At 33.0% G+C, this 72089-nt stretch overlaps 1 protein-coding gene and 1 long non-coding RNA gene across 5 annotated transcripts in view; one reads left to right on the top strand and one right to left on the bottom strand.

The window, feature by feature from the left end:
* The first annotated feature begins 44016 nt into the window (after positions 1–44016).
* LOC143232622 (uncharacterized) lies at positions 44017–47166 on the top strand. The gene is made up of 2 exons (XR_013017631.1): positions 44017–44095; positions 46776–47166. It is a non-coding gene; the product is annotated as an uncharacterized LOC143232622 (long non-coding RNA).
* A 24436-nt stretch (positions 47167–71602) lies between these two features.
* The window catches only part of LOC143232621 (uncharacterized), a 24446-nt gene continuing 23959 nt past the window's right edge, over positions 71603–72089 (bottom strand). For all 4 annotated transcript variants that reach the window (XM_076468255.1, XM_076468257.1, XM_076468258.1 and 1 more), the window contains one exon: positions 71603–72089. This exon is cut by the window's right edge and continues 5611 nt beyond it. The gene's annotated coding sequence lies outside the window, so the exon portion shown is untranslated.

Genomic DNA, 72089 nt, shown 5'->3' with positions numbered 1-72089 from the left:
ATTTATCTCCTACAATGCTGATCACGTTAATGCTCAATGAACACTAGTAATGAGTTGATATTATTTTAAACACAAACTTACAAAAACAAAAGACAAATGCATAAGGTTTTACTGCTTGTTTTTCTCAGAATTTCGCACAATTCTACAAAACAAAAGTTACGTGCAGGGAAAACTTTGGGGTATTCTTGTATAGATAGCGATTGAATAGTGGTGTTTCACACATATTTTTATAACTCATGTACGGCCTCAAAGTACGAAGTGCATTTTTGCGATAATGGGTTGCGAACCATGTATTCTTTGATTCATAGACCAATGACAATAACTACCAAGCCACGTCTGGCCCAAACACGCAAGCCTATGTTATGAGGGTGAATTTTAGAAAAAAAATGTTCGTTATAACAGTTTATCTTAGTTTTTCAAAAGATTTCTTGAAAACTGAAAAATGCAAGGGAATATTCATATTTGAATTTCATGCCATTAAATAAGGTAAATTATGTCGTCAAACGTTTGTTACTTTAACTTCAACTGACATATCGATTAACTGTATTAACAATTTTCTTAGTTATTCTTTTATGCTGTAAGATTTATGTTAACAAAGTCGAAACTATTCAAACTATTTGAACTATTATTAGAAAAAATAATTCATTTCAATATCTTAATCATTTCTTGGAATTAATTCTCTTTAAAACGTTAGAGAAAATGAAATTGTTTTAACATATAAACAATTAAGAAGAACAGTTACACAAAATCAGTACTTCATTTATATCTAAGATTACTTATCACACTGTACACTTGAAATAATGGAAAACAATTTTAGTTTAATATTAATATGCCAGAAACATTAATACTATTTTATGATCACTTCACTACCAGAAAAGGTTAGAATACTTTATGTTTGAAATATTAAAGGAAAATAAAATATTTCTAAAGCTGAAAGGATGACAAAAACATAGATTTTAATATTTTACATGAAATTTAAATAACAAAGGAAAAGAGGCTTCGAGACTATATGTTATACTTCAAACATGTAAAGAAAGTGTCGTTTAGTATAATATTTAATATTAGTAAAAACATTAAGGGCATTTTGTTATTACGAACATCCTTACGAACGTCGTAAATTTGAGACATTGAAAGAAATCGATTAATTAATTCAACTATTTTCTAGAAAATTTAAATTAGTTTGATGTTTCAAACTTTCACTAGGAACGTTCAAATCTATTATAAAGTTTTTAACACTTCTAAACCACATGTGATAAAAACTAAATTACTATAACAGCTGAAACATTGTCTGAAACATTTTCATTAGTTTATAATATCTGAAAGTACTTAAAAATTATACTATTTAAAATCTAAGATTTAGAGATAAATTTAGGTGAATTTATTTTACAAGCAATCGTGAAACCTAAGCTTTGTTTAATAAACACGACGATATCTTTATTCAAATAATACTATTTTTATTATTACCGCAAATATTTAAATTATCTTTCTTACTCGAACTGCCCACCAGGGGCACAATGGCATATCTGCAGCTCACAACCCAAGAAACCGGGTTTCGATATACATGGTGAGAAGATCACAAATAGTCCATTGTGTAGCTTTGTGCTTACCTACGAACATACTTGAACTACTATTAACTTTTACATTCATGTATTTGATGTTAAATTGTAATTACATTACGTGGCATTTTGGTATTTTAACCATTACCCGAGTATAAAATTATATTTCAGGTATTTTTGATATCAAATACAAAATTATAAATAAATAATGTTTATCCAAGCCAAGATACTTTTCATGTTTTATTCATTTCAGAAATCTGTAATGGTCTCTAACTTTAGAACTGAAGATAACTAAGCCTATCTAATTTTTACGATTTTTGTTTATTTATTAAAACAGTGATATCTTTATAGAAATTAATCTTAATAATTTTATAAATGTCATCAGCTCAAAATACATCTTTTGTAACCTAACATAAGCATAAATATAACAAGAAAATAAATCCTACACAAACGTCATAATGCCGTAATATTCTTCTGTCTACTTCGACATAACCGGAAAGTATTTGCTAGAAATATTCAAGCATGTTCAGTAATTGATCGTTCCAAAGCGCATACAGGAAAATATTGAGCTGTGGGTGGATATGTAGTCTTATAAACCTTTCTTGGTAAATAACATATACCACATCATTCTGAGAAGAGAGATATTGTGTGATGTTATAAATCCTATCCTTGAACCAAATCCTACGTAGGTAACATTTCACATTAAAATAGGGAGAACAATAAGAGATCTTATGAGCACACTTTAATAATGTCATCGTACTCTAGCTCTGATAAATATTACACAAGAAAAAAGATATACATCTTTGTGGAGTTGCGAGCTACTAAATCATATCCTTGATAGTTTAAAGTTTTTTTAATATAAACAAAAGAACTGTGTTCGGCACAAGGTCTAATAATCATAATATTTGTAATGAAATACCATATTTCGTCTAGGGTAAATAATACAAACTATTATTTTAATAAAAGAAATATTTTACACCTATGTGGAATTACCATTTCTAAAGCATAATGTAGTGTTACAGAACCATTTTCCCATGAGTAGATTTCCCGTCGTCTCCCCAGAAAAATCTCTCTATATTTTAACTTTGGGGAAAAATGGCTTTGGGTAAAATGAATACTACTATGAAACCGTAGAGTTTATTTGATTTGGATCTATTCTCTACGAAAGAAACGACTTTAATAATTTCTCCCTTATTGTAATCCCCAATTCCCCACTATAGAACCGTAGATTTACTTGAGTTGGACCCATTTTCCACGAAAGTAATAACTCTAATAATTTCTCTCTTAACCCAACCTCAGTGGCACAGCGATATGTTTGTAGACTTATACTACAAGAAACCGGGCTTTGATACTCGTAGTGTGCAGAGTAAAACCGTTGGTGTAGATTTGTTCTTAAAAACAAATAATTTTTACTGTAATCACCTGGTTTTTGTTTAGTGTGATGTCATATATTACCTAGTTATTTACCTAAAATGAAGATATATATAAATGTGGTTATACTGATTATTTTACAAGATATCTTAATAAATGGAGCTCAACTTTTTCACACTAAGCAACAACAGCATATTTTTAAAAGCAGCGTTTTTGTTGATGTAAAAGAAATTGGCACAAAGAAAACTGAATATCTGAACTTACGAAACGTGATAACTTCTAAAGACAATTACTTCACTTAAGTCATATCGAGAAATTCAATTCTAAAAGTACTTAAAGAACTAACTTTTAGTGAAAGGACAAATTAATTGACGGACTTATTGTAACAGTTATATTCATCTTAAAAGAAATAACCTATGATACATGGAATGTACAACTCTCTTACACTCATATGAGTGCAGTCCACATCAAGAGTAAATTTCACAATTTAAATAAAAAACTACAGAAAATAAGTTTGCAGTTGTTTTTCCACATGTTAAAAGTACTTGCGTTGAAATTTACCCAATAAAATTATTTAATTATTTAACTTTATACACAGAATTAAAAAATGGTTATTTTTTATTTTTGAATAGGTTTCACACGCTCCCAATGAAATTATTAACGTATGTGTATTTATCAACGTATGTGTATTTATTAACGTATGTGTATTTATTAACGTATGTGTATTTCTCAAATTTATTTGAGTAGTATATGACACTTGTTTATTGAGGTACAACGTTAAAGTCTTGGGTTCGAATCTTCACGGTATACACAGCAGATAGCTAAATGTGGCTTTGCTCTAAAACAAATGTAGCCTCCTATGAAGAAAGTTATAATAATTTTTTTTTCACTTGTAAGGAATAAATTGTTAATCAAACTTCTTTTACAACGACAAGCACAAAAACTGCTCAAAGCCAATTTATGCAAATATCATTGCGAAAATTTTCGAATTACGATAATATAATATAGCACCCAATTTTATAGCTCACTTAAAAACTTTTACAAAACGAATTTTTAGAGAATATGAATAAGTTGTTTGTGATTTCAAATTCAATAACATTGAAAGAAATGATACGACCTTGTTCTTTATAGTTGTGGTTGTAAATGTTTAATCAGAGAAGAAAACTGAGACTAATATGTTTATAAGCTCTCATCAACATGATATTTTTGTAACAATCATACTAAACATAAAAAATTAAATGTTCCTATAAATCTTGCAAGTAGAAAGGAGAGGTAACAGATTATTGAAATTAAAAACTTCTTAGTTCAGTTTCACTATCGAGAAAAATGTTTTGAAATGGCTAAGAATAACTTTTTAATAAAAAAACGTTTAAAAAGAGAAAATAATGAACTTAAAGAGAACATTATATATTTTGCAGTGACTCATTGTTCAAATATACATGCTAATATTTCATTCGTGAATTAATATTCAATTAAAACAAATGGTAGAAACCTAATAGTTTATATATATTATTGAATAAACCTAAAAAAGAGAGAATTTTCTGAAGAAAATATTTTCAGTTATGAATGAAATAACTGTCCTCTATATGATTTAGGTTAATGTGAACTACCAGAATAATAACAAATAAACTGTAGTTTCCATTGTTAATGCTTTCTAGTTGTTTTAAATTAAGCACAAAGCTACACAATGGGCTATCTGTGCTCTGCCCACCAGAGAGATCGAAACCCGGTTTTTTAGCGTTGTAAGCCCCCAGCAATACCGCTGAGCCACCGGGGAGCAGGGCTGTGTAATTGCAATTCTAAGAACATAATATATCCTTTAGAAAGTGTGAATTGTGATAAATTCGATATTGGTGTGACAGATAATTTAAGATAAAGGGTAAATTTACATAAATTCCATGTTAAATATCCTTTAAAATATTTCAGTAAATGTGTTTTTATGAAAAAAGTAAAATTCTAGAAGAACAATTTTTTATGATTTACCTTTTGGAAAATGTAATATAAAACATAAAATATTACTTTCCTTAAATATTACACTTAATTTTTAGGTCGCTTTAAATAGATAAAATTTAGAGAGCAGAGATAACTGTTTGTGTAAGTCAGTATGAAGTGTGAAACTCTCAATAAGACTTACAGATAGAGGTACGTAATAAATGAATTTCATTTTTACAATAACAAGATAAAGTACAGTTAATATAAGATTATAGTTTGAAAAGCATATCTGGATAAAATTTAACTAATTTTATTTATTTCTAAGAATCTTTAATGTACTTAATTTGTATATGGAATGTATTATATATTTGTACACTTGGAAAATATATGCATTTAATCAAGTTTAGTTGTATTTGAATATTTTCATTATAGATTTTCAGGATGATCTGTGAATTAATAAACCCAGTTGAAGAAATTAATAAAGGAGTGATAAAAATAGAATAAGCTGATATTCCAGAGTTTTGTTTCTTGTATAAACAGTTGAATATTATTGATGTTTAGGTTGTATATGTACGTACATATATATTGCATAAACCAACAAAACACGTGTTTAAAATTTATTACATTGGTTAAACAAAACCTTCTGTTTAGCAAACGTAAAAAAACTCGGCTTACATATAATTTTGGCATTATCATTTTTTTTATTGGACGCTAAATTATTGCGAACACATTGTAACTGCGAACCGCGTGTATAGTTTTTCAAATCAAAGCAAAAATAAAATTCACAGCTTTATAGGATAAAAAATTATGCAAAAACATCAAAATAACCTAAGAAAATATAAGTAACTAAAGCCTACAAAAAATCTACTTCTCGTTGTTTCTTAAAAAAACATTGCAATTAAATATTTTTGAAATTTTATAAACCACGAATTCATTGAAATATCGCATATATAAATAATATATTAGTTGTAGATGCTACACAACGTATAAAAAGCAAATTTAAATTTCATTTAGTAATTTTGTTTTTGAAATTCAGTCTAACAGACCATACAACAGGTGCATCAAATGGTCTCATTCATGTTGGAAAAAGATATAGCCTGGCTACTACCAAGAAAAATGATTCCAAATGAAGACAACAACGACAGCTTTAATATTATCGACTGAATTTAAATCTACGATGACATTTTGAATTATTTAGAATCTGATATTTATTCCGCGGATTACAATAAAAAGAAGGAAAAAAGCTTTTGACAATGGCCAAAAGATTTGTTATAGTTCTGGTGGATAAACTGTAATAGATTAAGAAAAAAAATAAATCAAAACAACAAGAAGAAAAGATGTCTTGGAAGTGGAAGAAAAGATAAGTTATATTAAAGGCATTTCATGGTGACAGATACTACACAGAAAGAAGAAAAATATTTATAATTCTATTTCGGTCACCTACTTCTACAAACTAATTACATTTGGACGTAGAAAATTGTGTGAAGCCATATCCAATGTGTCAAACAAGAAGAAACTGTTTTATAACAGTGAAGGAACTCCATTTTGCCCTGGCGATTCTCTCTAATATAATAATTGAATGAACATCGCTACAGTTCTAAAATCTTTACCTGGAAACTGATACATTCTTACAGTTTTAGACTAGGTTTTTCAATAGAAATGGGGCTATGACTCTACAACACAAATACAAGTTGAAACCATAGCGTTTGCTATGTTTTGTGATGTGCCAAAGAATGAGAGTTCCAGCAGGTTACAGTTCGGATCACAGAAATCAATTTGTACATTCAGATTTGGACTTTCTCGAACAGCGGCCCAGGATAGCACGTAAAGATTAACTTGCATGCCAACCTTAGACTGACGGACTCAGATAGAGGTTCAATCAGATATCGATATATCACGTAACTCCTCCTAAACCACTGCTTTTAAATGGTACCAAATGAAAAATCGTTTCTGTCACGAGGTTTATACAAACGTAGCATTTTTCACCTAACCTCTCAGAGAAACCGGGTATTCTGCAAAAATACTTTTATGAAGTTCCCCGAAAGTGGACCCCAAATTTGTCACTAATTTACATTACAGCAAGCAAATAAGTAGGCCTACTAATTACCGTTCGTAAAGTGCTCAAAGAAATAGCGACGATGATCATTGAACTGAAAAAGCACAAAACAGTAGTTAAAAGATTAAATTTGTATTATAGTGGTCTTGCAATAGTGGACACAGGCTCACAGGTTCATTAGTTACAGAATATTCTTCTAAAGATGTATTTGGTTATCAAACGCGATAAGACAAGCATTTTAATGAAGTGCTAGGATGCAGCATGCCACAAACTACACCCTGTTCGGTTTTATATTCGATCTGCAAAGAATAATACAACATTGCAAACTGAAACAGTTAACGTATTTGAATGCAATCCAGAACTCCGATGAAAGCATCCATTATGTGACAAAAATTTGGTCATCTCACATTCACGAAAGTGTCTATCCATTAGATGTGATGGTAACTGCTCTTTTCGAGCCATCAGTTATACACTGTTTGTTTGACAAATGCAACACTAATGCGTTCGTGATTTTCCTGAGAGATGGATGTTATAAAATGAGCTAGGCGCGGCATGGCCAAGCGTGTTAATGCATGCGACTCGTAATCTGAGGGTCGCGGGTTCGCATCACCACCCACCGCCAACCCTTGGGCTACTCTTTTACCAACGAATAGTGAGATTGACCTTCACATTATAACGCTCCCACGGCTGAAAGGGCGAGCATGTTTGGCGCGACACGGAACGGCTAGCACAGATAGCCCTCAAGTAGATTTGTACGAAATTCAAAAACAAAACAAATAAAATAAGCTGAAAATGTAACGCCATCTTGGAACATCAACAATAGCAACATAGATTCTTGTGAACCTAGATAACAGAAGGCGAAAATCTGACAACTTAAACTGCACTGAAACAGATAAACATATTTGGTGCGCATTGGGTGATAATTTCAAGTGGTTAAGATGCAAAGCAGAGATTCCTGGAAATATGGATGACACTGTGCATTTACTTAATGAGTAAACAGAAGTGGCGGTTTCTCAATAATTTCTGAATTGCCAGACATAAGTGATGCATTATTGCAGATTTGTTTCTAAACAGATTGTAGAAATTGAAGAAGAAACATTAAAATAAAAACCTTTGAAATTTTATGTTGATATTCAGATTTATACTTAATTCACAACTTCTAATTTTAAACCGAATATTTGAAAATGACGTAAATGGTTGATAACCAATAGAATGGAAGTAGGTTTTTTGTAATTATAGGACAGCTCTAGCAAAACTCAATCCAAATTAATTTTTATGTCGCGTATTTGAGTTAAAGCCAAGAAGTTGCGACATATTCATACCGTAATTATAACTTGCTGTTAGGTAATTACGTCATATTAACCTCGAAGTGAAAACTACTTTTAATTAGGTGACAATAACCTGTAACAACGACATAGTAAGTCGAATCACCATTTAGCAAGTCGCACTTACGATTTATAGCTATTAGTTAAACTATCGTTTAAGGTATACTATGGTGAATATTACACAATTTTGACGGTGTGTGTGTGTGTTTTCTTGTAGCAAAGCCACATTGGGCTATCTGCTGAGTCCATCGAGAGGAATCGGACCCCTGATTTTAGCGTTGTAAGTCCGTAGAATTACTACTGTACTAGTGGAGGACTGACGGTGTGAATAGAACCGTTGATCTGGTCCTACCCTGTTCACTCTGAGGTAGGACTCGTAATCAGAGGTTTCGATAGTGATTTCTCTAGGTAACAGTGCGTATTTTAAAAATTGCAGTTAAACTACCGTATGTTTTGTTTAAACTTTAAAATTCAAGCATTGTGTATGCGATTATATACAGTTTTATGTTGATTTAAAATTTCTTTTTTTTTGCGTTTAAACCAAAAGAAAGGATCATTTTAATTATTCTACGATCCACACCAGGAAAGGTTTTAGAAAATAATTTTTCTTTACAAACGACATGACACGAATCAATAATATTCCTTGAACTGTCGTATTTAAATTACCTAACTTTGTGTCTACAAACCTTGATTGATGAAAATCGGAACAAAGATTGAATAATTCACTTTGAAAGATTTTGAGATCAATCTAAATATGTGGCGAGTTGTCGGTTGTCGACATTAAGTTTCAAACGAATGGAGTTCGTAGACAGAAATTCGTGCGTGATATTTCCACGTTTCTTTGTAAGTTGAGATTATTACATTTAAATGTATTAATGTATGTTTGAAATAAATCAGTATATTTCATTTGTTTGCTATAGCAATGTAATGCGATCAAGACATTTATTTGGACTATACGACGCACAGATAAACTACACTTAGGCGGGTTATGTGCGATAAACTTTGACTGAAATTGACAAATTTCTCGAGTAAAACGAAGGACATTTTCCATGTTTGTCGAGATTTGCCACGTAAGTATCATGTGAACTGGTGTATTGGTACAATAAAACCGAATGTTCTACTTTTAATAGTACAAATTTAATATATTCTACGTACAAATAAATTTGTTTACCTCTCCTACATTACAGACATTAAGGACCCTCTCGTTCTAGTTTTGAGTAAATACTATTATAAGTTATTTGCTTGCAGTAGAAAGATTAATGCATATGTCTATACACCAGGTTTTACAGGTTTACGAATTTAAACTTCGTAAAAGTGGTTATGGATTTTCTATAATTAAGCTATGCAGACTTTGAAAATCATATTAGTTTTTTTTCCGTCAGGTAAGGATTCTTTCTATAAATCGGGCAGAAAAACAACTCTTACTTACATCAAATTATTATTTTTTTCTATCACAACGAACATTTTTTTATTGTTATGTTTGGGTTCTAGCACAATCGATAAGACTCTCACGTCGCGATTGGTCTAGAGAAATCTATAGTCAGTGGTTATCAACATTTTAAGCATAAAAAATATGACAAGATTTCAATAAAAATGATTCACTTTTGTAAAAGTACATCCTGTAAAAGTCTGTACGTAATGGAGAAAAGTGGAAACCATGTAAAACTTTTCAAGACAATAAAACAATAATACGGTTTATCTTCAAGTGTCTTATCTTGTGTTACGCTCTTATATTTATGTAAACTCCCCCTCCCCATAATGTCTCAGCGACAGATCTGTGGGCTTGTAATCTGATTTGGATACCCAAGATAGACAAAGAAAACATAACCTATTGTGTAATTTTGTGTTTATCAACAAACACGATCATATGTGGTCGAATTTAGAAATTTTTGTCACAAACAAACTAAAACGCGTTACTGTAAGAAGACTGCTTGAGTGTTGGACTGAAAGGTGGGAAATTCTCAGCTTAAGACCTGTGACCTTTGTTTGCGAGGTCTTTGTTGTGTATGGAACTAAACTTTTAACTCGCTCTTACACTTTTACTGTTGTTAAGATAAATTACATGGCACTTCTATTACTAGATATAATTCTCTAAAGACATTTCTCCTCTCGGGATCATAAGAACTGCCTTTGGTTACGTTGTATGCTTTTTATGTCCATCAATATTTAAACCAATGTTTATTATTCAGTTTTCGGCAATTATTTAAGGTATTCATTTTTATTTCTAGGGGCTTCTTGGACTGGGCCAAAATTTTCAGTCATAAATAACAAACCTCAGTCTTTAAAGTCTTTACTTCTAACTGTTTTGGAGGAATTCCGTCTACCAGAAATGGTGGCTTCTATTGCTAAAAGTCTCGAAATTTCAGTTGCTTCGAAACCTAATCAGGTCTTGAAACCTACCCAAAGAAGATTACTTTTGAATTTTGAAAAACACTGGCTCAGTGATTTTTTATATATTTCACAGGCAAGGCAAATACGAAACTGACGGTAACATAGATACAGAGGATATCACATAAGCTCTTATGTATTTTATATAGACCACCTAAAACACCATGCCACACAAGACATCACAATCCTTGGATTTATTGTTGAAATTAGTCATTTATTTTTCGTTTATATATATAACTTCTTTCTCGATCAATGCTGAAGGTTGATTATAAGATTCCTAGGTCCAAACAAAAGACATATATAACGTTTTTTGGTTCTCTTTAATGTTTTATTTTTTCTTTCTTTTCATAAATTATTTGTATTTTTGTACCTAATTTTCTTGTTTCAGTATCGTCACACGTGCCCTGGAACCTTGGCAGTAAAGTGTTATGAAAACATGTTTTTTTCCCTACAAATTATGATGTTTACATATCGTACCTTTGATAAATACTTTTGCAAGCAACTTGTTTTGAAGTCGCATTAACGGAAGATATACACATTTAATTTCTCTTTAATAAAAGTGGATCAAGGAAATTTCTGTTACTTAGGTGAGATATAGTTAGAAATATAATTAGGGAAGAAATGACTCTACGAAATTCATAAAGTTTCTAATATAAAAACAGAAATATTTTGAGGGTCCTTAATCGCACATTAGATATAAGGTATCGTATACATACACCTGTGTCTGTGTTTATGTATATATATATGTATATACATATACAGATGTATTAATATATACTGTAGTATATATAGGAATGGTGTCAGTTGTTTTTTGTTTGTTTCCTTAATTTCGCTTAAATGTATACATTAAAGTTGCCTACTCTAGTCGGCCCTAATTTTGAAGCCACAAATTAGAGGTAAGGCAGCTAGTCCACCCCACACAATACCAACTAATTAACTAATCTTTTCACACTGCACAGTGGGATTTGACTATCATTCTTATAACACATCTATGGCCCCAAAGTGTTGTAGGGCATTTTTGTTCTTGACGTAATTGTACATAGACCACGGAAACTCAGCTCTACTACGCGGTATGCTTTCCACTAGTCCTCAATCAGCCCTATATGAGGAAAAATATGCAATGGTTATGTACTATTATAAGATCTTGCACAATATTTCTGATTACATTAAATCTATTAAATCAAAGTGACACTAACAACACCTTTCATTGGTGGCTTTTAAAAAATGTGAATTGAGGAGGAAAAACGCCCTTCAGGCTTGTTTAATCTCATTTGCTTAATAATTTCAAAAGACGTGAATGAATTAAGCTTGCAGAATGATGGTTGATGAAAAATAATTAATAATCCAATTCCGCCAGGGCAAAGGCTCGCTCTGAATGTAAAGCTATCCGACCGTCTTTAAGCTTTTCGTATCGAATTTCGGTATCATTTAATTAGGTTGGTTTAGTCTTTGCTCAGTCTCTAGTCGGATTTTTATAATGAAATCATTCAGTTATGAATCTATTTGAAAAAGAATGAAAAGTTTTTTTAAAAGCAAAATTCTGTAATAATCAGTGAGCATATGCTAAATAATTCATTGTAACCTGTCCTAAAAGTGGCCTCTTTTTTATCAAAGGTTTAATTTTCGCACTTTTTATCTTATTTTTAGAATCATTTAAAAATGGCTTCCTTTCCAGTTTATTTTTCATTGTAACCTGTCTTAAAAATGACCCTTTTTTATCAAAGGTTTAATTATTGCACTTTATTTTAATCTTATTTATAGAATTATTTAAAAAATGGTTTCCCTTCCAGTTTATTTTGTGTGATTAAATTTAAACCAAAAAGAAGTGATGCATAGACACAATTATGAGTCCTCATATATCCACTATGTACTATGATGGATTCTAGATAAGTTTTATATCTCAGGATTAAAGGTAGTTTGTAAGTCATCTGATCCAATACATAATAAAGCATATTTTGGATGTCGCCTATTTCTTTGTTACATGATTATTTAACGGACTCGAGATGTTATTTGTCATTCCACCACAACAATATTTAGTGAGATTTAAATGTTTGGTAAACAGTCATTTGAGAAATTATGTGATTATCTTTTCATACTGTTTATATGTTACTGCAAGATAGTGAATTACGTGTACGTTCTGTCTGCTCATTATACGAAAAACTAGAAGTTAATAAATGTGTTTTGTCTATCAAATATATGTCCACTTAATGGGTAATGCATGGCACTATATAATTATCTATTGAGTTTCGTTTTTTATCTTAATTATTGAAAATGGAAAGCAAACAAAAATTCATATGAATTCTTTATTAGCCTTATCTTCTTTAACATTTACGGCACCTACAAAGGTCAAACGTTTCTTTCTGTCCACCACAAAATATAATGAATGGCATTTTCCAAACGCCCACACTTTACCTACCCATTCAATATTTATTGTAATTGGGTTAAGTGAGGATTGTACATATCAAGAGTTTTAGTCCTTAAATGTAGTGCTTGGTTCATATAATGACTAAATAAATTTAATAAAAGGTTTATAAATATTTAACAATTTTTTTATAATATTGCAAGTTATACGTTAGAAGAGTGTTTATGAGTTTCCTGTAGATTTGGTTTAACATGTGGAGAATGCTAATTATGTCAATAACTTCTGACCTCCTTCCGATCTCCATATCAACAGTCTATATTCCTTGCACTCAACTGCTCATCATAAACTACACAGTACAAGTGCAGCCTTGAAGCCTTAATAAACTACCCATAATGAAAAGGTAACAATGGAAGTACACAGTACCGGAAGACGTGAAATGATTGTAAAATTTTGCAGCATCGATTTCCAGATATATACTAGGTATATATACTTATATAAAGAATGTCAGAACAACGGGTCCAAGTAATTAACTTTCATATTAACTTATAATTACCTAAAAGGGGTGTTTCAGTGAAACACCTGGTAGGTTAACTTTCATGCAAGAATTTATAATAGCAATTCTAACATATTATACTCTTCAGATAATATTTCGTAGCACCAGTTTAAAAAAATTAAATTTGCCAACTACATAAAAAACGTGAACATATATATATATATATCTCACGGTAACTCATATAGGCCTAACAAGTTCCATTATTTTATTATTTAGGATGTGTATGCACAGTATACAGTTTCAGGTCAGGTGTTTAAAGTAGTGAGATGCGATGATCGTCGAAAGACAGATGCTTAGGCTTAAATTTACGAAAGTACAAGCATTCTTTGGTTTAAATTTCAGACAAAGCTGCACGAGGGCTATCTTCACTAACCGTCCGTAATTTAGCAGTGTAAGGCTAAAAGATAGGCAGCTAGTCATCACCACCCACCGACAACCTTTGGGCTGCTCTTTTTACTAATGAATAGTTGGACTGATCGTCACATTATAACGCCCCCAGGGCAAGCACCCTAACCATCTGGCCATGCTGAGCCCAAGCTAAAGAGAAGATAGCTTATTAGCTGGTGGAAGCAAAACCACGGATCCATACAAGGGAGTGCATACTTTTTATTAACGGATCGTTAAACATGAATACTCAAAGTTACATTTCGGTCTCTCTTACCTGCTAGCTACCTTTGGCAAAGTTAAAATATGCGTAATTAATTTTAAAGAAAATTGTAATAAAGTGTACAATTTCAAATTAATTATATTTGTCAACGTTCGAAGACGTGTGGGTTTTTCTGATAGCAAAACTATTCGCTGTGTCCGCATCCTAAATCCTAAGACTAACTGCTGTCTCAGCGGATGACCGTTTGAACCTTCCAATTTAATGAAAGGTATATTTTGTAATTCTCACAGTTTATTTTTAAATTTCGCTATGTTTTTTTTTCTTTTTCTTCACTGATAAACGTGATTTTTATAGAAAAAGTAGTAAATAAATGTATAATATGTCACTGAATTTGCAAAAGAAAAATCATATTATTTCACATTAGCTTAATCCTGGAACATATTACAAAATATCTCGTAATATGTAGCTTCTGTTCTACTATGAAGCGTGATTATTATATTAATAAATCTTTAAAATTAGAATTGAATTTAAAACAAGATTTCCAGAATAATAGAAAGTTAGATACTTGAAATGCAAAATATTATACAGATTATTTAAATTACATCATTACCACATATTTAAACCTTAGAAATAAAAAAACATAAGCGACCCTAGTGACTCAGCGGAAAGTTCAGGGCTCATAACGCAAAAAATCGTGGTTAGATACGAACGGTAAGCGCAGCGCAGATAGCTTATTGTGTAGCTCCGCGATTAGAAACAGACAAGCAATAAAAAAGTTTCGAGTTATTCTGTTAATATTTGAAGATATTGCACCAGTATTCATTGAAGATATTGCACCAGTATTCAGACTTATTATTTTCCAACCAACGAAATATGAATTTTTAAATAACTTCTTTGTTTGTTGAATTTTGTGCAAGGCTACTCCACGGTTATCTTTAGAAATGATAGGCTAGACTCTCGAAAAGGCAGCTAGTCAACACCGCTCACCGCCAACTCTAGGGCTACTGTAATCGAATTGTGGGATTGACCAACAAATTACCACGTTCCACGACTGACTGTGCGAGAATGGAAATATAACCAGCAATACGCAGATTGTTAATCGAATTACCTAACCACCAAGCTATAAAATGTCTCAGTTACTGCTATTTTCTTATTAACGCAATTGAACATTATCTTTTGTAAAACTAAATAAACCAAAGATTTTCGTAATTCATTTTCTGGACTATTATCACGTGGTCTCAAAAACTTCCTCTTTATTAACACATTTATACACATTTGTTACATATTCCTTTTGAGCATCAGATAAAATTGCATTTTAGATTCCGACTGTACTAAAATTTTAAAAAGGCTATACTTGTTAAATAGAGGCCATTACCAATACTTAACTTACACTTTTCTATATGAAACAATACTTTTGTTTCTTCTCATTACTTTCAGTAACTTAAACTTTGTATATTTTATTTATTTTCTTAAGTGTGGAAGATTCTTTGTCATTAACGTAACGCATCCAGAGACCACAGAAGTATTTGTAACAATGAAGGTAAACGTTAAACTGAACAGATTTAAAATATCTGGTAATGTGAAAACACACGTGCGAGCAGCTCTGTAGACTAGGTTACTGTTTCTAAAAGTACCATAAAGTGCTAATTAGGATTAATTATTATACAAACGAGGCAATTTGAACGAAATTTAATAACATTTTATCTTCGCGCAGAAATACTTTCCATCATTAAAAAAAGAAAAAATATAATAAAACTACCACTATGATCTGCTTCATTATTGAGTAAAATTTTATATTACGTCAATTAATCCATGAAAGAAACATGCCAGAACATTTTAGTTGCGTTTTGCGTACATTATCAACAATCAGAAGCAAATGAAACAAATCCACTGACAACAGAACTTAATATGCAATAATTGTTTATTTTTTCCATACGTTTAATATGACTGAACTGTACCGACAAATTATTTGGTTAATTAGTCAATAGCCATCTGCCACAACAGACACTTTATTTTATATTTCCATGACGAGTGGAATAGTGCGACCCTATTACAAAATAACAACACTAGTGGTATTACTTTTGAGCAACATGATATAGCGAATGATATTAACGAATGAGAAAAAGCCAAGGTATTGTACTCTTTCATTACTTCCCCCCACAGTACCACCATCAGTGCATTCCATCATTAGAATTGGTGCTCTCTTGCAAAAGGATAACAGAAAGACCCAAACTACTTGTTTTATTGTGATTGCAAAAGAGAAGATTGGTTGAAGAGTTCATTTACCATTCGGCTCCTATATACCTAATATTCCAATCTTTTTTTGTTCTCTCTCAAGCCTATGCAACTCTATCAAATGTCTGATGTTCTTAAAGCAATTGAAAGCTTTCTTTGGTTTTGGATATTTACACAAACCAATTCAAGTGTTAGCTATATGCTAATCGTCCCTAATTGTGAAATGAAAATCTAAAGGGAAGATTGCCAATCCTTGATCAACCCTTGTCTGATGGTCTAGTGAGATTTGAACATCATTTTTATAATGCACTCATTGCCTTAGTATAAAAAGTGTGATTGTTCTCGGTGGTTACAAATCCATAGTCTAGCACGTTAATCGTTGGTCCACGTTTAGCAATCAGTTAAGTGCAATTGTAATTATGACACAACAACTGGTTTTTACCAGATCTGTATTATAAAATAGAATAAAAAATGAAATGTACCACGCTTAACGGAGACCATATTCACAAGAAATAGTTTCTCTCAGATTCCGAACCTCCATTAATATTTATTGTTTGTAATTCCGTTTTCTTTCAAACACGTCTGGTACGTTAAATAGCTAACGACATGTAGCTATTTACAAAATAGAGAAACTTTTCTCAGATACAATTCAAATCTGACGAATTGAAGAATACTAAAGAGAGAAGAGAAATGGGTGACAAGTGGTAAGCGGTGAAATAAGATGTTTTAAGAAGTCACAAAAATTCTTAGTATAAGTAAACTAAAAAACAAAATGTAAATGGCTGAAAGACCATACAATCCAGTTCAATAATATATGAAGACTGTTACACCCAAATCACAACAGCCTTGAATCAGAAGCCATCTATCAAAAGTTGTCTCCACCTACTTGTAGACAAGATAGAGAAGAATGCGTTGAAGATCAATGCGCCGAGGTGAAGGACATTCATGCAAAAAAGATATCTTAAGATATATCCTAATGGATGTGTGGTCTCAGGAATATAAAAGTCCACTAAATGTATTTGTTTCAAAAATGAGAATGGCAAAATCCTTAATGATCCAAGTAAGTTTTAGAGGATGACAGACAGAAAATACTATTTATTTGCTGTTTAGAAGAAATCGCAATGACCATAACAAAATAAAAAAGAAATATCTTAAACCAAATTTAATAATTACTGAACTGATAGAAGATCACGTGAAATCTGAGATTATCACCATGTTGAAAATAAGTAACATTTTATGGAAAAGAAACTGGTTAAAATACAAACTGAAATAAAGTTTTATTTCACTGTTTCAATAAGAAAATCTGAAAGAAAAACCATTAAATTCGGGACAATCTCTTCTATTTGTCGAAATAATTAGATCTTTGTTTAACGGCCCGGTATGGCCAGATGGTTTGGGTGCTCGACTCGTAATCTGAGAGTTGCGGTTTTGAATCATCTCTGTCGCATCAAACATGCTTGTTCTTTCAGTCCTAGAGGCGTTATAACGTGACGGTCAATCCCACTATTCGTTGGTATAAGAGTATCCCAAGAGTTGGCGGTGGGTGATGATGACAAGCTGCCTTCCCTCTAGTCTTACACTGTTAAATTAGGGACGACTAGCGCAGACAGCCCTAAATGTAGTTTTGCGCGAAATTCAAAATAAACAAACAGACCTTTTTTATATCATACTAAAGAGAATTAAACAAAAAAACCAATAAGGAATTCCTGTCAGGGCAAAGTAAATTCAGAGGTTGTTTGGAAGCACAATATTAGATTTTCAACCGAAAGATTTGTACTTAACAAATTTGAAAAGTATCAGAAACTTCTGTTCGCTTTACTTCATATATTACAACATTGCGCAAATTTTTCTATTATATGACTTGCAGCAGATTTTGGAAAATATTCTCTAAAAAGAGGTTTCTCTTCATGTTATCGAGTTCTGTGAACGTTTTTATCCACACTAAAAGATTGCTGCTCGAGCGACAAGAAAATTGTTTTGCTTGTTCAAAATACAGAAGAAAAAACAACAATACAACAACAAAAACAGACATTTTATCCACCAGCTTTTAAAATCTGTATGCAAAATTCCTCATGAGTAAAGTTGTGTACGTTCGACATTAAACAGGATATTTCCATGGGGCCAACTTCAAACAATCTATGGTATGCTGATAAGATGGCACTGCTAGCTTACTGTTGAACAAAGCTCCAAAAGCTGGCGGATGGAATAAGAAAGCAATAGAGAAACTTCGTGTCCAATCGAAAAGTGGTAACATTAGCATAAGGCTTATCCAACCTATGTCAAAGAAAGAATGATAGATTTAAAAGTTGACTCTTCAAGAATTTTCGACGTAGAACATTGAGTTTAGCTCTTCGGCAACTTCAAATGTAGGAATAGAAGAAATTAAAATGAAAATTATATGTGGGATATATAAGTTATCATCAGAAAAGTATAAGCGCAAAATCAGTGATAGCAAATAACATACAGAATGTAAGATAATATATATTCGTTGTATGTATATTACACAACGAATAACATTGTTACGAAACTAGGAGATAAACATTAATATCAAAATATCTAGATATATATTAGCACTATTTAAACAGTATTTATTCTATCTGTTTAAATCGCAAGGCAATATTTTAATTAATTTTATGTCTTCATTTACACGTAATATTATAAAGGTAGATTGTCTATGCTATGTCTAAACTTACAATGTGTACTTCAAAATATCTCACAAAAAATATAAAGAAAACACAAACATTAAAAAAATTACGTATTAGATATTGAACTAATATTGCCAAAGCTCAAGTAATACTTCGTTGTTATTTACCTAGGCCTGCGCTTCTGAAAATTTTTAAATCAAATAAGATGCGTCATACTATCAAAACAGAAATATGAAAAATATAACCGATATGTTATTTTTATCTCTCAAAATAAAATGATTCTAAAGTTCTGAATAGAAGTGAATCTATATATTTTATGCTTAAGTTTATTTATTAATTTTAACTAATTAAAAACAAACGTTTTTAAATCGCTATTTCTATCGTATCCCAGTTAGCCTGAAGAGTTTTGATATTGGATCGTTTCATTAGCACTAGATACAACAGATTTGGAGTGAACTACATATTATTATATACTTTTTTATAGTATTTCTCAAAACTTTGTATTAATAATTAGAGTGTATCTTTTATGCATTAGTGATTTTGTCATAATTTTGGTTCAACATAAATCAACTAGGCCTAAGCAGATCAAACAGTTAGTAATCGAATGTACAAACATGATTACTGTAGTTTCGAAGTTTGAAACTTGTAATTCAATTTACGATAATGATATGTTTTAGTTGCCATTAAATCTAGTCCGTCTTATTTTGCATATAATTCAAAACCAATACACTAAAACATGTTTACATTCAAAGATATCTTCTATACAGATTGCAAGACTGAACACTTCAGCTGAATACTTAACTATCCGATTATCGCACTTTGATGTTCCTGACTCCAGTAGAATCCCACGGTATTTTAGTCACTACCGCCACCACACCTCTTTCATCTATCTTTATCATATTTTTCACGTTAAAAGGTATTTTCAATATACTGAAATAATATAGATGCAATAAAAGACTAAAAGCTTAGGATTAACTAACAAGAATTTATAAATGTTGATGGTAAAATATCATAGATGTCACTTAACCAATGCTCCTTATTTTATTTTCATTATACACATTTATACTTTTATAAATTTATACATTTATACACATTTTTACCAGGTATGGTGGTAAAATATCATAGATGTCACTTAACCAATGCTCCTTTTTTTATTTTCATTATACACATTTATCCTTTACTGCATTATTGAACCAAAAGAAGATTTTTAGCAAAACGTTATGAAAATTAGCATGATATCTTCTGATATTGTCTTGTAGTTAGAAACTTTATATAAACTTTCATCGTCTGGAATCTATAAAAAATGTATCTAAAAATGTATTTTGTTATATAAATCGAGAATTGTTTTCTTGTTGATAGAAAATAAAGAAAATTACTTTAATACGTTTCTTTGTTATTGAGTTAAGTCCGGCATGGCTAGGTGGCTTAAGGCGTTGGTCTCGTAATCTGAGGGTCGCAGGTTCGAATCCAGGTCGCACCAGACATGCTCGCCCTTTGAACCGTAGGGGCGCTATAATGGGACAGTTAATTCTACTATTCGTTAATAACAGAGTAGCCCGAGAGTTGGTGGTGGGTGGTGATGACTAGCTGTCTTCCATGCAGTCTTACACTGCTAAACAAGGGACAGCTAGCGCAGATAGCCCTCGTGTAGCTTTGCACGAAATTCTAAAAAAACAAATTATTGAGTTATTTAATATAAAAATAGTAATCAAACGGTACACTGAATAATGGCGGCGACGACCAAAGCATCGAACAATAATATTGTTTTAATGTATGAGAATATATTACATAAATTAACATTTCGACAGTAATATAACATAATATACACGTTATATTAGTAAAACAAATGCAGCTGTTGTAGTAAAAATTTTGCAACAAAAATGGAGGTCAGTAAAACTTACGAGTCTTCTTTGATAGAACACACAGAAAATACTGATAATTTAATTGTTTGGGATACTGTAAATATTTAGACATATCCTCAGTTTTATTATATTAAATGGTGTATTTTAGAAAGTAGACATATTTCTAAGAGAAATTTGGAAATAACTGTAATCTTCAATCGTTGTTCTGGTCGCGTATATGTTTGCCACCTTCATATAAATCTCTAATATACACCTCTATAACCGTGTTATCCGCCTACACGTGCATTACACGTTATTAACCTGTAACTGTAGTATTTATGACACGACATCATTGGGAAAAGTGACCTGATGCTACCTGTAGGGTATTTCAAAGATTTTTTTTAGCTGTTGGATTTTAATTTCTGTCCTAATTAATTACACTAGCTACTGTAATTTGTTTCACGTTATTATATAAAAATAGAGTTTAAATTCACGAGACCTTTCCGTTTTATTACAGTAACAAATCCATACCATTACAATGTTTGAACTGCATTTAATCTCATCCATGTAAGTCTGTCGTCACGAAGATTAGAGATTATTTTCTAAGCTGAGATATAATTCCTTTATATGGTTTAATTTACTAGCATTACATATGTATGCTTTGGAAACTTATTTCAATATTCTGAAAAATTATAAATCAGATATTGTCTGTACTTACAAGAATATCATATTTTAAAACATAATTTAACGTTGACATTTTTTCTTACAATAATATACAAATATAATTTTAGAAATATATTTATTCTTAGTTGTTTTATCTGGATTACTTTCATTCTTGACCTTCGCTAACCGACAGTAATTTGTTTTTGTTTTTTTTAAGTAACAAACTTACACACATTATACGTAGTAGGACTATAATACTATTTCTTAACGCACTTACTCTAACAGTTTCATTAAACAACTATTATGTGTAAGAGTGTAAAAGGTATATTTTGGGTTGTTACAAATCCACGTTTGATATCAACGTAAAGAATGCAAATCTGTATTGATTACAATTATTGTTTACTTTTGACTGCTGTCTATGATATTCTTAATTAAATGTCATCAGATCGAGACTGGCAGGTGATTTGTGCTAGTTACTTTCTATCGTGCTCTTTCGAATCCTGTGAAAAGTATTTTTTTTCACAAAAAAGTTGAAACGGATATCAATTAGAACATACTTTAAAGTTTATCAAATATTTGTTCCATATTGAGCAAAACTGGATGTATGATGGAAATTAAATATGTTATACATATATTAATATAATATAGAATAGGTAATAAAACATAAAGCAACACATACAATGATTAAAATAAATAACATTTTTAAATTAATTTTTATGTCCTCACTGCAAAACCGAACGAAGTGCATTGGTTTCATTTGTTTTTGGCCAGGCCTGGCTAGGCGGTTAAGGCACTCGACTCGTAATCTGAGGGTCGCGGGTTCGAATCCCTGTCACACCAAACATGCTCGCCCTTTCAGCAGTGGAGGCATTATAATGTGATGGTCAATCCAACTCTTCAATGGTAAAAGAGTAACCCAAAAGTTGGCGGTGGGTGGTGATGTCTAGCTGCCTTCTCTCTAGTCTTACACTGCTGAATTAGGGACGGCTAGCGCAGATAGCCTTCGTGCAGCTTCGCGTGTAATTCAAAAAGAAACAAACAAGAGGGCTTTAAAATGTAGTACAACAATAGTGGGGCACAAATGTTTCATAAATACAATTTGCACTTGTTAGATATGATGGTCACTAGACACATGTCATATATGTAAAATTATTTAATATTTCTATAAACGTAAAAGTGACGGTACTTTAGGCATACAAGTGCTTTTTTTACACCTCATACATATGCATTTCGCAACATTTTGTAACGTCAGTGGTCTGTAGAGAACTTGTGTTTGTACATCTTTCACTCAAGTATAGTTAACCTATTCACTCCACAACTTTCGTAATAATGTCCAAACAGGAATTACTAAAGCAGTTTTTAACGGACAAACAAATGAAATTGCCAGACAGACGTTTTATACCTAGCTTGACTGAGATATGGAGTTATTCCTTTTGTATTAATGGTATAGTTAATGATGGAAAATGAGTATGTTTTTCTTATGGCAAAGCCTCATCTGCCGATCTGCTATGTCTACCGAGGATACTCGAACCCCTGACTTTAGCGTTGTAAATCCAAAGACTTGTCGTTATCCGAGTGGTGGACTATGGAAAAGAAAAAAACAGACTTAATGAAGTCACTATGAGAATTATATCTATTTCCTTTTCTGACTTTCTTCTGTTATGCATATACTGTATGTGGAGGCCTCACGTACGAGGGCTGTTCAAAAATTACGCGGACTGACGTCATAAAACAAAATGTACTTTATTTAGAAGTTACAGGTCTGGGACCCCTTCAAAGTACTCTTTTCCCCAACGCTCACACTTATCCCAACGGTGTTTCCACTTGTTGAAACAGTCCTGGTACGCTTCTTTTGTAATGTCCTCCAGCTCCTTCGTCGCATTTGCCTTAATCTCGGGAATCGTTTCAAATCTTCTTCCTTTCAAGAGTCTTTTGAGTTTGGGGAACAAGAAAAAATCGCAAGGAGCAAGGTCAGGTGAGTAGAGGGGGTGCGGAAGAACAGTGATCGAGTGTTTGGCCAAAAACTCACGAGTTCTGAGGCACAAATTTCGCAGCAACGCGGTGCATCTTCAATTTTTCGGTCAAATTCTCGTATCAAGATCCAACTGATATCCCACACTCTTCAGCAAGCTCCCTGACAGTCAGACGTCGATTTGCCCGCACCAGGGTGTTGATTTTGTTGACGTGTGGGTCGTCAGTTGACGTGGAAGGACGTCCAGGACGCTCATCATCTTCAATGGACTGTCGACCATCCTTAAAACGTTCATGCCACTTGAAACATGCCGTACGCTTCATAGCAGCATCACCATAAGCCGTGTTAAGCATAGCAAAAGTTTTAGTCGCAGATTTTCCAAGTTTAACACAAAATTTCACAGCAAGTCGTTGCTCCTTCAGCTCATTCATTCTGAAATCCGCCAAACGAAAAAATCGCACTTCACTTAAAACCGCATAGCTAATACACAAATAAAGATATCTGCAATCGGGAAATGGCGTCGTAATCAGCTGATATGTGCGAACCTAGCGACACCAAGCGGTTTCCCCTGGACCCAACTGGAGCCGCGCAATTCAAACTGTCCGCGTATTTTTTGAACAGACCTCGTATTATGAATGAGAATCTTCTAATATACAAGAGACGAAACGTTTCATTTTATAATAATTCCCGCAATCTCCCCACTGCAAGCTTCTCAACTAATAGATACAACCGTTATAAGATGCATACGATATTTTCCCGAGTTTCAATAAATGGTTCATTGTTATTTAAATTAGCAACAAACTGAGAAGCTTAATAAAGATTCATCCTCGTTCGTAACACCTGACGTAAACTTTAATACAGATCACCGCCTGGAGTTTTTCATACATCTAGAAAGTCTTCTAAACGGTTGTCAATAACCACAAAGCTACACAAAGGGCTATCCGTAGCGTGTGAACCAAAGGTATCGAAATTTTAGTCTTATGAGCCTTCATACTTAACGCTTAGCAGACTTGGGGCTCTTGTAAAAGTCCATTTGTTAATTCAAATTACGTTACAAAAATTATAAAATCTAATTGAACTAGGCGTAATTCTATAAGTTTTCAAGTGTCTTGAATAATTATAATTACTTTGTAAACCTTCTTACTGTACATAACAACGTCTCTCTGAACCAACTAGCTTTGCATCTCTATAGTTTCTAAAGTCTCACAAGACTGGGGTTTTATTAAACTTAATTTTTCCTCCCTCAAAAAGACGAATATTACAGCAGTGTCAGTAATTGTTTCTCATGCTGAGAGTTTCCCATTAAATAAATAACCGAAGAACGGAAAGCAGATGTACACAAGCTAGCTAACGAATATCGCTGACACTTTTATTACCGAGAACAAGTAGAATTTTGAAGCTAACATTACAAAAAGTATAAAGAAGTTTGTGTTTTAAACATATTTTGTTTTTCAAGTAGACAAAATTTGTTAAATTTTCTACTTACAATATTTCTTTTACCAACCAAATATATGAGTATAATTACTATATTTAACGTATACAATGATAGGTAAAAGATATAATACATAAATCAAATAATGTCTACATACTCAGTTCCATACTTATGATAAATAAATCTTACATAAGTAAAAGTTTCAAATATTCTTTTCCACAGTTCTTAAATCCTACAGATATTCATATCCTCATAATGTAACAGTGATTATAAAGGTGTTTAAGACAATCGACTCGTAATTTGAGGGTTGCGGGTTCGAATCCCTGTCACACCAAACATGTTCGCCCTTTCAGTCGTGTGGGGGGTTATAATGTTACGGTTAATCCCACTACTCGTTGGTTCAGATATATGTTGTTGTGTGTATGTTTGTATATCTGTGTGTTTTAGAATTAAAATTTCACGTAAATGACTTAGCTCAACGTCTTTTCAACTAAAACCGTCGTAAACAAGCTTCTAGTTGGCAATTGTATACAGCAACGAAGTAAAACTGTAGAACTATTACATAAGTCGTCTTTCTGGAAACCAGTACTGGGCTGGTGAAGAATGATGCGATTTAAATGAGGTACATCTACTATAATATATACCACGGGTATTAGTACATAATTTATGTTTTAGTTTGAGTTACAAACACAGTACTGGTTTCCAGAAAGACGACTTATGTAATAGTTCTACAGTTATACTTCGTTGCTGTATACAATTGCCAACTAGAAGCTTGTTTACGACGGTTTTAGTTGAAAAGACGTTGAGCTAATCTTATGCACATGGAGATTAGAGAGTATTCTCAAAAACCATCAAAAGTAGCACATGAATTGTATAATATAATACTCAGTTGATGAAAATAATTGTCACCAGAGAACGATAATCTAGAATTGCGTTCAGTCAGTTTAACATTGTCCATTTTGATCAAGTTCATGTCCAGCAGTGTTTTAATTCGTGAGTATACGTGTTATACAGCTAAATGATACATTATTTTACTTTGTGAAGTGTATCTTTTATGTTTGTCAAGGTAGAGAGCAGGTCACAGGAAAAAACCTTGGATGCTCTTATAACTGAAAGTCAACAAGGGTAAGTTCTGGAGACTTTGTTCGTTTGTTTTAGAATTTCATACAAAGTTGCACAAAGACCGTGTATGCATAGCTGAACCTAACATTGAATTTGCAGACTAGAAAAAAAGACAGTTGGTCACGATGTGCCGCAACTTCTCGAACTAATGTTATATGATAAAATAGTGGGATATGGCTGTCTTTCGTATAGCGCACACACGACTCAGAGTGTCGATCCACAGTTCACACAACCCTGAAAGAATGTTCCAGCAATGTCTTCGTTCATAATGTGTTTTAAGATACCTCATAACATCTACGAAATTACATTATAATAAGTACTGCGTTACATCAAGAACTATTGTCCTGTTTGTAACTTTCCACTTGAATCGTTGTTGCATGTTTATCTCCGTTTACCTCTTTCGCGTTAATATTGCTTAATGTTGCACCAGTGTTATCACCATAATTATAGTAATGTTCTACGAGAACAATCCTTACGTATAGAGATAAGCTCCCAGGAGCCTTATCCAATGACAGAATAAATCCCGATATGTTTCACTCCGTTTTAGCATGTCCAAATAAGAATTATTTTGGACATTGGACTTTATTTTCTTATCAACCCGCTACCTCATTTATAAAAGGGTTTGTCACAATATAATTCGGAGTTCGATCCATACAAGGGCATATCACAGATCATTCGCTGTGTAACAATATATATATGTATATGTTTAGAATTAAAATAAATTGTAATTATTTTTGGAGACGTGCACATTGAATTACGATAATTTGAATATTAATGCAAAATAAACTATTAACTTTCAGGCCATTACTTCATCCATAAACATATTGACAAATAAGTACAAACATACGAAATATTTTTATTAACTTGTAGCTCGAGACCATCATTATAAACAATATATTCAGCTCAGCATATTCGTATTTATAAACAATAAATGTCTTAAGCCAATTGACAGTGTTACTATACAACTGATGTCAATTAATACACGTTTTAATTCATATAGGGTTGCTCCTTGAATTAAGTCTAAATTGGTCGACTACACCTTCATGCTCACTCAAAGATACTGTATGTTCCGCACGTATTGATTAAAGTTTTAAATATGGGCAGACAATGTTTATGTGTAAAAGATAACTTTAATTGCTAACTTGGTATATTGGACATAAGAGTACAGGAAATGAAAAGTGGTGCTAACTGGTACTTCTTTGGTTACAAAAAAACAAACAAACAAACCAGAATTGACTTATCGCTCTTCAAACTGTAAATAAATGTAAAAATTTGCCCACACGTATCTGTCTTAAACATTCACTCTTTTCAAAATTCGATTGCACAAAAACGCTAGGTGTAACGTGCTGTTTTGGTTTAACCAAATCTGTGATACGAAGGCAACTTTCCTCAGCATATCTTGTACATACTATCGTTGTTTTTGTCTACATCAACAAGTAATGAAAAAACATGTTTTACATGAAATTACATATATAAGTATATGAAGATTTGAAAATTGATGGTTAGAGAGTGACCAAGCAGCAGTGATTAGAGAGTTAAGCTTCGACATGTAAATGAAGACACATCGCACTTTTTTACCTATGAGGACTAGAGGTTCTGACAGTCAAGCCCACTCTTCAGTTACCAGTATCCTTTAAGTCTAAGGGCACCACTAACTAGTTATCTTTCCTTTAGTCAGCAACTCTAAATTAGGGATGGCTATGCCTAAATTTTAGGGTTTGCCAACTAGTCGTTCAGTTCATGTGTCATTAAGGTTCTATTCAGGTGGAAAATACCAGACATAAAGTGTCGTTCATCTGAGTGCCCTGTACACGTATCTTCAGGTAGTCTGCTTTGCCACACCAACCCATATAAATGACATTGTTACTTGAAACAGATAAAATAAAAATAAATATAAAAGACTGTAAAGAAAAAAAATATTGCGTTACTAAAATTTTAACAGAGCATTCTGAAGCGTTCCTGTACTAATTCTGCCACAGATCAATAATGTCGTAAAGTCTAATACCGTGCGCTCAATACAACGAAAGTACTTGCAATTGAGCTCAAAAATAACATAAAACAATAACAGCTCCGGTTGAAAATGCAGGAATTCAAAGTTACCAACCATTAATAATGATGATCTAGAAAGCAGGAGAAATTTGAACACATATAAGATGAAATCAAACTGGAAAGAAAGCACATGGAATAAAGTAAAAGACAATTTACAAGAAGTTAAATATACATTTAATGAAAAACGTTAGGTGTGAAAAAAGGTGTGGCCAAAAAGGACTGATCATATGATATAAAGGAATGAAATCAAAATTGGTGGTTTAAGGTGTTTTTGGTTATGTATATTATAACTTTTGTCAATACACAAACACACCAACATAACCACAGCGAGTAAGAAAGTGACATTAGCAACCAATTTTAGTTTTAGGATAACGATCCTATTATTCGGAACAGATCTTTACAAGATCAGCCAGATTCTTTAAAATATATGGTAGTTGTTTTTCTTTTCTAAAACAGTGTTGATAGCTTCCTTCCTAGCAACGCTATGGAATTTAAATGAACGGTTTCTCGTCATCACCTACATATACTCTGTACAATTATATCAAGCACAATTTTTATGCTAATTGCTTAAGATAATATCACTTGACACTAAACACACTTTAATTAGGATACTTTCATGAAATTTGTGCTTAAAAGTTGTCAATTAATAATGAATAGTAACCGTTTACCTATATAATTCTTTTGAAAGCTTAAGCTAAAAACTGCTAATCTAGTTTGCCTGGCCTAACCAAGACTTGTGTATTTGCACGCGTTTTCATCCTATAATTTTGACGCTCTAAATCAGTCGTCCTTATTTCGAATGACAAAAAACAACAACTACAAACTATCCATTTTTACCTTTAGTTAAAGCTGTAGCAAAATTTTCACACTGGCTGTTCACGTGTCTTATTGCATTGAAGATGTACAAACATTTTTGTCCCAGCTGAACGTTTTTTATAATAACTTTTAACGAGTGGCTTCTATTTAGACCTAATTTGACGAATTTTAGGTTGTAAAATTCTAATAACCATGAAAATTATATATGTTTTACAGTGATGTCGAGAAAACTCACTTGTAGAAAAATATATATGCAAAAACGGCTCGTTTGGGTTGAGAAAATATTTTACGTAGAAGAGCGAACAACGTTTCGACCTTCTTCGGTCATCGTCAGGTTCACAAAGAAACAAAGAGGTAACTAACCGGAAGCTGACCACATGTTTGGAAAGGGTTGTGTACATGTTCCATTTAGTGGGACAAGTAAATATTCTGAGTGTCGGAATGTATAGGCCGGTGTTAGATGTTTGAATATATAATTTTATATTATTTATTTTATTATATTTAATATAGGTATAAAGGCGTTCCTTTATATTGGTTTATTTTGGGTTTAAGTTGTTGTATAAGTAAAGCTTCTTTAATTTTGCGTATGTTTATGTTTGTTTTTTTATTTAGTATTTGAGTGTTTTCTTTGGTTATGTTGTGTTTATTTGACTTGCAATGTTCGAAAACGTGTAAAGGTGACTTTTTATGTTCTTTGAATCTGGTTTCCATTTTTCTACTTGTTTCTCCAATATTGAAGTCGTGGCAGTTATCACATTGTATTTTATAAATAATGTTGGTGTGGTGTTTGTCAGTGTAGTTTTTACATAGTATAGACCTCAGTTTTGTGCCTGGTCTTTGAATAAATTTGGTATTAACTGGAATGTCATATTTTGTTAAAATTAACGATGAATTAGCAAAACAAAACAATACTTCATCAACATCAATAAGTTTCCTCCACAAACCGTAGAAAACATCATACGCACACACCTAGACAGAAAGTAAAATCAACCAACAAAAGTAAATATATCTCACTAATCAAAAAATCACGAAACCATATACTGCTGAATACCCTATATTCCCGACATCAGCAGACAAATAACCAACATTTGTCAAAAACTAGTAGCAAAATATGACATTCCAGTTAATACCAAATTTATTTAAAACCCAGGCACGAAACTAAGGTCTATACTACATGTATGTAAAAACTACACTGACAAACATCACACCAACATTATTTATAAAATACAATGTGATAACTGCCACGACTTCTATATTAGAAAAACAAGTGGAAAAATGGAAACCAGATTCAAAGAACATAAAAAGTCACCTTCACACGTTTTCGAACACTGCAAGTCAAATAAACACAACATAACCATAGAAAACACTCAAATACTAAATACAGAAACAAACAGTTACCTCTTTCTTTGTGAACCTGACGATGACCGAAGAAGGTCGAAACGTTGTTTGCTTTTCTACGTAAAATATTTTCTCAACCCAAACGAGCCGTTTTTGCATATATTAATATGTTTTTGTATTAAATACAATATCTGTTTCTGTGCGAAGAAAGATTTAATAAAAATTGGAAATGGGTGCCTTGAAATTTGGTATGTGAACTAAGGGTCCAGTAGAGCACATCCAATGTGATAATTTGGATTACCAAAGCCCAAGCTACAGAAAGTGGAAAATTGCTAAACTCTCACTTCCGTTAATGAATAACACACAGGTTATTTTGGCTGCACAACACACTTTTTTGTGTCTTGATATATGTATATATGCTCATACCATATAACGAGTCGATAGCCTGCAAATAACTTTAGAGCAAAAGAAGGAAGATGTTATGAGAGATAAGATACAATTTAAAGTAGAAAGTCAGGATTTAATGATATTAGTAGGAGCTGAAAAGGGAATAATGTAATGTATTATAAAAAATAGGAGGACAAGATAAAATTTTGTACTCAATGAAATTAAGGAAGACATAAAATAAATCTGGAAAAGTTAAAAGGAAAAGTGAAAAAAAAAACAGTCAAGAAGTTATATAGCTTCATCCCACTGGGAATCGCTAGAGTACATCGAGCAGGAGAGCAAGTGAATGAGAGTGCGAAATCTAAAAATCTATATTGAAGAATATCGCTTAATAAGAGTTAAGGGAACAAAAAGAAATAGTTCAAAGTGGCCAGGAGAGAGAGGAGAAGGAGCAAGAAAATGAGAGCGAGATATCATAAGATAACTGAAGAACAACTTTTTAAATGGGAAAAGAACAAAAACACAAGTGATAATTAAAATAATAGAATAAGATAATGTAAGATAAATATGTAAATAATAATAATAATAAATAACTAAAAATATTGTGGAATAAGAGAAAAAAATGGTAAAAGAAAGGCAGATGAAAAGAGTAATAGAGTACACAAGAAAAAATGGTAGTAGTATATAGGAAAAGAGAAATAATAAAGAGAATAAAATCAAATAGATAGGTACTGAAATATTGTCAGGACTTTGACGGGATTATTGAACAGATAGGTTCTGAAATATTGTCAGGACTTTGACGGGATTATTGAACAGATAGGTTTTGAAATATTGTCAGGACATTGACGGGATTATTGAACAGATAGGTACTGAAATATTGTCAGGACTATGACGGGATTATTGAACAGATAGGTACTGAAATATTGTCAGGACATTGACGAAATTATTGAACAGATAGGTACTGAAATATTGTCAGGACTTTGACGGGATTATTGAACAGATAGGTACTGAAATATTGTCAGGACATTGACGGAATTATTGAACAGATAGGTACTGAAATATTGTCAGGACTTTGACGGGATTATTAAAAAGATAGGTACTGAAATATTGTCAGGACTATGACGGGATTATTAAAAAGATAGGTACTGAAATATTGTCAGAACTTTGACGGGATTATTGAACAGATAGGTTCTGAAATATTGTCAGGACTTTGACGGGATTATTGAACAGATAGGGACTGAAATATTGTCAGGACTTTGACGGGATTATTGAACAGATAGATACTGAAATATTGTCAGGAATTTGACGGGATTATTGACAACTAAAATAGTTTCAACAATTATGTTTGTAAACACGATTGGAACAAAAGTTAAAAGGTAGTATATGAAATAAATCTCAAGATTAAGTACAAGAAAAGAGTTAGTGGGAAAGATAGAAAAGAGAAGAACAAAATCAAGTGGCGTAATAGGAGTTACAATAATTTTGTGATGGAAAGTGAAAATGGAGAAGAAAGTGAGAATTTCAATAAAGTTAAGAAATAGAAAGACGGAAGAAATTCTTGTGGTGTACGAAAACTGGAGAGACACAACAGATGGTAAACAGAGATCAAAGTAAAAACTGGAGAAAGGTTGAGAGAAGAAAAGAAAAAATATTCTGCTTAGGCTGTGAAAGAAAAAGAACATGATGAGACGAGGGAACAGGTATGGCATTTCCACGGAGAAAGTGAATAAAACAAAAAATTAAAAAACGAATTTGGAAGAAAAAATATTATAAAATTGTGTGAATCTTTGAAATCGATGGTTTTCATTAAAATAATGGAAAAGTATGAGGAAAGAAGATAGACGTGTAAAGAAACAAGAGGATCTTCTGTAGTAGCCAATAAAATTAACCAAAGAGATATAACAAGAATCGATGGTTAAATGAATGAAGGTAGAAAATAGGATAGAATCAGATCCTATGTCAAACCTAAATCGGGGTTAATAATAAGACGAAATAGAAAATGAAAAAAGGCAGAAAACTTATCTTGGATTTGGAGAATGGTAAAAGATGTTTGTTTGTTTGTTTTTGGATTTTGCGCAAAGCTACACGAGGGTTATCTGCGCTAGCCGTCCCTATTTTAGCAGTGTAGACTAGAGGGAAGGCAGATAGTCATCACCACCCACCGCCAACTCTTGGGTTACTCTTTTACCAACGAATAATGGGATTGGCCGTCACAGTATAACGCCCTCACGGCTGAAAGGGCGAGAATGTTTAGTGTGATGAGGATTCGATCCCACGATTCTCGGATTACGAGTCGAGTGCTTTAACCACCTGGTTATGCCGGGCTAAGTTGAAAAGCAGTTAAAAACTACATGACAAGCTGGAGAACTAAATTAATTTCATAGATTTCTGTTTTTCTTTGGTTATTGTTAAATACACCTGTGCCTGTAAGAATCAGCGTAATCAGTGACGAGGAGGCGAATCCGCGACTTTCAAATTGCAAGTCAAAAGCCTTAACCACCAGGCCTGAAATATTGGAGAATATTTAATCATACATACATGGCTTACGTCATTGTCTGTTTTGAATTTCGTGCAAAGCTACACAAGGGCTATTTGCGCTAGTCGTCCCTAATTTAGTAGTGTAAGACTGGGAAAGCGACTGGGCATTACCACTCACCACCAGCTCTTGGGCTACTATTTTACCAACGAATCGTGGGACAGACTGTCACGTTATAATGTCTCCTACGGCTGAAAGGGCAAGCATGTTTCATGTGACGGAGATTTGAACCTGCGACCCAGAGACTGCAAGTCGAGAGTCCTGACCACATGGCAATGGCGGACCCATTTTTAGTGTTTGAGACTGTTTCCAGTCTCCTTGGAACTATGTTTTTCATCCTGTACAGTAAGTTACCAGATTACGGACCAGATTACGTCATAAAGGTAACGGATTGTTAAGAGTGAACAAAAATAAGATAATTAAAAATATTAGGAGGGTAACAAAGAAACCTAAGATCTGGATAATTTAGATAACTGTTTACACACACGGAGAAAGAACAGCAAAATGATTAAAATATACAGGTGGTCGAAAAGTATAAATATCTGAGATATTAAGTTAAAAACAAGACGGTGGAACTGGTAAATAAAGGATACTGAGATGAAAGTAACAACAAGCAGTGAATGTATTACTTGGTGTGGCTAAAAAACAGAATGAGAAATACTGATAGACGGTTGCACTCTTCTGAAAGCAAGCAAAGTGTTATTACTAACTATGAAACTGCAATTTCAAAATGGAGAAAGAAATAGAAAGTTGCAAGCAAAATACAATTAAATAGACATTAGATGACTGGACTAGAAGAAAACACACATTGGACATACTGGAGTATGAGAAGTTGATATGGTTATTAGTACAATAAAGAAACTTTAGACATATATACAAGTTCAGTACGTTATAAGAAAATTATTTTGGAGCCTCGTCCTCTCATTCCCTATTTCATCTGTGCATTTTGATAATAGCTTTGCAGCGTGGTTTTCATTGCAAACGGCTTCATTGAAAGCGATAACATGCCCAAAGCATATGACTCTTCCCCACATTCTTTCTATATGCCATCTATTATAGCAGAACGTCGATTTCTAGCACTCATATCAAGTGTCTAATCAAACAGAAATCCGTACTTATTGATACCGGTGATTTGACTTGTAAGTATTCGTATGTAATATATTGCATAGCATTTGTTTCTCCAACAACAATTGAGTGAATATGTTGTGGAAATAATATGTGTCGCTTTTACAGAGAAGATCTTTTTCGATTAAGTTTGGTACTATTGCTTGTGGGACGGCTTTTACCACTACCTTGTATATGGGTGGATTCTTACATGTCAGTAAACGCTACACAATGCTTATCAAGGGTCTGATATGACTTGTTGTAGGTCTCTTTCAGGATGGTTCTGATACCCCAATTTAATTCACATTTCTTTATCTTTTAGTGTCACTACGTAGAAGAACTATCCCCGTCATGAAATGCTAATTTGATTATTTTAATGCACATTTATAAACTGAGTTTATGAATATCTTGTGTCAGAAATAATTATTATATACCCTCTTATATAATATGTTTTGACGTATTGGGGATAAAGGAACGAAAGTACAGAAATTGTTAGGCAGTAATTACAAAATTAATTTAAAATTATAAAAGAAACTGATCAGAGTAAAGATGAAGACAGTATTTGAAGACTGAAGAATAACAAGTTGAAAAGATAACAAAAAATATTTAAAAAGGCGATAATTTTAAAAATTTCAACAAAACCTGCAACAAAAATGAAAAAGAATTTAAGGGTTTATGGTATTGTGACTGTTCTTAAAAAATATGAAAGGTTTGAATTTCGCGCAAAACTGTACAAGTGATAAGTGCGTTAGCTATTCTTAATTGAGCACCGCTAACTCTTGTGATACTCTTTTCCCAATAAATGGTAGACTGACCCTCATATATTAATGCTGAAAGGGCGAACATATTTAGTGGGACAGATATTCGAACCCTCAACCCTCAGATAGTGAGTCAGTCGTCTAACTCGCTGACCATACTGGATCGTATAAAAGGGGTAAAAATTGGAGGAATAAATATAATGAAAATAAATAATGGCAACAAATATTAATAATATTAACATGAGATATGGTAATATACCAAAGTGACAAACAAGTTGATAAAGGAGAAAAGTTTATTTTAATTTCGCGGAAGGCTACACAAAAGCTGTTTACGTAAGCCGTCCCTGATTTAGCATTGTAAAGTTAGCTAGTCATCACCACCTACCGCCAACTCTTGTGTTACTCTTTTACCGACGAATAGTGGAATTGACTGTAACATTATAACGACTGAAAGAGCGAGGATGTTGGATTTGACAGGGATTCGAACCCGCAACCCTCAAATCACGAAACGAGTGCTCTAACCATCTGGCCATGTCCGGCCTAAATCGAAATAAAAGTTAAATAATACCTCTCCGTTTTTGGACCTGAAAACGAAAGGCGGAAGACTTTCGAAACATTGTCCTCTACACTCGTGTTTTTACAACAGACAGTTGCCATCTTTTCAACTGAATTTCCTCAAGAATACTCTGCCTAAGCAATCTATCAAAGAATACTTTTCCTGTCATTGTGTTTAATCAAAGCTGTATTGGGTATTGCGTAAACACGTTATTATAGTTTGTGGTTTCTATATATATACGTACAAACTTACACTTATATATGTAACATGCAAAAAGATAATGTAATAGAAATACTTTTATCCTGAATGTTTCTCCAACAACAACAAACAAACATTGGTCATTTGCACTTCCAACGATGTTAAAAATATATTTACACAATATTTGCAAGTAAATATTTCGGAGATATGACCGAATATCATATTATATTTATATCAAGTACACTAAGTGTCTATCATAGTTAAACTTCTCTCCCTCTCAGAGTTGATAAACAATACCAGCTCCGAGTGAAAAACGATTAATTATTTTAGACATTTTGCATAACATTAGTTTTGATTTGTTTTTAACACATTTAAAAGAGCTGTTTCTGGAAGGAAACTAATGTCCCTGCCTCTACCTCAGCACTACCGAATACACAGTTTCTGAGGCCAATGGAAAAGTTAGGTGTAGGGTTGATTTTACTAAACTTGAACTCTGGAACAAGGTACCGTAAATACCAACTGCTTTAAGGGTATTCCAGGGAGAATCATTTATGTGACAGCAGACGTACTTCTTTTTTTGTGCTCGTATGTCTGTTTTCTTTTACATTCAAATACACAAGGTAAAACTATGTTTTTCTATTTCTATTGATAATCAAAGCTTTTATTATTTCACCCTCGTTATGATTTGTTCTATCGTTCACTAATATTTTACATGAATTTGGTTTCATTTCCCTTAGTCGCGTGTCATACTAATAAGAAATATTTTATTTTAAAATATTTTGAAAATTAGTTGTTTATAGTCTTTCAGTTGGATTCAGGAATGTTTTTTTTTATATAGTTATTTGAATTTGTTCTAAGTGACACATTAACTGAGTTTGGGTGATTTATTTGTTTTTGCCTAATTAGACCCTACATAACTCATCTACACGTATTTAACGTTCTAAGCAATTTCTTTAATGGAAATTATTTAAATATTTTTATATAAATTAATGCAAGCTTGTTAAGAATGTTTTACACGTCTTAAATCTACAGTCTGGCTTATTTATCAAGTTCCTAACGCTAAGAATAACACAACTTCTTATCTATGTTTTAAAAATTTATTTTGAAGATACATGAACGGGTATTCTGAGTAGCTTAACTAATTATATGATGAACACACTTCGCAATTGCAGTTACCTTACTATATATATTGGCTGAGCCATTTCCTCTTATTTTTCTACTCCACCAAGTAGGGCAGATTTCTTTGAAGATACATTTTGTTTCTGAATTTCGCGCAAAGCTACACGAAGGCTATCTGCGCTAGCCGTCCCTAATTTAGCAGTGTAAGACTAGAGGGAATGCAGCTAGTCATCACCACCCACCGCCAACTCTTGGGCTACTCTTTTACCAACGAATAGTGAGATTGACCGTAACATTATAACGCCCCCACAGCTGAAAGGGCGAGCATGTTTGGTGCGACCAGGATTCGAACCTGCGACCCTCAAATTACGAGTCGAACGTTGAAGATAAACGTTGCAAAACATAATCTACGTTTTTCATTGATTAATGTGTAAACATTGGGCAATTGTTTTGCTGTTTAAGGCTATTAGCGTGGTATTATTAAGCAATAGCTGCAAAACATTACGTCATTAATTTAAATTCTAAAAATGTTTAAAATGGACGAATGAATGATTCTTCAAAAACAAAATATATTTTCAACGAAAGTGAGGTTTATATTTGTGCTTCTCCTTGTTATTATTTTTATTATTGTGTAAAAATAGATGATACATTTAAACTTAGAATTATCGAAAAAGCGTTCAGTACAAGTCATAGTGTGTAGAATAAAATAAGGATTTTTGGTTGAATTGCATATTTCATTTTACACGCAAGATCGAAATTACTTCCAATTTCAATAACGCTCTTCTTGTCCCATGCTGTTTATTGGCTTTTGAACAACCTGGGGCTGGAGTTGGCCTTAACGTTTGGCGTATCAAGCTGTGGATGAAATGGTCCGGGGTTCGAGATGTGATTTCACAGAACACCCTTAACATTTTCCGCTGAACAAATGCAACAGTCAATCTCATTATACAATTCAAAACGCCAGACAAAACCCTTGTGGTGGCAAATGCTACTAGCTAGCTGCTATCCCTATCGTCTGCACTTCGGAATAAAAAAAGGCTAAACCCAAATTCTATGGAATCTCTTGTAAGGCCGCTTAGTCAATATACGCATAAGATGTTTTTTTTAGATATTAAAATTGAATTTCAAAAAATAACCTAAAAATATTTTAAGAAACACTGCATTTTATTTTTTGGGGAAGAAAAACATAATTGCCATCAAAGAAGTAACATTCTAAAATACATTTAGACCCATTCATTATTCTGCAGTATCTGAAATTCCCTTTATAAATTATAAATATACGCACGTGTGTGTGTTTGTGTATATATATTTAATCAATGATCCACTTATAAAAGAAAATGTTGTTAAAAAATAAGCTTATGTTAACTGGTTACGTGTGTGTAAAAGACGTCACCAAATTTTTTTGAATACTGTAAAGGCTGTTAACAGTTCCAAACTGTACATATAGTTTATTCACTTCACAATAAGACGAAAACTGATTGTACTGAAATTAAGTATAATTTTTTCTTCGGTATTTCAAATGTTTCGCTGTTTTCTGAATGTAACATAGATTATTTTACCACAGGACATTTTAAACCTTTTTATTTCTTACAATTAGCGTTTTTTGAATTCAGAATTACATATTCTTCATTTACAGTATACTGCTTATTCACTTTACTTCAATTCAGTTCATCTAAACATGATATTATATATATATAATTCTATATCGTAACTGAACGAGTTACTAACTTAAGAAAAAAAATCCAGCTTTTTGTTTGTTTGTATGTTTTATTTCTTCGTTTTATCACGAAGGCTGTTTGATTTCTCACACTACATATCCCAACATCTATAATAAATAAATATCCAACAGAAACATTTATTGAATATTTTACATTTAGGTATTTGTAGCGCCACCTCTTGAAGAAGTTATAAAATATAAATAAATTATCGGTTTTACGTATAAATGGGTTTTCAATAAATAAAAATAAACAATGTAAAAATTAATATAATACGTTATATCGTACTTAACATTGTAACTGTGTTATCACTCAGCGTTAAACGTTGAAATAATATTCAAATATTAGAGTATAGTGAATTTAGTAAAAGACAAAAATGAATATGCTGGTGAGTTCTTCATAAGTTTCATATCAGAAAAATAAATTTTAAAAACTGGAATAAAATGAAAAAAATCCTATAAATCGTGTTTCTCTGACATCAAAAAACCGGATTAAAATAATGTGTATGCTCACGTTTCAACGATAGTATTAGCTCTGAATAGATGACTATAACAAAGAATAGTACAAAACGATTTGTTTGTTGGTTTTGGAATTTCGCACAAAGTTACTCGAGGGCTATCTATGCTAGCCGTCCCTAATTTAGCAGTATAAGACTAGAGGGAAGGCAGCTAGTCATCACCACCCACCGCCAACTCTTGGGCTACTCTTTTACCAACGAATAGTGGGATTGATCGTCACATTATAACGCCCCCACGGCTGAAAGGACGAGCATGTTTGGCCCGACGGGGATGCGAACCCGCGACCCTCAGATAACGAGTCAGTACAAGACGAAATACATGAACATAACAAAGAATGAATAGGACTATAACAGCATCTTTTGGAACAATATGGTTTTGATAAAGTGTTTAACAGTTGCATTCCTGCCTACTATTTAAATGCCTGGAACAGAGATAGTTGAGAGTAAGTTGAATACAGAAAAACATAAAATCTTGACGAAAAAAAAACAAACTCAGTTCATTATTTCAGAATCCATGAAAAATTTCTTACGCCAAAATCACAATTTAAATATTTCATACATTTTGTACTTACATAAGTACAAAGAACACTGGCAAATGTTTTTGTTATAAAATTTAAAAAAATGTCTGTTAAGCACAAGCGTGAAGGTGGATAGTTTAGAAACTAGAACCAGTATATAGTTGTAGCTGACGATTATTTAGGAAAAGTACATAGTAGCAGACAATGTCAACTATTATCTTAAAAGTTGGCAAGAGAAGATAGATCAGTACAGAGTAGCAGCTGAAAAATACATTACCTACTACAAGCGTACACTTGAAAAGCATCTACCATGTGTTATCATGTTGGTAAACATTAGCGACAGTGATATCCTGTCACTTGCTTTCAGTGTACAGTAACAATTGAGACATCGTAAACTACTACCTGCGTAAAATAATAGCAAATACATTGTACGGCACATTAAGTTGTCCAATTATAGTTGCGACATAACTCACTTGAAACAGATTAAAAAGAGATATAAATTAAGAAAAAAACAGGGCTCAACGTTTCACAATTGCTGACATTTGCATCATTTGAAACATATATCAACAATCTCGAACAATTTAACAGCTGTTTTAGTTTTTAACTTACATTCATCCCTTCCAGTCACTTTTACCTTAGCTTTTCTAGTCTTTCGGGGAATTCAAATTTAATTTATTATAGCTGAAATATAATGACGATGTACTGCCATTCCAATGGCCCAATAAAAGATGATATATTTACCATATGGTGTCATTATATACTGCAGTCCGGTATGGCCAGATGGTTAAAGCATTCTTAAGTTCAAGTCCCAGTAGCACATAAGATGCTCACCCTTTCAGCCGTAGGGGCGTTATAATGTGACGGTCAAACCTACTATTGATTGCCCAAAAGTTGGCGATGGGTGGTGATGACTAGCTGCCTTCCCTCTAGTCTTACACTGCTAAATTAGGGACGGCTAACGCAGATAGCCCTCGAGTAGCTTTGCACGAAATTCAAAACAAACCAATCAGAGTAGAATATCTACTTTTATTCTACCATCATTACATATATATATGTAGCGATAGTCATTCTAGTGTACGAAATTGTGCGTAATATCACTAACATTATAAGAATTTTTTTTTGTATTTTGTATTTATTGTAAAACTACTAAGGTTATTTGCCGCTGTTTCTAAATGTTTAACTACTAAAAAGAGAGTTTGTTTGGTGTGAATTTCGCGCAAAGCTACATGAGAGCTATCTTCGCTAGCCGTCCCTAATTTAGCAGTGTAAGACTAGAGGGAGGCCAACTAGTCATCACCATCTACCGCCAACTGTTGGGCTACTCTTGACCGTCACATTATAACGCCCCCATGGCTGGGAGGGCGAGCATGTTTGGTGTGACCGAGATTCGAACTCGGTCCCTCGGATTACGAGTCGAACGCCTTAACATACTTGGCCATGCCAGGCCAATGTCTTTGTTAGAAATTCAACTTTGTCCTTATGAGGGAAAGCGGCTAGTCATTATTAGTTGTTGCCAATTCTTGTACTACTCTTTTATTAACGAATAATAAGATTGACCGTCACATTATGGCGCCTCTACGGCTAAAATGGCAAGCATGTTTAGTGGAACAGGAATTCTAACCCATGACCCTCAGATTGCGAGTCAAGCGCCCTAACCACCTGGTCATGCAAAACCCTTGACGAGAGGGAAGGTAATCATTCAGCAGCATTCTACAGTAACAGCTGAGACATAATTCACATGAATGTGTGTGTGTTTTCTTATAGTAAAGTAATATTGAGCTATCTGATGTGTCCACCGTTGGAATCGAACCACTTATTTTAGCTTTGTAAATCCAAAGACTTACCGCTGTCCCAGCGGAGGACAATTCACGTGAAACAGCTTAAAAGAGACACAAATTAAGAACTAAAACCAGTGTTTAATCCTTCACAGTTGCTGACATTTGCATCATCAGGAACACATATCAACCTTTTTGAAACATTTAATAACTATTTCAGTTTTCAACTTACATTCATCCTTTCCAGTTGTTTTAACTGTAGTATTTATCTAATCTTCCTGGGTATTATAATTTTAGCTAATATAGCTGAGGTATAATTTCATCAAAGCTGGGAAATTTACTATCACTCTTATGACGCATTAATAGCTTAAAATGTGGAAAATATTTTGAATATTGCACTGATTCGAGCTCAGATCGACAGCTTCGAAATCCAAAACTTCCACTCGACATTACCACAAATTCACAACTTAACGCATGCATCCAACGATGGACTATATGGTTCTTTCAAGGCTGTTTTTTGTACACCCATCCTTGAGTAAAAATTTAAACGCCCTTTATGTTGTTCAAGAAAATCGTTAGTTTCCTTCTTAAACTCTTGTGAAGTGCCGGCTTCCACAAGTGCTGACGATAACTCATTTCGTAAGCTAACTATTCTATTAAAATAATAAAACCATCTTAAGTGGAGTCTAGTTTTACTTTTCCTATTCTCTTGTAAAGTACATTAAGATCATGTCCTACTCTATTTTTCTAAAGAGAAAAAGAGAAATTTTAACCTATTCCTATAAATAATTATAATTGATTCATCCTCAGAATCATCAGAGTGGCACTCCTGGTAACTGTTTTCAATAATTTAATATCCTTTCTCATAAAAGAATATCAAAAGTCCAAACAGTATTCCAAATGATTCCTAGCTAAAAGAGACGTACAGAGGTAATTGTGTTACCTGACAGTTAGAGATAATGTAGTGCCTTATATTAACAATGTTTTGAAAATGTAAGAAACAAGCCCTATGACAAACATGTATTATCAATACGGCTGGTATGAGTATCAGCAGCTTAATTAAAATAAAGGTCGAAACCTTGTTCTGCACTTGAATGTATGAAAACTACATTTTGACATTTTGTAAGTAGTGTGATGCCACCGAGAACTGATCGCTTTAGGGAAAGGCATATAACAATTTTTTCCGTGTTCATACATTGAGATCATAAAAGAGTGGCGATTTAGAATTTTGAATATGGAAATTTCCATTTTACTTAACTGAATTCCGAAACAAAGGAATACTATTCAGAGCTCCAACAAGCCATGATTGTAGCGTATTATAAGATGTCAGCATCAAGGGTCAACGTCCAAACACCTGTCCGAGGAACAATACGTTATATAATCAAAAAGCATTTCCATCTGGAAAAGTGGAACTAGTTGTTTTCACATCATATCCACTGATCCTTCTCATACCTTAAGCAAATAAAGAATGAAAAGAACATATAAGTAATCAGACGTAGCGCCTATAAATGTCTTTACGATCAGAGTGTAATATGGAGCATTGGGAAACTTTTGTCCTCGTGTTAGATGAATTATTATAGAAAACTCGCAGAGAGGTATGTTGCACTTCGGATGTGATAGACTTATGATGGAATATGTGATGCAGTCTACTGTTAAAACACACCGTTATTAAATAGAGTATGACATGATGTAGCGACATGAAATGTAGGACATGTTGAGGCTCCAAATTTCTTTTGATATAATAAATTCAACCTTTGTTACAACAACTTACTGCTTTAATGGTTTAAGTCACTTATCAATCGCTAACCCAAGATCATTTTCTTCAGTCATGCTACTGGATGGATTTACATCTACAGTACCTAAAATTATGATAAACAAAATACATTAGTCGAACATTTGCTGTTGTTAACAATTGATCTAAATCTTTCTGTAGTGCCTAAAAATCCTCAGTACATTTAGAAATGCCCAAAATATTAGTGTTATCAGCAAACTTCATTAATTATGCTTCTGTCCATATTAATGTAAATAAAAAAAATCAAAATCAAATTGTGTCTTAAAACTTATAATGTTAAAAAAAAACGTTTCGATCCTCGTTTGGGATACAGCACAGATAGATCATTGTATAGTTTTGTGCTTAACATCAAACAAACTCATACAACCAAGCTATAATTTAGTTAATTATTCTTTCCTCACTCGCTACCTAGTGGCACGGTAGTATGTTTTCAGACTTATATCCCTAAAAACCTGGTTTCAATACTCGTGGTGGGCGGAACAAAGATAATCTTTTGTTTAGCTTTGTGCTTAACAACAAACAAACAGACTTTCCCCATTCCTACCGATGTGTTTTTCACAGCTAATCTTCCAAGTGGAAACATATCAAAAATTAATAAATCTATATAGACCAAGTACACACTGTTTCTGTAGTTCAGATAACAAACGACACAATACAAAAGCTAAAGCATTAGTAACGAAAAATTTCCTATTGCTGAAATTATGTTTGCTGTCTTATATGATTAATTATTGCATTTAATAATATTATATAGTTTCTCTTATCATACTTCGTAACTATATGTCCCTCTAGTGGTAAACGAGGAATAGCATATTCACACAGATTACTGATGTTGAAAAGCGTTGGTGAGTCGGTAAAAGGTATAAGTAAAATAAAAAATCTTTATTTTGTGTGTGATCGTTTTCTTTCGTTTCTGCATGAAATAAAAAACAAACTTAAAATAAATATTTCAAATTAATTTTAATCAAAATGATTAATCACTTCAGAATGTTTGTGAAACCAATAATTTATAATTTATATAAAATATATACTGTGTTCCATTGTTAGGTGAAGAAAGACTATTTTTTAGAACTAGCAAGTGATTTGAGTTTTTAAGAACTTCCAAGTTTTATTCTCTAGAAAATGAAAATTGTAGCTTTTTTCCCTCTGTCTGAAGAAATGAAAAGTGGGAACATTTGTTAGCTAGTAATTTCATCTATAATTTTTCTCATCATTATCAATAATTTATAGTTTCTGTAGTGGTCTTCCAAGCATAATTAAAGAAAGTTTGTTGATTCATTTTATTTATCATCTGAGCTTTGGGAAATGATTATAATGTAGTAAGTGTGCTACTAAAACAGTGAACAAATAACTAGTGCTATATTGAAATAATTGAGTAAAATTAATTTTATCACTGATGTGATCACATGAGGTATGTTTTGTGTATGACATTATAAGCACTGGGCTGACAATCTAGAACTTATATACATGGTATTATAACAGAACAATGAGTAAAATAATATTCACTTGAGAAGCTGCCTTGTGTTTTTCAATCAAAAGATATGCTTAAGTTGAGTCCACTTTTTCTTAATGTTAACACAATTTTGTGGGACAACATGGGACCTATTGATCCATCTCGGGTGTTCTATCCTATAAACTAAATTAAATAATTTTGATTATTCCAAGTATTCAGGATATTGGCATTATGATTTTTCATTAATGGAATTATTTTTGATTGAAACAAGGCTGTTCAACTTAAGTAGCTAACATTACAACTTACAAAAAACAACTCCAACTACTTGGAGTTAATGTTTCCAATTAACCCTGTGTACATGGGTGTGAATCAGAGTATGCATGTCTGACCTTTTCCAGAGTGCCATTCAACATGGTATTATAAATCTGATTAGAGAATTATTAACTTTCAAGTTACTCTACATTGCTAATTTTACAACACTTTATGTTAGACTACAGAAAATACTAGTTACAATATATAGGTAAACTAAAAAAAAACACTTTAAATATGGGTTTGAAAGGTTATGCAACTTGAAGCCTGTGCAATGGATAAAAGTATTTTTATTCTCTATGTGAACATCATTTTCTATTCCAATTCACTGAATTATGAGCCAGACTGACTTTGGCTTTTCACAGAGGTATCTTTGGTATAAGAACATTAGTTAAACATCCAATTTTTCGTGTACTGCTGACAAAGAGCTTGCCACATTTTGTGATGATGACTTTCATATACTTAGTATTATAGTTATATTACTTCTCTAACACAGCATTGGTCTAATGAACTGACACCATTACGTTTAATTCTATTTTTGATTATTCCAACTATCCATGTCTCTTGTGAGAAGGATAAGTTAGTTGAACATAATTAACGAGTCCAGTGATCAATATTTCAGCATATCCATTAATCATCTAGCTTTATAAGTATAATCAATTAATAGGTCTTACAATTAATTAATTAGAAATTCCAGTAATTCTCTAACTCTGTTAGTGAATGTTCTACTCAACAGGTGGGAGCAGTGATTCAAATATTGATTTAAGTGCTTCATTGAAAGCTGCTATTTATATTTCAATCATGATTGGCTCAAACAAGAAATTCTTTGGAAGAAAGTAATGATATTATATGATTGGATACTGTTAATGAATATAAAATGAACTGCAATTTGTTTGACAAGGAAATGATAAAAATTACCTAAATGTTTCAGAAGTAAAACTGGTAACTTTTTGTGAGATCTTTATTCAATTAATATGATTTACAAATGTGGTTAATGAATAAAAACTGCTACTGTTTGGAAGCACAATTAAGTAGTAGCTAGTTTAAATTAGGTAGATTAAAATAAATCTGAAAATATTTTTATCATTACAAACTGAGAGGCTGGAAATAAAAAAAACAAAAGTAAGTTACTTATGATTTGAAATAAATCTCAGACTTAAAAATTATGTCAAGAAGCACATTAATATTATCCTACAAAATAATTTCAATTGGTGATAAACCAGTTAGTTCACTCCATGTAAGGTTTCTTCTAAGTAACAGAAAGACTTTTAAACATTTAGATATTTTGTAGAATAAAATTATTATTTTTATACTTGGGTTTCACCTGTGGCAAAATGTAAGGATAGTATTTTCTGAGTGGATATGTTTCCTTTTCCTGAAATGGATGATGCTATGAATTTTTAGAGCCCATGCCAGTAAAAGCTAGGTTTAACCAACTCTGTTACTTTTAGAAGTGGTAGCAAAATTATTCACATGGAGTTAATATGTTTCACAGTTTGCATTTAACAATTAATATGGTTGTGTGGATGTATTTCTTTAAAATGATATATTGCAGAGAATTTATTTGTTAGTGTGAGTTTTATAGTGTTTTCAATATTTAATGGACTTGATTGTACCATACATTCTACATGATTTCTTAAATGGAATACTTTTAACAGAAAGGTGTGAGATAGAATGTTGAGTGAAATTTTAAACATTTATGTGTTTTTGGGTTATACAATGTTTACCTAACTGGCTATGAAAAAATATATAACATAGTGAAAAATCATATTTCACAGAGAACTGAATCAATGTCATTCCTCTACTGATGTGAAATTGAAAACTAGGGGAAAGGCCTAGAGAGAAGAATACAATCCAGTTACTACTGTTAGTAATCTAATGGAAATGCAATTAGAATAAGATATAATTGAACATTTTCGAGTTTTATGTAAAATTTGTTAAGAACAAATGTTTAATTTCCTTGAATGGTACCAAAAGCTGCCTGGAAGGATCACCAGTTTTGAGTGCTCACCAGTATACAGTAGTGTGTTGTCTGTTAGAAGTTAATAGGCATTAAAATAAGAAATATTTATTAATTTTACAATGTTGCAACAAAATTATGTTGAGGGAGACATAATCTTGTAAGAAAATGTGCATTTATAATAAAGTTTTCTTCTTTACCCAGTCAAACTGTCTCCAAACTTTCATTTTATAACAACTGATTTTTAGCTTCATTTACAAATAATTGACAAACATCGCAAAAGTTAACAAAATGTTACATAAAATAAATAATCCTTTTCATTAACAAATAATTGTCAAATATTGTAAAAGTTAAAATCATTTTACAGAAAATACATAATAATTTTCCAATAATATATATATATAATTGAATAAAGAGTTTATCTCTTTTTGTCAGAGAACATGAAGTGTTAAAGTATCAGTACATATTTCATTTTTCTCTGAGTTACTTGGCTTTTTTGAAATGAAAAATTGTTTGAAATATTTGGAAATTCAGTTTGTTTGCTTAGAAAACTAACTTCATGTTAATCCTTCTATTTTCAATTATCTTGATAATTGTAAATGAAGGTTGGCATTACTCTAAGGATCTACGAGTGAAATTAAAGGAGAATGTACAATGGTATTTCAACCACATGATGTATACTGTATCTAGTGCCAATGTTGCCTTTCATACAATATTAATACTTGTCAAACCAGTTGGAATAGGACAGATATGGCAGTGTTCTAGTTGCTGCATATTTCATCAATTTTCATGAACAATAGTTGTTATGAGGTGAACAAGATAATGCAATATTGTAACAGAAAATTCACTTTGAGATTTTTTTTAAATTATGCTTGATGAAATACAAGAATACAGATGTGAAAAAAATTACATGATTGAAATTGAAATTCATGTTATAAGAAATTATTGGCTGTCTGTACATATATATTTAGAAATATATATCCAAATATATATGCAAGTGCCCCATGGTGGGATAGTAGAAAGTTTACATGCAAAACTAGAATATGGTTGTTATTCTTAATGGTAAACAAGAAGATAACCCAGTGTGGATTTGCTGAAAGACAAACAAACACTTAAGACATAAAATCTATTTCATAATAGATCATTTAAAAAAAATTTATTAAGTAGAAGTATGAACAGTATTGTAAGATTTCGTATTTAATGCAGATAAACATCTGTACTAGTCATCCCTACTGTACTAGTCATCACCACCCACCACCAACTCTTGGGCTACTCTTTTATCAACGAATAGTGGGATTGACTGTCACAATTTAACACTCCCATAGTCGAAAGGACGCGACAGTTTTGATGGAACAGAGTTTCGAACCTGAGACCCTCAGATTGCGAGTCGAGCATCTAAACGACGTGGCCATCAGTAAAAAAGAAACATTATTAAACTTGATGCATAATTTATTATTTTAAGTTATTTAAAAATTCAGAACGTCTATCTTAATGTTTCTTTGTTACTACATTTACTAAACTATTTTATAATTTGAGGCAGGGAGGGCAGCTTACTTGTTGCCCTCCTTTTGATCATTAATTAAAATTATGGTCGTAAATACCTCAACCTCTGGGCTAGTCTTTTGCCCATGTATGCTTAAAGATATTTCAGGTTAGAAGTTGAAGAAGTGCTAATTGTTTATAATCAGTACTAACTTTTTTCTGTTTGTACTGTTAAAGAGTTTGTAAACCAGTAAACGTATTTGCTGAAAACAAACACGTGAAAAGCATATACACGTAGCTATGGTCGCAAGTTACGAAACTGTTTCTTAAAGTGAATGTAAATATTTAACTTGCTTGGATTGTAGCAGACAAAATAAAATATGTTCTAATTTGGAAAGTTCTTAATATCTGCTATTTTTAAACATGTGTTGCTTCTGTATTTCACATCTTTATTAAAATTATTGTCATTTGTTTTTAGAGTGTGATAATGAATTATTTCGCGTGCTGTGACAGTAATGTCGTCTCGTGAACAGTTTATTTTTATTCATCGTTAATTACACACTGCAATTTGTTCTGCATAACTTTGTTTTGTTGGTGTTTTTTTTAGAATTTCGCGCAAAGCTCTCGAGGGCTATCTGCGCTAGCCGTCCCTAATTTAGCAGTGTAAGACTAGAGGGAAAACATCTAGTCATCACCACTCACCGCCAACTCTTGGGCTACTGTTTTACCAATGAATAGTGGAATTGCCCATCACATTATATCGCCCTCACGACTGAAAGAGCGAGCATGTTTGGTGCCGGGATTCCAACCCACGACCCTAAGATTACGAGTCGAACGCCTCAACCCACCTGGCCATGCCAGGCCTAAGGTAACACCCTAACAAATAAACGTGTGCAACAATGTTTACAAACACTTTTGGAACAGTAAGAAGTTAGATATATATATATATATAAATACAAGCGTGCACGTACACACACACATAAGAAAACAAAATATTTTTTATTTGTGAACTTTCCACTCTGATGGGCTAAATTAACGTTTTAGCTTTTATCCTCTTTTTAAATGTTGTATACAGTAAATTATGCATGCATTCGTTTTATTTATTTTAAAACTATAATGCGATCTTCGATTGAGAATGTTTTCGTTTACGATTCACTGTTCAGTCAGGGATACTCAAAGAAGGGCATTGCCCAAAACGTTGTATCAATAAGAGTATATATATGTATATATTAGGCCTGGCATGGCCTAGCGCGTTAAGGCGTGCGATTTGTAATCTGAGGGTCGCGAGTTCGCGCCCGAATCGCGCCAAACATGCTCGTCCTCCCAGCCGTGGGGGCGTATAATGTGACGGTCAATCCCACTATTCGTTGGTAAAAGAGTAGCCCAAGAGTTGGCGGTGGGTGGTGATGACTAGCTGCCTTCCCTCTAGCCTTACACTGCTAAATTAGGGACGGCTAGCACAGATAGCCCTCGAGTAGCTTTGTGCGAAATTCCAAAACAAACAAACAAACAAAATATAAATATATTAATATGTAGTTAGCTCTTTAGTGGTATGACCTGCAACATCCTTCTTTTAATTGTGTTTAAGGTGTCTAATGATTAGCATAACAATTTAAAGGTTAAATTAGATAATGTCGTTGACCTTCAGTATAAAGAAAGGTTTGTTTAATAGAATAAAGACATGGCGGGAACGTGACGTAGACAACAGCCCCACTTAGTAAGATCCGTGTTGTCAACTTAGCGATTTTGTCGCTTGATTTAGCTATGATTCTAATCTAGTAAAAGAAATTCACACTATACAATCGTTGTTGTAACAAGTAACATATATAAGTAGTGTTTTAAGTACTATTGTGTTCATTGTATCCCAGCCAGCATGAAGAGCTATGGATTGAGCGAAACACATCGTCGGAAGTTAGGAAACGCCACGCATAACGTAGTAGTAAGTTTTCAACAATGTCTTTTACGGCCTTGTTTGTCCTTTGATTGTAAACAGTGAATGATCAGTTAAGCCTGCCTTATAAGTTTGGTCTCAAAGTTTCGGATTTTGTATGTTTGTGTTTCTTTGCAACATATCGTTCCATAAAAATGTATGATACAAGTATCATCTACACCACTACTCTGTGTATAGTGACCCAGTCTGCTTGATGATGATCCCCCATGCTGGACGAAATATCTGTCAAGACTGGAAATGGTGTGGTTATTATATTCGTTTTTGTTTTGTTTTTTTACTTGTAAGCCCTTAGAATTAGCTGTCTAGATGATGCTTATATAATCCTGCAAACCTTGTCCTTTATTAACTTCTGTTAAACTTGGACCTTAAGTAACTTTATGGATAATACACCACGTGATGATTTTCGTGAGATTGGACAGAAAATGTAATACAAAATGCACAGTCTTTATTAAGAGACTAAACATAATGCTGGTGTATATACTTGATGGAATAAACACTACGGACTTAGCTTCATTAGTTAACTATGTCTTTCGTCCTGTCTATACCAACTCAAACGATATTCCAGTCTATATTGATCAAATGTAATGTTTTTAGCATGCAAGAAATCTCCTGCTTACTAGGGCAGCCAGCGTTAACAATGTGTTTGTGATTACAACTTGGATGAGACTGTAACGTGTAGATATCACCTGAACAACTATTGGAGGACATTGCTGTTGATATCCTTACACAACATGCAGTACTGGGCAATATCCTTCCATGTTGGAAGAGGTATCATCTACTTCAAGAAGAATAAAGGAACTTAAAGGATTTATGAACCAATTTTATTTTTCAGAAATACAATATTCAGAGTCTATTGTAACATATTGTCACAAAAAATTCAAAAATTAACCAAAGTGGCAAACAGAAGTAAAAAATTTTTTCGATATTTTGCTGCTCATCAAATATGGAGTGTTTCTTGAAACACTCGGCTATCTTCGACTGGTGACGTCATGGTGTTTAATTCATAAGCCGGCTATTACAACAGCTACATACTTTATTGAAGAGACTAGTATATGGTTTAAGAGTTCAGTGGCACCATCGTGTGTTATGTGGCTTATATGCGCCAACAGAAATAAAAAGGGTTCAGGTTTGTTTGTTTTCTGCTAAATTCTTTAAGAATAAACATTTGGACACAATATTCATTGAAAAAAATCTTCACTCCAACTATACACAACTGGGTATGTTAAGACTATTTTGAACGTAACTGCCACGAATACGTATACGTAATCACATAACGTGCTACCTTGTTAGATTACGTGCTGAGCAATTCAGCAAAGATATCCAGTTTTCAGACTTCATTGGTCCCCCGCTGGTACAGCGGTAAGTCTACGGATTTACAACGCTAAATTCAAGGGTTCGATTCCCATCGGTGAACTCAGTAGATAGCCCGATGTGGTCTATAGACTACAATGCTGAAAGCATATTATGATAAACCCTAAACATATTTTTTTTAATAAATCAATTCACAAAGGGCTTTCCGGATCATGTATGAGAAACAAACACGTATATAAAACAAAGAGTACATTTATAATAATACTATAACGTTAGGTATTTGTATTTGTTTTGAATTTCGCGCAAAGCTACTCGAGGGCTATCTGCGCTAGCCGTCCCTAATTTAGTAGTGAAAGACTAGAGGAAAGGCACCTAGTCATCACCACCCACCGCCAACTCTTGGCCTACTCTTTTACCAACGAATAGTGGGATTGACCGTCACATTATAACGCCCCCATGGCTGAAAGGGCGAGCATGTTTGGTGCGACGGAGATGCGAACCCGCGATCTTTGGATTACGAGTCGAACGCTTTAACACATTTGGCCATGCCGGGCCCATAATAACGTTAGGAGAAAGGAAAAACACATAATATATTCAAATATCACAAAACAACTAATTCATTATAAAAACGGTATATAACTACATCCAAGAACTAAACTTCTGTCCAATCAATTCGTGAGTCATGATTAAACTTTACTACCACCATAATTAATTTTAGTAGTCAGTGGTTGCCTTATATTTTACTTGCATGTCTGTCCTTTCTTTCCCCTGTGCTAAGAGTCAAATATGGAGTATCTTTGCCAAGTATAATAATAATAATATATCATTTCAGATAAGGGTAAGATGCTTTAGTGTATTCCAGCTACTTGTAATCGTCTTTACACCTAAAACTATAATGAATGTGTAATTTATTCTCTGGGATTATATTCAGTTATTTCAACCTTCCAATTCACTTCCGTATATTTGTAAATCATGAACTGTACTGTATTGGTAATTACAACTAATAGTGGAAGTGCCCTAAACTGTCTATTGATAATATTTACTTGCCATGGTAACAATCAGTTGCACAGTAGCTCTTTAAACTAATTTTTGTTCAGTGTGTTGTGAAAAAGTCTTATTTAACTTGGTGTTGAGTTGTTAGTTTTTGACTAATAAACCAATTATAAGTTCCTGAAAGCAGAATGAACGACTATATAAGGGTAAGAGAAAAGATTACAAAAGAGGAGCATAATGCCGCTGTATATTTCTAATTCATTATGATCCATATGTTCTCTTATCATCTTTGTGTCTGTAATAATTTCAGAGAATGTGGCTAAACATGTTGTGACTCATCCAGTTTACTGATGTTTTTCACCAAGTTAGAGTTGGATTAACTCCTTGTTGGGTGATGTAAGTTAGAAAAGAGCAAGTAGTTAAGCAGTTAGTCACTCCTTATCAAAGTCTAGCTGGTCAAACATCCAATTCACGTATGATTATTTATTTAAGACTCGATCGTTTTCTGAAGGTAATTAGGCGACATAATGGTTTATCATTAACAAAAGAAAAGGGTTAAATAAAGATACAGTAAAAGTCTTGACATGTGCAACAACCTAGTTAGTGAGATTAGTGATTGCCAAGTGGCACCAATCTTTTCAGCTCAACTATAAAAAGCCATCTATCGGACTAAGTTTAAAGTATGAAACTAACAAGCAGTGATCAGCCTATTCAGATTACCTGTAAAAAAATTAATCAATGATGTCGAGAAAAACCACTTGTAGAGAAAAACATATATGTAAAAACGGCTCGTTTGGGTTGAGAAAAATTTTTACGTAGTTACATGTAAAAAATTTAGTCCAAGAATACCTCTTGATAGACATTTTATACAGAAAAGATTTTCAAAGTGATAAATTTAGAAAGTATACTAATAGTGCTATGCCACGGCACAGGGATATTGAATGTTTGCTACTATTCTAAGACTATGTTGTAATTACTCTTCAAAATGAAAACCATTACAGATTTAACTTCATATAAAAAAACATTTCTTTAGCCGAAAATGTTTGCATAATATTTTGAATGCAGAAGTTTGGAATTAAACAGTACTCATCACATGGACAACCGATTCACAAATTAAAGAATTTATGGTTAATATAGAAACTACAATTACAAACTTTTACTGTTGCTGCAAACCACATCAATGGCCAAGCGGAAGCCAACATCATTGCACAAGTAAGAGAATATCGACAACTAAATCTGTTTAAAAAAAAAATGAGTACTGGGCCTATTAGAAGCTATAACATGCTTTGGACGACTAAAGTTAAATTTGTAAACTAATGGGAGATGTAAAAGGAACTCAAATGCACAATACACTTATTGATTCTGATTGGATGGACTCAATCTAGAAGATAAAAACCACCATCAGTGTTTATAGTAGATCACTATGCAGATGCTGGTTTGTTAGCGAAATAAAACCACCGTTACGACTAACTTCTGTTCTCTACACTAAGACTTGAAGCAACACAATTCAATTGTGGTTTTTAGCCCAAGAATAACCGCGTGAATTCTGAGAAAAGTTGTTTTTAAATTATACATTTTAATAATTATTGTGGGTCAGAAAGTATCTATCAAGGGCGCGGGAATAAGTGTTTAAATTTTAAATATTTAAATGTTAACCAATCACGAAATGTTTTGAACTTTACTTCAATCTTTACCTATCGTCATGAAACAATGTTGAATGTCTACTGATTTCGAAATGTTTTAAACTTTACTTCAATCTTTACCTATTGTCATGAAACAATGTTGAATATCTACTGATTTCGAAATGTTTTAAACTTTACTTCAATCTTTACCTATCGTCATGAAACAATGTTGAATGTCTACTGATTTCGAAATGTTTTAAACTTTACTTCAATCTTTACCTATTGTCATGAAACAATGTTGAATGTCTACTGATTTCGAAATGTTTTAAAATTTACTTCGATCTTTACCTATCGTCATGAACCAATGTTGAATATCTACTGATTTCGAAATGTTTTAAACTTTACTTCAATCTTTACCTATCGTCATGAAACAATGTTGAATGTCTACTGATTTCGAAATGTTTTAAACTTTACTTCAATCTTTACCTATCGTCATGAAACAATGTTGAATGTCTACTGATTTCGAAATGTTTTAAACTTTACTTCAATCTTTACCTATCGTCATGAAACAATGTTGAATGTCTACTGATTTCGAAATGTTTTAAAATTTACTTGATCTTTACCTATCGTCATGAACCAATGTTGAATATCTACTGATTTCGAAATGTTTTAAACTTTACTTCAATCTTTACCTATCGTCATGAAACAATGTTGAATGTCTACTGATTTCGAAATGTTTTAAACTTTACTTCAATCTTTACCTATTGTCATGAAACAATGTTGAATGTCTACTGATTTCGAAATGTTTTAAACTTTACTTCAATCTTTACCTATCGTCATGAAACAATGTTGAATGTCTACTGATTTCGAAATGTTTTAAACTTTACTTCAATCTTTACCTATCGTCATGAAACAATGTTGAATGTCTACTGATTTCTGTTTTAAACTTTCTCAATCTTTACCTATCGTCATGAAACAATGTTGAATGTCTACTGATTTCGAAATGTTTTAAACTTTACTTCAATCTATACCTATCGTCATGAAACAATGTTGAATGTCTACTGATTTCGAAATATCTTTTAAACTTTACTACTGATTTCAATCTTTATCTTTACCTATCGTCATAAAACAATGTTGAATGTCTACTGATTTCGAATTCTTTTAAAATTTACTTCAATCTTTACCTATCGTCATGAAACAATGTTGAATGTCTACTGATTTCGAAATGTTTTAAACTTTACTTCAATCTTTATCTATTGTCATGAAACAATGTTGAATATCTACTGATTTCGAAATGTTTTAAACTTTACTTCAATCTATACCTATCGTCATGAAACAATGTTGAATGTCTACTGATTTCGAAATGTTTTAAACTTTACTTCAATCTATACCTATCGTCATGAAACAATGTTGAATGTCTACTGATTTCGAAATGTTTTAAAATTTACTTCAATCTTTACCTATCGTCATAAAACAATGTTGAATGTCTACTGATTTCGAAATGTTTTAAAATTTACTTCAATCTTTACCTATCGTCATGAATCAATGTTGAATGTCTACTGATTTCGACATGTTTTAAACTTTACTTCAATCTATACCTATGGTCATGAAACAATGTTGAATGTCTACTGATTTCGAAATGTTTTAAACTTTACTTCAATCTTTACCTATCGTCATGAAACAATGTTGAATGTCTACTGATTTTCATGTCAAATTATGAGTTGCTTTTCCTTGCTTACCTTCTACGTTCAACACGGGGCTTGAATTTCAGTTAGAGAAATTAACTCCCAGTTCTCATCATGCTTTAGTTCACAATTCTCAAACTGATATGTTTTATTTCATCAGGTTAAAATAATGGAACCTCCGTTTGAAACCATTTCAATAAAAATAGAAAAACAAAAAGTCAAATACAGATTACCCTCTATAGAATGTAATAAGATCAACAGTACAAGAGCTATGTTGAATCACTTAAAACGTATACATCACGTACAAGTAGTGACTTTTCATTTTGGTTTTATATCCAGCAATGACGTTGTGTGGTCCAGGTAAACCACTGTACAAACCTATCATTTGCGCTGAAAAAAAAAAGCTGAAATACTGAAATTATTGCACCTGAAATGCAACTAATTTTTAGAAAAATATACCGGTTTCAAAAGGTTTGTAGGTTTTTTTGAGCCTCATTATTGAATGCTGTATCGACAGGCTACCAAAGCAGTTGTAGCTTCCAATGTAATAATTACAATATTTTTGGACTTTAATTAATAGTAAAACGTATATAACTGTAACTTGTAACGTAGAGGTTGGATTAAAAGTAACATGTTCTTGCAATTCAGCGTATTGAGAAGCGACACGCGTAGAGTAATTTTAAAACATTAAGTTCAAGTTGATAGTTTCCAAATGGATTGACAGTTCATCAAATTGGGCTTTTGTGTTCATGACAAGGTAGTTAATATTATGAAGATATACGAAAAATGTGAACTGCTGGTATTTCTAAACAAGAGCTCGCAGTCTTAAGATACTCTTAGGAATAAGGAATAAGGTTAAATCCACTTTGTTTACTTTTAATTTACATTTACATTTACTTTCTTACACCTTTGCGATACTGATAGTGTACATAGTAACTCGTTCTTGCATTTTGGTACTGTAATAATTTTGAATTTTTAAATTTACATTTTTGCACTTAATTCTGTTTAATATGCCCTGCATGTCTAGGTGATTAAGGAACTCGACTTGTAATCCGAAGGTCGTGGGCTCAAATCCCCGTCACACTAAACAAACTCGCCCTTTCAGCCGTAGGGGCATTATAATGTTACGATCAATCCCATTATCCCATTATTTGTTGGTAAAAGAGAAGCCCAAGAGTTAGCAGTGGGTGGTGATGACTAACTGCCTTCCCTCTAGTCCAGTGGTGCACAAACTTTTTGAGTCAGGGGCCACAAACAGACTTCTTGTAACCGTTGGGGGCCACAAAGAAGTGAAGATTAAAATCGTCCCACAATTGTTTCACACAAGATGGACATCACATTTAAGAACAAGTAACGAGTACATCAAAGAGTTTGTACATTATTCTAAGAAATGTTATGATACGTCAACTTTCACAAAGTTAGTGCAATGGATGGTGCTGCATGTCATCTACGAGCTTAGAAATGTTCGGCTTGATGTTTGATGTTGAAAGACGCAAGACTGATTCCAGATGATCATCAGTCAGCTGATTGCGAGTGTTGTTTTTGTTCAGTTTCATATGCGATAAAGCCTGTTCGCAGTAGTACGTGCTGCCAAACATGCTGGTGTGGACAAGTGCGTTCTCTTTCAGATTATCAAATGTATTAGGCAACGTTTTGTAGAAGTCAAGCAAACTGTTTTCTCGGTAAATAGCAAGCATTTCATCAGATGCCTGGAGATCAGTAAGTTCGAGTTGATATTTTGCTGACAAGTCATCCACTGACACACTGAACGGATCAGCAAAATGTTTTATCAACAATCTGCATTGGTCAAAGTCATGAAACCGTGAGTTGAAGGATTGAATTAAGGTATCTAGCTTCCCAACATAAACTTGTGTGTCAATGTCCTGATCCTTTTGTAGCTGTGACTGAAAAGTGCACGAAGTTGCCTGATACTGCTTGCTGCCAGAACAACTGCAACTTTGTCCTGAAAGCTGAGACGTGATTTGCAAGCTGACAGACAAGCTGATTTTTGCCTTGCAACTTCAAATTCAGATCATTCAACTGTTGTGTCATGTCGACTAGAAAGGTCAAATCAGCTTGCCATGCTGGATCAGTCATGGAAATCACCCCTGTGTCTTTGTTCTTGCTTCTGAGGAATTCTATCACCTCATGAATCAACTCCCAAAATCTTCTGAGCATCTTCCATCGACTCAGCCAGCGTACTTCACAGTGATATACAAGGTCACCATAGTCTGAATTAATTTCTTCAAGAAGACTTCAAAATTGGCGGTGATTGAGCCCTCGCGATTTGATGAAATTAATGGTTTTCGTCACTAATGCCTCCAATGCCTGAAAACCAAGTTCTTTACTGCACATGTTCTGTTGGTAAATAATACAGTGCAACTTCACCAACTGTCTGTTCTGCTTTCCTCGATGCTTCATCAACAGTGGTACCATACGATTCAAAGCCACCGTCTGTAACTTGCAAACTGCTTCCGGACACAACTTTTCCGATGCAGTAATCATACATTGCTTGACAAAATCACCATCAGTGAACGGTCGGCCAGATTTCGCTATCATCAACGAAATATCGTAACTGGCCTCACATGCTGCACCTAACTCTGCTGACTGCTTTGAGAAAACGTTCTGCTGGTGATTCAGCGACCGCCGCAGAGATTCAGTTCCAGCTGTTCGTTCATCACCGACAACGTTGTAGAAATCTTTATTCTTCGATTCACAATGACGCTTTATATTGAATACTTTCGTCACTGCTACTGTCGAATGACACAGCAGACAAATCACGTTCTTCTGTTGTTGAACAAAACAGTATTGCACAGTCCAATCATCATAAAACTGCCGGTTTTCGTCGTCAACTTTTCTTTTACGATTAGCTGCCATTTTTGTTAAGAAATAATGTCAAAATAGTGAACGCGTGAGATTTCGTAATTACGGAAATATTACGTCACTGCACCAATGATTAAATGCCTATACATTAACGAGATTTGCTTATTGAATTTTCTTTATTGCTCGACACAAATATGGAACCATCCAGTATCTAATCTGATGCATATTCTTCTATAGAGCTTAATCTTCGCGCAGGCGCGAACTCTAAGGCCGTCTGATTATAACCATTAATGTCCGTAGCTAATCTCAGAATAAATTAACAAAAAGTTAGATATACTTTGTAACTGTTGACCTAATTCACGAAAGCACTGGTCAGGACAATTCTTGAGAGCAGAAGCAGTTAAGGCAAAACAGATATCGCAGTTGTACCAATCATTTTAACACCACTGTGTTCCTCAACACCTATACTTCACCAAAGGGTGTAAGGATAAGATAAATGTTAAACAGAATGTAAGATAAGATTGTGTTACGTATTATAATTTATCTTGGACGGGTCTCCGATTTATTATGTTACGTTCGATGCGTATTATGATTTCAGATAACCGGAAATTTTAATTTTAGTTTAGCAGTTCCTTGAATTTCGAGCCCCCCAGTGGCACAGTGGTATGTCTGCGGACTTAAACACTAAAAACGAGGTTTCGATACCCGTGGTGGGCAGAGCACAGATAGCCCATTGTGTAGATTTGTGCCTAATTCTAAACAAACAAACAAACAAATTGAATTTCGATATGTATCAAATTAATGTAAAAGAGTTTTACAAACTTACGGACAACATTCAACATTGTATCCAGTCTAGAACACACCTGAATCGTCGAGCAATTTGATTCTGAGTTGATGTTGTTATATCCCGCTTAAGGTTCATGTGGCTGACTTTGTACCGACGAAGATATTTAATGTCTTCGTAAAAATACTAATGTGCGAAGTTAATTCACTGTAATTGAACGGTTTATAATGTTCGAAATCTATGAACATTTCTGGTCTAATTCTGTAGTTTTATTTAAAATGTGTTAATCACACTTATAGCTTCCGAGGCTTATAGTATACTGATTGTGGCTGACAAATAATAATCATTTTCTCTCGGCTAACTGCTTTTATACGAATCACGCGAGATTCTCGGACGTTCAACAATGTTAGAAAACACGTGGATCACATATTGTTGATTCTTGCTCTCGAGAATCTTCTACAAATTTAGAGAATAGTTAGGACTTGCGCAATACACATTCAAAAATATACGTCACATGCGTAAGAAAACTATACTGAAATAAACATGGGTATTAAAATAAATGTATAACAGTAAATCTGTTATAATTGTTATTAGATTTACCAACATATTCTTATCCTAAACAGCCACTTGAGAAAAAGTATTTCTGATACAGTACCAGTTTAATATTCATAAATTTTTCTATTCCATAACTATTGCAAAATATGTATTTATTTATGTATATTCGTGTAATATTTTTCTAAACTTCTATGCAGCTTCTAAGCGCAGTATATCACTTCCCTATAGTTCAGATGTCTAACAGTTCACAAGTCACAGTAATTGTCTCCCGCTCCACCACTGGCACAGCGGTATGTCTGTGGACTTACAAAGCTAAAATCCAGGTTTCGGTACCTATGGTGGGCAGAACAGAGATAGCCTACTGTGTAGCTTTGTGCTTAATTAAGAAAAAACAACCAACAACAACAATTGTCTCCCTCAGATTATTCACACGACACCATTTTAAAAGATAACTTGTGATGACAGTTTTACACTGGGGTAAAGTTTATCAATTTTTTATTTTTTTATATTCAGGGAACATTGTAGAAAAATAATTCCACATATGCAGATACTGATTTCGACTCACTGAAATGTGATTATCAACCTTATTTTTTGATAAAAGAACGTGAATGTCTTTCCTAGTAATTCAAGTTCAAACACTACTCTACCACACTTGCTTCTTTGTTCTGTGAAGAAATGCTAAGCTAATTGTAGCAATCAATGCCACAAACTAACATTTAGAGGTTACCTTTAACAAAATATGTATTAATCGTGATAAACTATCTGTTGTCTAGCTGAGTATAATGATACATATTTTTATCAAGTACTTTATGCTGAAACCAAACAAGACCGTATATATTTTTCCAACAATAGAATATTTTTAAAACTTTCTCCACACAATTTATATAAACATGTATAGAATCCTTTATCATAGTTCAGAGTTGCATGTAATTAACCATGCTTACTTTGTGGAAAAATATGTGAAACATAAACTGTAATAGCACAGAGCTCCATATTTTCTATACTTATTGTGCATGTTTTGACAATTACACTGATTGAACATTTTCTTATGACCTTTCTGCACTTGTACGACAAACACTCTAAATAACTGCGCATGCAAAAGCGATATATAATGTGACATGTCAGTTGTTAGTTTGAGCCTTTAAATTTAGAATGAAAGTAGATTTGTAGTGTCTGTAATAAAAATACCTTCTACGATTCTATTCTGATTACATGGCCATTTTAAGTACCCCTCCCTCAATATAAGTTTGAACCATTTTCTATTGTAGTAACAGCTTTGAAAAGATTACACCTTACAGTGTTGAAACAGTATATATGTACATAGATGTATATATTTGGCCAAATGTTACAAGTGGTTTTTCCAATCTATTACTGTACTGTAAGCATCCAAAAAGGCAAAACACAAACTTATATACGTAACCCAGACATTCATTTCCAGCTGTTTGTGCACAAAGTACACAGTTTTTAATGGTTTCTTTTTCGTTGTTAGTTAACAGCAGTTTTGGCCAAAGTGTTTTTTTTTTAATTGAAGGTGCCCGGCATGGCCAGGTGGTTAAGGCACTCGACTCGTAACCTAAGAGTCGCGGGTTCGAATCCCCATCACACCGAACATGCTTGCTATTTCAGCCGTAGGGGCGTTATAATGTGACGGTCAATCTCACTATTCGTTGGTAAAATAGTAGCCCAAAAGTTGGCGGTGGGTGGTGATGACTAGCTACCTTCCCTCTAGTCCTACACTGCTAAATTAGGGACGGCTAGCGCAGATAGCCCTCGAGTAGCTTTGCGCGAAATTCAAACCAAACCAAACCTCTCTTTGTTTTCCAAATCTTATTTTTCTTTATAAATCAGATAAAAAAAAGAAGAAAAAAGTTTTTTATTTAACTAATTCCTGTTTAAAATCTTGTAAACCTTCTTGCTCCTCTTTTCTCAAGGAAAAATATATTATAACTTCTATATACATAAAACAAGTCTTTCATTCCAGGAATCAATAACTCTTCTCTGAGTCCACTTCAATAAGTCATTACCCTTCCTTACATGAGAGAACAAACTGTGCACAATATTCTAGAGAGACCTGAAAATTGTCATGTGTAAAGATATAACGATTTCTTTTGGCATTTAATCAATATATCTGCAAATACATTTTAAAATTATATTAGTTTTACTACTAGTAACAGCGTACTTCCTCAATGGTTTGACTGAATTTTATTTGCTGTGATATGTTTAGTGTTTTATGTTTTCTTTTCATATAAGAATAACGACTGCAAATAATAGGAAGTTCAATAGAGAAATCTGAATCTGTCTCTTAGATTAGATTGAAAGAAACAAGAGACTAGACATAATGTAGACAATCTGCAAAATAATATTTTCTCAGTGAGCAAAAATAAAATAGATGAATGCATTTTATGATTAACAGAACCTATGGTCACAGAAAAAGAGTAATGAATAGTTTATGTTGTTCTCAAATATTCTGAGAAAGGTTGTCCAGTCTGATAGAGCACAGAGATTGTATAAGATTACAATAATGTTGTCTCACCCAGTGAGTATGTAACCATGTCATTGTTAATCATCCGTAAATTACAGAGAAAAAATAAATGAGACAAAGGCGAAATGGGCAGCCATTGCAGTTGCCTCGTTCAAAGTGGCTTTTCTAGACTAGTCCTTAAACACGATGCAAAAGGTTTCCTTACCAAGTCTCTGGGACGTCTTCAATTGGAGGTCAAACAGTCTGTGATTCATAATTGGTTTAAATTTTGTGTTCAATAATTGTTCACTTTTTCTGGCGATATAATAATGGAAAGGAATTGGCTTAGTATTGCTGTGACCAATTAGTACCAGGAAATGTATTAACGGTCCGTACTTTCAGCACTGTACAGAACCAACTGAGAAAATTGATACAATTGTTTTGTTTACCACTTACAGCTCTCATTTTGGGTTGGAAGTGGCTTAACTATGAGGAAAGAATCATTCTAATGGTGCCAGAAAGCATCTTACTGGAGCTTAAAAGTGCAAAATTAAAGATAGAGAGAAGATACATGAAACAGATTTCCAAAAACAATATATCAATTAAGCTGTGCTATTAATGATTGTCATCTTAAGAATCGCAGACAGTTACGCCGAAACAAAATTGTTATTCCTAGCAAAAGGTCAGACAATAAGTGTACATATTTTGATAACTTTGGGGGGAAGGGGAAACGTTTAAATCTGTAGAGAGAGAAAGTAGACTAAGATTAAAAGATATTAAATTAATTTTGTTTAAGTAGCTGATATTCATTCTGGTTAAAAATTAAAAATGAAGTTTTAAAAGAAAACGAAATTCGCTTTGCGTTGAGTGGAACGTGAGGAGGTTGAATTGATTCAAAATTGACAAATTATGTGAAAAAATATTGTAATTAAACAATTGCAAAAGGTAGCTTTAAGAATGATAGTTGGAAAATAAAGCTGAAAATTACTACTTTCATCAGATTATACGATATACATTCCAAGTTATTTTTTACATAGTTTGATATGTTAACACTATTCACTTTACTGCAACAATAACATTTTGTATTCACCTGACTAATCACACATTAAATAAATTACATTTTGTAAAATGATCCTCAAGTTGGAGTCAATCTAACTACTACCATTTAAAACTACTCAAGGGCTTTTGATGAACATGTACAATGGATGTGAGAAACGTTTAGAAAGAATAATTAAGAAACAATCACTAAAGTATTTAAGAATTAAAATAAAACCATTCATAATAAAGACATAATAACAAAAATAAGATAAAAATAAATTACCATGTTTCATATGTAGAAGTCATCACCCACTTACCAAAAGAATTAATGAGTTCACGAAATAATTCAAGTACTCAGTTATATTCATTAAAATTTTTAACAAAAGTTTTAAAAGTTAAAACTGCACATATGTGGTTATCTTCTAGAAGACTGTACCATGACAATAAATGAGCTATAGACACTCTGTTTATAGCTACTGGTCCGTTGGATGATGTGTAATGTTGAGATATATATATGGAAAGATATGTGTATATAACTTTATGGATATATATATATACATATGTCTTTAAACCTGATCCAGCTAAATATCTGGGTACTTACCCATTGTTATGAAGTGTCCTATTGGTGGGTATTAAATGGAAAAGCATCATCTGCACCCGATGTGCATCCACGCGAGAAAAAGAACTTTGTATTAAAAACCTAACAAGACGTTTCCAGACTAAAATATTTATGCAGTTTGTCCAAGTACCAGGAAAGTCCAACCATTCTAGAATCAACAAATCAAGTAGTGATAGTAGAACAGCCATCAGTGGGAAAAGCTCCCATAGTTCTTGATGTTAATGTGGAAGTGAATCATCAGCTGTCAAACGTCCTCCATTTTCTAAGACGTTTCACTTTGGACATTCATGAGCATCTAAATTAGACTGTTTACCATATCCTGGATGAAAATGAGGAAACTCTAATGCTGTAACAGTTACATGCATAAAAGCATCCCTGCCAAGAAGAAGCAGTCAAGTTTGTGGAGTTCTGGGAACATTATAACTGGGGAAAAGACCATTCCCAGAAGCACTGAGATCCTTTTTAACTACCAGAATAAAACGCATGCCTTCTCTGAGCTAGCTAGAAAAGACTGAGAAGGTTCTTATGAAATCTCAAGAGATATCAGGTTACCATGACCAGCAGAAAGTCGACCAGTGAACTGGAGGACATATTGTTGATTTATGTGATATACAACACATTATTTTAATATGGTTGTCAAATGATTTATCTTCTTATATTAAAAAGTATGTTTAATATGTCTTTCTGCTTTTAAAATTTAGTTCAGTGTTTGCTTTTGGATTTCTGTTTTAATTTTAAAGCTTTTGTTCTGTAAAGTGATTTTTCCAGTTTCATTCATATGCATTGAAAGAAGGAAGGAAACGTGTGGTATATCTAGGTGAAACTGAATTGATTTTAGAGCTTTATTGGATAGGTGAATTAGCTATCAGGACATCAGATCAATTATGTAGAAATTCTAAATCTCCTACTAGATGGGCCGATATGAAACGAAATAATGATACTGGACACAAAATGTAATACAATATCAACAATCCATATTAAACACTGTAAGATGTTTTAATTGGTATTGCGTTACAAGTTAGATATGGCTGGAATGATCTGAAGGTAAAAAGGATCAGACTGACGTGGTATGCAAGTGCAACTTAATGAACTTTAGAGCTATATTGGATACGTTCACTTTATAACAGGAAATTCATTCAAGATATCGAATAGGAAGTAATAATACATCTCATAATAAATGAATCAACAAAAAATGAAATAATGAGACTGTACACAAAATGTAATACGAAATAATCAATGTTTATTATTACAAATACAGTATCAATCTGTATACTTCCTGTTAATTACGTGAAATGATCATCTTTAATAATTCAAAGGACTGAATATTCAAGAAAAGAATCCAGATTATACTGACTAAATGGTGTTCTTGACCATAAGAACTAAATGCAACATTCCCAAATTTACATGAAACCTCGCCTTTACCCATGACAACTTGTGATAATCACGTGACTGGTCATTTTCGTTACAAAAGAGATGAGGCCATGACCTCTAAATATCAAATAAACAACCATATTGCTGTCGAGATGCTCACCCAACATGTCCTATTAACCGATATTCTACCAGGGCACCAAAATATTTATTGATGGTTGAGAATGTTGTTGTTTGTAATTAAGCACAAAGCTACACAATGGGCTATCTGTGCTACTGCCCACTACAGATACCGAAACCCGGATCCTAGCGTTGTAAGTCCGCAGACTACTGTACTACTGGGTGGCAGGTTGAAAACAACAAATGTAGCTTAAAGAGAAATAACTTAATGGTTTCCTGGACTAGTTATTGTTTTAAACCTGCACATATAAAGAACAAATGTTAAAATCAGAAAAAATATTATAAGATTCGAAAAAATACATAAATGGACAATACATCATATACCAAACTGTGTGCGTCCTACAATTTTTAGTTATTATAAGATATGTTTAAAATATTCGTGTACATTGAGTATACAACCTTAATATAGAATGTCAGTCAGGTGAGTCACTTATCGTCTTAGTTACCTAATGTTGCTGAGTTAAGCCATTCAACTAGATTAGCACGTGTACTTTTTTGTGGGAATGATTCCTGTAAGATGTAGCATACCATATAGATATTGTCAGGTCAGGTGATACCTTAAGGATACAACGTCCCTTATATTGTAGTAAGTGCTACAATCACTCTTTAGGGTGGCACCTCCTTCCTGAGAAGACTGACATTGTTTCGTTTGTTATCAGTCTGGAACACAAACATGAATCGTGACAATATTATTTACATACTACTTACTTATCTGTAAGTCATTCAGTTGTGTTTGCCTTTGATTGTGTTTGTTCGAAATTAAAAGATTGTTTCACTGAGTTGTACATTGTTTTCAGTCTCTTTCTTTGCTTCAAACTCAGTCGGGATTAAGACAGTTGAGATTCATTTCGTAATACACTTTCTATCGAACTTAAATTGAGAAGAGAAGTTGAGGGGTGATACAGGAATTCTTCATGTACATACAAGCTGAGATGTATCTCACTGGTTGTGTATAACAGGAATGATAATTGCCTTGAGACTGTAAAACATTGCATCAATAATCTTCGTTCTAATTTAATGATAAAACATATTAATAGTCTTACACAAGTTTTTGTCTGGTGGATAATTTCCTGCTCCAGGAACCAGAAGTCACATAATGAACTCTAAAGCAAGTTTGTAATAGTTTACCCAATATCCGAGCCTTTTTCATTTATAGACTGCATTCAATTTATTATTTATTAGCTGAAGAATCAGTTCAACAGATGGCAAAATCAGTGTTCCAGAGGTTAACAAAGGAAATTCAAATTTCAATGTGCACCTATCGAAACCAAGCATAGCGCATATTACTCCTATGGAAATAAGGGTTAATTGTTCGTTTTAAATTTAGTGAAAACTGGTTTAATAGTTTGCCAGTTATAAACACATACACGTGCAGCGGCTTTTGTCAAGTAATGGTTAATTGATGTACCCATTCAATGTAAGATCAAGATATAGGATATGAGACCCATACGCCAACCCTCCATATCTCACTTCCTCGGGGCTAGCTTTAAAAATCCATGCCAGGACAGGTGAATGTTGGTCCACTAGTTTATCAGTCATAAGTAGACACAGACATTCGTCAGATAATGATTTAGATAACATATATAAAGCAATTTATCTTTACATAATGAAAGTTAACGTTCCTGAATGCAACCCAATAAGATACCCTACTGCGTGTTGGCTACGTAACTCTTAACAAAACTTCTCAGTGAAAGTAAAGAAAATTGTATAATGATATTTCAACCGCACTATATATATTCTATCCAGTTATGACGATTCAATTTACCCAATACCAGAGTTCTAAAGGCTAGCCTGGATACAACAGGCATTGTAGTGGGTCCAGTAAACACAGCGTCAACGGAAGAGTACTACATTAATAATTATTGATATGAATGTCTGAGTAAAATGAAGAAAGTATATGATAGTGTGTTAATAACACTATAAATGCCAATGTTATATCCAGCGCCAATGAGGCTTTTCGCACATACCAAACGATTTTTACGTTTTCCATTGAAACGGCTGCTTTCACAAACATTGTAATGGTTAAAGTTACTCCGCTCAAATAATGACTAAGTAAAGATGTTCAAGAATTGCCTCTACTTTTCATTCATAGCAAATAATAATAATAAAGGAAAAGAAACATTATTAGTAGAATTTAATTATTACGTGGTAAAAACTGTGTAAGTCAAAACAAGATCATATATTCTCCAACGTATGTGTTTGTATGAATGAATTTAAAATATCAAAAATTATTAATTTAAGCTGAGTGTGGCCAGTGGCTACTATGTAAACCCAGTGAATCTGAGGGTTTCATGATTCGCAATCTATTGCTATAAAAACGCGCTTTGCACTTTGGGACTATATGTGCGTTAAAAGAAACGCGGTCAGATTCCACAATTCGGTTAGAAAAGTTCAGCCCACGATTTGATGGTTGGTGTTAACTACCCGTCTTTCCTTTAGCCTATCATTTCAAGATTAGTGACGGCTGTGAACAGACAGCCCTTGTGTAGCTTTGTGCGAAAAATCTAAACAAAGGAGCAGTAATATGAGTGTGATTTATCGTTGTTTAGCACAATAAAAGTTACACTGAACTGAACTGAACCAGTATTTATAATACAGAGAAAACAAAAGTCACATTCGAAATAATTTCAATACATGAAGGATAACAAATTTAATATTAAAAAATATTCATGTTTTGGCTGCTATTAGCTTAATGAATTAATATGCTATCCTAAATTATCGATATAAATAACCGCATGGGTTATATGCATACAAGATATACAATATTAAAATGTAATATATTACAAAATAAACTTTTTTAATTCTCTAAGCCATAAGTTTACGTCGTCTAAAATAGATTATATTTTACAACCATTCGTAACATAAAATTGATCTAATATACGGTATCTCCAATTTTTGTCTGTTAAAGTCATATATCTGCAACTTTTGTTTTCTACTGCATTTCATTTTTGTATTCGTGATTCCGTTTCATTTATTACCGTATAAGTCTACATTTTGTCGAAGAGTTGTGGTACTGCCTATATCTAGTGTAGTATATTAATGTTGATTGTACATTATTTAACTGGCTTAGCCTGAAGTATGTGCAGAATTAATAGGGTTTCTTTGCGTTATTAGTATCATAGCATACGACTGGAATATTTCCAACTTAACTTTTGTACTGCTTCCAATGGGAACTTGTTCACTTGATGTATTATTGAGAATGTGATATCTGTATATATATTCATGAAATCATGTAATCCATATCAATGCTCTAATCACTCTTTCGATTCATAGCCTTTATTTTATTAATCTAATTTTTACAAGTTTCTGTTTTAGTGGTATTATTGCTGGGATCAGAATACCCAAGGAGGCCTAGTCACGTCAAGGTGTAGTATTAATATGTTTGTTTGTTTATTTTGGAATTTCGCACAAAGCTACTCGAGGGCTATCTGTGCTAGCCGTACCTAATTTAGTAGTGTAAGACTAGAGGGAAGGCAGCTAGTCATCACCACCCACCGCCAACTCTTGGGCTACACTTTTACCAACGAATAGTGGGATTCACCGTCACATTATAACGCCCCCACGGCTGGAAGGGCGAGCATGTTTGGCGCGATGCGGGCGCGAACCCGCAACCCTCGGATTACGAGTCGCACGCCTTACGCGCTAGGCCATGCCAAGCCCTGTATTAATATGAACAAAATTCACAACGTAATGCTTGCAATAATAGACTACGTACACACTAGTAAGTGATCTTATTTATTTGTTGTTGGGTTGTGGTTTTGTGAAAAGAGCTTTCTAAGTTTTTTATCCCTCTGTACATTAGTTTTTCTTTGGTGCATTTTCTACATTTTAAATAATGTGTTTTTTACATTTCAAATAAAGTTTTTTTCGTATATCAGGATTTGTTTGTTTCAAGTACTTACTTGTCTTACTCAGCAAAATTTTTTATTGGATTGTGGAAACGTTTCCTAGACAGGCAACAAAAGCTTGTTATAACCATAAATTATGAAATTTGAAAGATTGATCTAGAACTTTCAGTTAATAAAACTCATTAAACGTTCCACAAATATACAAAATCACTGAAATTCCTACCTTGATACTTCTAAAGCAAAGTCTAACCTTTATTCTTCACGTTTCCAAGTTTAGGTTTAACTGTGACTTTGATGTTAGGTGTCTAAAATGCCTCGATATACGACGTTATCTTTGATATCAGCAAGTAATAATTATTTTTGCGTCTTTCTTCAACTAGTTGTACATTTTTTGGTATTTCGTTTGTTTTGTTTTTATTGTATTTTATTATGTATTCCTACAACTGAAAATGGTTTAAACTTAGGTTATAATAACTGCATGTCCATATCATTTGACAAATAAGGTTTTGCATAAAAGTGGGATATGGGTGAATACGAGAGTCATAGACTGTGAGCAATGACAATTAGTTGATGAACTTATTGACGCTACAAAATCATGATGGCTTGTTTATGTGGTGCCATGCAGCTTATCAATGCACGATTAATGAATATTTCTTCAAATTTTCTGCATCACTCCCCATAATTCTGCCCAATTTTTCGTCGGCATTTGATATCAACTTTTACGTAAGCCCATACAGCCTCAGGAATGTTCATATTGTGACCCTGTGCAGACCAATACATCGTGATGAATATTCCATTGTTATGTTTACCCTCAAGATATTTGTTAATCACATTGTATATTTGCTTGGGATCATTGTGTTGATTGAAGGTGAAATCAAGTAAGTTTTATTCCTGAACAAAAATTTTAAGATGTATCAGATTCTCTGTATTTTTTTAGTTATGAAGGTATTACATATTTTGGCTGTTAAACTCGTATTTCAGTAACTTTCTTCCCAATTGTATTTCATTTTATATACCATAACATTGTTCAGTGTACATATTGTAAATTGACTACACTATTCTTCTCTTCATCATTGAAAAATTGTCACTGAATTGTTGCCAAACAAGTTAAAACCAGATTCATCTTCAAAGAGCACACTTCCCCAGCTGTGCTTATGTAACTGTTTAGGTTCTACCATTGATTAAGATCTTTGTTTTGGTTATCAGTAAACATTCCACGTAAAGATGTGTAACAACATTTAAAACTCAACTTTCAGTTTGTTTTTGTTGCAATATTTAGTACTGTAATAACTAGATTTTATTATGCAGTATTCACAAGTAAAAATTAGAACCTTTAAGTAAGTATTACAATACAGGATATTTGAAGGAAATGCCCTTAGAAGCCTAAACGAATTTCGCCAGTAATAAAAGTGGAGCTGACTTAAGTTACAACACAAAATAAAATCTTTATTAATACACAAAATGTGAATTTCGTTAGTTCACTACCCGAAGGCTTACGGTAAACCAGCTGGTTGACTTCTATGTTTTATTTTAAAGCCTAGCTGCTGGAGCTAGTAGAATTTTTCACTAATTTAAGTCAAAGTATATTGTTACTACACCACACATACAAGTCAGATCAAATTCCTAGTATAGTATCCCACGATTTTAGACTACCTATATCATTTATAAATATTAGCGTATATTTAAGACAATACTAACTTCCGGCCTCTGCCAACCATTATAAACCCGTGCATCACCGATTAGCGTATATACTACCAATAACCGAAGGGAAAGGTGATACATACTATTAACTAAGCGAGTGCAAGCTCTTTTAAATTATCACTATGATATGTAACTTTGGCCAAGATGAATAAATGATCAATTTCCTACATCCTCCATACAAGAATGTTAGTTAAGCATACAACAATTGTAACAAAAAAAATATTACTGATAAAATTACATCTTTATTACAGTTGTAGAAGGTTAAAATCTAGTAGCTCTTAACTACCGTACACACCTCTATTTCACATCAGAAGTTTTTAAGCACAACTTTTAATAAACCCAATGACGAATGTTTGTAGTTAAGTGCTTAACCTATTTAGTCTAAGTTCTCATAATCATCTCTTTAGGTAAGAAACAGAACACATTAACAATTACATGTTAAATAAACAAAAATATTAATGTCCCAAAGGTATGAGATAAAGCATCAATAATTCAGAAAACAAAAAGCAATGCTATTATTCTTTATTCAAATGAGAAAATTTCTATCTGTGAAATTTGTAGGCCATTAAGCCATCACTATCTGAAGAAAAAATACAAAATGTTGAGTTGTTATTGCTTTATGATCATAATCTATAGTCCTTATTATTGCATTTTTTTTTATCAGAAAACATTGAAAGATGAAAATATTCTTATTGCGGTAGATAATACGAA

The sequence above is a fragment of the Tachypleus tridentatus genome, chromosome 11 (genome assembly GCF_004210375.1).
Source record: "Tachypleus tridentatus isolate NWPU-2018 chromosome 11, ASM421037v1, whole genome shotgun sequence".
In the NCBI taxonomy this organism is placed as follows: Eukaryota; Metazoa; Arthropoda; class Merostomata; order Xiphosura; family Limulidae; genus Tachypleus; species Tachypleus tridentatus.
This window is presented reverse-complemented; position numbering and strand designations above follow the sequence as displayed.